The sequence below is a fragment of the Myxine glutinosa genome, chromosome 2, assembly GCF_964187855.1.
Source record: "Myxine glutinosa chromosome 2, kmMyxGlut1.1, whole genome shotgun sequence".
Lineage (NCBI taxonomy): Eukaryota > Metazoa > Chordata > Myxini > Myxiniformes > Myxinidae > Myxine > Myxine glutinosa.
The window spans coordinates 116,086,477-116,158,565 of record NC_136262.1 but is presented as its reverse complement, the minus strand read 5'-3'; the positions used below and the strand labels follow the sequence as shown (position 1 = coordinate 116,158,565).

At 51.1% G+C, this 72,089-nt stretch overlaps 1 protein-coding gene across 3 annotated transcripts; it reads left to right on the top strand.

Moving 5' to 3' along the window:
- The first annotated feature begins 28,746 nt into the window (after positions 1-28,746).
- On the top strand, positions 28,747-66,056 carry LOC137421366 (interleukin-10 receptor subunit beta). Of its 3 annotated transcripts, none has more exons than XM_068107358.2 (7): positions 28,747-28,957; positions 40,674-40,830; positions 43,676-43,845; positions 44,453-44,595; positions 44,816-44,957; positions 47,522-47,691; positions 65,671-66,056. In XM_068107358.2, the coding sequence occupies exons 2-7, from the start codon at positions 40,706-40,708 to the stop codon at positions 65,800-65,802; spliced, it is 882 nt and encodes a 293-aa protein (XP_067963459.2). In that variant the 5' UTR covers positions 28,747-28,957; positions 40,674-40,705; the 3' UTR covers positions 65,803-66,056. The 3 variants fall into 3 exon arrangements, with proteins under 3 accessions (XP_067963459.2, XP_067963458.2, XP_078627610.1); XM_068107357.2 differs by lacking the exon at positions 28,747-28,957 and adding an exon at positions 29,428-29,913; XM_078771484.1 differs by lacking the exon at positions 28,747-28,957 and adding an exon at positions 30,222-30,324.
- The last annotated feature ends 6,033 nt before the right edge of the window (positions 66,057-72,089 follow it).

The following is a 72,089-nucleotide window of genomic DNA, read 5'->3' as shown; positions in this document are numbered from 1 at the left end:
TTCTCCTGTGCGACCTTTCCCTGGGCCAACCTCGCCCCATCGTGCCCACCGGATGGCAGCGGCGCATTTTTGACGTCCTTCACGGCCTTTCCCACCCGGGCCGGAAGGCATCACAGAAGCTCGTTGCACCAAAGTTCGTCTGGCACGGGCTCCGCAAGGACGTCCGCGACTGGGCCAATGCCTGTGTCGCCTGCCAGCGCGCGAAGGTCCACCGGCACACCCAGGCCATTTGGCACCATTCGACGTGCCCGCGCGGCGCTTCGACCACGTCAATGTGGACCTGGTGGGACCCCTTCCCTCCTCGCAGGGTTTCACCCACCTCCTCACGATGGTGGACAGGACCACCAGGTGGCCGGAGGCCGTCCCGCTGGCATCAACAACATCCGCTGACGTGGTGCAGGCCTTCATTGGCACTTGGATTGCCCGTTTCGGTGCGCCCTCGGACATCTCCTCCGACAGAGGCCCGCAATTCACCTCCGAGCTTTGGGGCGCGGTCGCCCAGGCCTTGGGGGTCAAGCTTCACCGCACCACGGCCTACCACCCCCAAGCCAACAGCTTGTGCGAGCGGTTCCACCGCTCGATGAAGGCCGCTCAGAGCCAGCCTCCAGGACGACGGTTGGGCCGACAGGCTCCCGTGGGTCCTATTGGGCCTCCGAACGGCCCCTAAAGAGGACCTCCAGGCTTCCACCGCCGAGCTGGTCTACGGCCAGCCACTGCGCGTGCCGGGCGAATTCATCCCTGACGCCACCAACCCCTGGTCCGCGGCTCGCCAATGCTCGGACCTCCAGGAGGCCGCCAGGAGATTTGCCCCCGTGCCCACGTCCCACCACGGCTGCCCCCAACCCCACATCCCCCCAGCACTTCGCACTGCGGAGTACGTTTTTATCCGGCACGACGCACACCGGGGACCGCTCCGGCCGCCGTACAATGGACCTTTCCGGGTCCTGCAGAGGGACGACAAGTCATTCATCGTCAACATCGGCGGCAAGCCGGACCGCATCTCCGTAGACCGCCTCAAGCCGGCCCATTTGGACCTCGACCAACCTCCACGGTTGGCCCTTCCTCCACGACGGGGCCGTCCCCCGTCAACCTAGCCCCCTGCCCGACCATCCAACGCCACGCCGCCTACCACCCCCACACGAATCGCCAGGGGTCGTTCGGCCGGGTCATCAGGACCCCCCTCAAACTGACTCTCCCGCTGCAGGTTAATTCTGGGGGGGCGCATGTAGCGGTTACCGGAAGCATGACACAATTACCGTGCACCGGCCGATGACGCAACCGGCGAGCGGTCACGTGTCCGGACTCGCCCGGGCGTGTCCAGAATTGCCCTGCTCGGGCGAACACGTGACTTACCGATGTTGCATACCACGCCCCGCCTGAGAGGCGTGGCTTTTGTGTGTTCAGTTTGCGATATAAATTGCCGCCCGTTCGAGGGGCAGATTCAGTGTGCTTTTGAGTTCTTTGGTTTTGAGCTAAATATATAGCTCGGTGAAACTTCGTTCCTGTGTCGTCCATTTTGTCTGGCTTTATAGTGCGAGCACAGCTCCCACAAGTTAATGTTTTTGAGTGATACTCACCCAAATGTTAAATTAATCCCCAGATTAATGTCTCACACACCGGACATAGAAACGCCAGACTCGGTGATTCAAAATATTTTGATGTGCCACTTGATATGGAAAGAGAGGAAGATAAGGTATATATGGAGTTGCTAAACGCGATTGATTACGAAGGGTATATTAGGGGTAAAGGTAAGAAAAACGAGAAGGATGTAGCGGTTCCCGCTGAATGTACACAATCGCCTTGCACCTGCCAGGACGCGGCCAGGGCGCGATCGCCATGCCGGGCTCGTCCGGACGGGCCCAGACGCACCTCTCCTGGGCATGCCCGGACTCGCTGTTCCCGGGCACGCCCGAACCTCCCGGGCACGCCCGGTCTCGTCTTTCCCGGGCATGCCCGCTCTCGCCTTTCCAGGGCTCGCCCAGAGCGCCCGGGCACGCCCAGCCTCGACTTGCCAGGCCGCGTCCAGGACGCCCGGGCATGTCCAGACTCGCCTTTCCAGGGCTCGCCCAGAGCGTCCGGGCATGCCCGCTCTCGCCTTTCCAGGGCTCGCCCAGAGCGCTCGGGCACGCCCAGCCTCGACTTGCCAGGCCGCGTCCAGGACGCCTGGGCATGTCCAGACTCGCCTTTCCAGGACTCGCCCTTGACACCCGGGCATGCCCGGTCTCGGTTTTCCCGGGCAAACGCCCCGGCATAAATGTGTATATATATTGCTGCCCGATAAACGGGCTTTTGGAGAATACCTGAGCTGTTTTGTTTCAATAAAGCAACTCGGACGAATTCCGTCTTTGGTCGCGTCAATTCTTTCGACTCGCGTTGGAGCACAGCTCCCTCACTGGTGACCTACCGACATGGACACGGCAATGACTCTTAAACTGCCTACCTTCTAGGAGGCTCACGCGGCTGTTTGGTTCGCCCAGGCGGACTCCCAGTTTGCCCTGCGAGGCATCACCGCGGACGACACCCGCTTCCACCACGTCGTGGCAGCGCTCGGTTCTGCCACCGCGGCCCGCGCCCTGAGCCTCCTCGAGCACCCGCCGGCTGCTGACAAGTATGACGCGCTGAAGACGCTCTTCCTCGACGCTTTCGCCCTCTCACCGGCGGCACACGCACGGCGCCTGCTCGACCTGCCCGAGCTCGGCGACACGCGCCCGTCCGAGCGCATGGACTATATGCTCTCGTTGCTCGGTGAGCACTCTCCGGATTTTCTGTTCCGCGAGCTGTTCCTTCGCCAGCTGCCTCACCCGGTACGCCTCGCCCTGGCTGGCACGTCGATCACCGATCCCCGCGCCCTCGCCAGGGAAGCCGATAAGATCTCCTCGGCGGACCAACACATCGGCGTGGCTACCTGGAGCCTGCCGCCACCTGAGGCGACGCCCACGACGCCCGAGCACCCTGCGCGGTTGGAGGCCGAACTGCCGGTGCAACTGGCGGCCGCCACGCCGCGCCGACCGCTTCCGACACGACGGCCGGGGCCTCCACCTGACCAGGCGTGGTGTTATTACCACGCCAGGTTCGGACACAAGGCTCGGACGTGCCGACCCCCGTGCACTTTCGGCAAGTCGGGAAACGGCCGGGCCGGCGTTTATTCCCAGCCATGAGCGCCGGCCACTCGGGCAACTTGCTTTTTATTCGGGACAAAGCGTCCGGGCGGCGTTTCCTTTGTGACACCGGTGCCCAACTGAGCGTCATACCCGCCTCCGAGCAGGACAGGCGGGACGCCGTTTGCGGCCCCTCTTTGGTCGCTGCTAATAGCTCGGCCATACGCACTTTCGGCCCGCGCGACGTCACCCTCTGCTTCGGCAGCCAGCGCTTTCAGTGGACCTTTGTGACCGCCTGCGTCCCCATGGCTTTGCTGGGCGCCGACTTCCTCTGCGCGCACGGGCTGCTGGTCGACGTCAAACGACGTCGCCTTGTCAACGCCGAGACCTTCAGCTCCCTGGCGTGCACGATGAGCAGCTCCGCACCGACCGAACTGGCGTGCGCCCTCCCAATGGCGAACGAGTTCGCTCGCCTGCTCGCGGAATTCCCGGCCCTCACGCGGCCGACGTTTTCGGCCGTCGCAGTGCGGCATGGGATCGAGCACCACATACCCACTACGGGCCCGCCGGTCTATGCCAGGGCCCGCCGCTTCGACCCGGCCAAGCTCGCCGTGGCAAAGGCCGAGTTCGACGCGTTGGAGCACCTCGGCATCGTGCGGCGCTCCAATAGCGCGTGGGCCTCACCACTGCACATCGTGCCAAAGCCGGGGGGCGGATGGCGCCCATGTGGCGACTACCGCCGCCTCAACGACGCTACCACCCCCGACAGGTACCCAATCCCGCACATCCAGGACTTTTCCGCCCGTTTGGCGGGACGGGTCATATTTTCCAAAATTGACCTGATACGGGGATACCACCAGGTACCTGTCCGGGCGGCCGACGTCCCGAAGACGGCCGTCATCACGCCGTTCGGCCTGTTCGAATTTTTGAGGATGCCGTTTGGCCTCAAGAACGCGGCCCAGGCGTTCCAGCGCTTAATGGACGGCGTGCTGCGCAACCTGCCATTTCTTTTCGTCTATCTGGACGACATCCTCGTCGCCAGCACGTCCCGCGTGGGCACATTTCCTACCCCGTTTTCCTACCGAACAAGAATTATAATAAATGACCTGAATAGTAATTCACATAAATCCGGAATCCGTAACAAGTGGCAAGAGCTACCTGTAGGTCCCGTGATGACATTCTGGGGTTCTTAGAGACTTCTTTCAGCATCTCGCGGTCTGCTCTCAGGCTGAACTTGCTGGGGCAGGTTCAGGTCATTTCTTATTAATGACCATGGTCAGAGAGGGTGAGGTCGGAGCCAGAGAGATGGTGCAAAATTAATCCAGTAGAGCAGACAAGGTCCAGAATGTGCCCACAGTTATGGGTAGGAAAGTTCACGGGCCCACGCGTGAACCTCCTCCACCTCCGAACACTGTTCGGTCGCCTCAGCGAGCACGGCTTAATTGTCAACCCGGCCAAATGCCACTTCGGCACGACGACCGTTGACTTTTTGGGCCACCGCATCACCAAGAACGGGGCCATGCCGCTGCCGACCAAGGTCGAGGCCATCACCACGTTCCCGCGTCCCCGTTCCATCAAGGCCCTACAAGAGTTCCTCGGCATGGTGAATTTTTATCACCGATTCGTGCCCCGCGCTGCTCAGCTCATGCGGCCCCTTTACGAGGCCCTCCGGGGCAAGCCGGCCAAGCATGACGTCGTTTGGTCCGCGGCCATGGACGCGGCCTTCGCAAGCGCAAAACGGGCCCTCGCCGACGCAACGCTGCTGGCTCACCCGGTGCTCAACGCGCCCATCGCCCTCACTACGGACGCCTCCAACTACGCGGTGGGCGCCGTCCATGAACAATGGGTGGACGGGGTTTGGCAGCCACTCGCTTTTTTCAGCCGGCAACTCCAGCCGAACGAGTTAAAATACAGCACGTTCGACCGCGAGCTGCTCGGTCTATTCCTGGCCGTTCGCCATTTCCGACACCTCCTGGAGGGCCGTCCATTCACGGCTTTCATCGACCACAAGCCGTTGGTCTACGCAATGGCCAAAGTCACGGAGCCATGGTCGGCCCGCCAGCAGCGCCACCTCTCCGCCGTGTCGGAATTCACCACGGACATCCGGCACGTCGCCGGCAAAGACAACGCCGTGGCTGACTGTCTTTCTCGGGCCAGCGCGAACGCGGTCCACCTCGGCGTGGACTTCGCACTCATGGCGGCCGACCAGACCACCGACACCTCGGTGCAGGCCCTCCGGGTGGCGGACACGGGCCTCCGCCTGGCCGACATCCCCTTCGCGGGCACCGTCCTGCTCTGCGACGTCTCCCAGGGCCAGCCTCGCCCCATCGTGCCCGGTTCCTGGCAGCGCCGCATCTTCGCCTCCATCCACGGCCTTTCTCACCCGGGCCGGAAAGCTTCTCAGAAGCTGGTGTCGGCGCGTTTCGTCTGGCACGGCCTTCGACGGAACGTCCGCGACTGGGCCAACGCCTGCACGGCCTGCCAGCGGGCCAAGGTCCACCGCCACACCCAGGCCCCGCTAGCACCTTTCACCATGCCTGCACGGCGTTTCGACCACGTCCACTTGGACCTGCTGGGTCCCCTGCCCCCATCGCGGGGGTTCACCCACCTGCTCACCATGGTGGACAGGACCACCATGTGGCCGGAGGCCGTGCCCCTCACCTCCACCATCACCGCCGACGTGGCGCAGGTGTTCATCACCACCTGGGTCGCGCGCTTCGGCGCACCGGCGGACATCTCGTCCGACCGCGGCCCACAGTTCACGTCCGAACTTTGGGGCGCGGTCGCCCGCTCGTTGGGGGTCACGCTGCACCGCACCACGGCCTACCACCCCCAAGCCAATGGGTTGTGCGAGCGGTTTCACCGCTCCATGAAGGCCGCACTCAGGGCCGGCCTTCAGGACGACGGTTGGACCGACCGGCTGCCGTGGGTCCTTTTGGGCCTCTGCACGGCCCCCAAGGAGGACCTCCGGGCATCCGCCGCCGAGCTCGTCTACGGCCAGCCGCTCCGCGTCCCGGGCGAGTTCGTGCCCGACGCTACCAGTCCCTGGTCCGCCGCACACCAGCGCTCGGACCTCCAGGAGGCCGCTCGACGATTTGCCCCCGTGCCAACGTCCCGCCATGGTGGCCCCCAGTCCTACGTCCCCCCGGCGCTTCGCACAGCGGAGTACGTCTTTGTGCGTCATGACGCGCACCGGGGGCCACTCCGGCCGCCGTACGACGGGCCCTTCCGGGTCCTGCGACGGGGCAACAAGTCCTTCGTCGTCGACGTCGGCGGCCGGTCGGACCGTATCTCTGTGGACCGCCTCAAACCGGCGCACGTGGACGTCGACCGACCACCACGGTTGGCCCTTCCTCCGTGGCGAGGCCGCCCCCCGTCCACAGTTCCCCCCGCTCGACCACCCACCACCAGATCGGACCCCCCCCCCCCCCCACGACCCTCCAGGGGTCGCTTCGGCCGGGTTATCCGGACCCCCCTTAAATTGACCCTGCCGGTGCAGGTCGATTCTGGAGGGGCGTGTGTAGCGGTTCCCGCTGAATGTACACAATCGCCTTGCACCTGCCAGGACGCGGCCAGGGCGCGATCGCCATGCCGGGCTCGTCCGGACGGGCCCAGACGCACCTCTCCTGGGCATGCCCGGACTCGCTGTTCCCGGGCACGACCGAACCTCCCGGGCACGCCCGGTCTCGCCTTTCCAGGGCTCGCCCAGAGCGCCCGGGCACGCCCAGCCTCGACTTGCCAGGCCGCGTCCAGGACGCCCGGGCATGTCCAGACTCGCCTTTCCAGGGCTCGCCCAGAGCGTCCGGGCATGCCCGCTCTCGCCTTTCCAGGACTCGCCCAGAGCGCTCGGGCACGCCCAGCCTCGACTTGCCAGGCCGCGTCCAGGACGCCCGGGCATGTCCAGACTCGCCTTTCCAGGACTCGCCCTTGACACCCGGGCATGCCCGGTCTCTGTTTTCCCGGGCAAACGCCCCGTCATAAATGTGTATATATATTGCTGCCCGATAAACGGGCTTTTGGAGAATACCTGAACTGTTTTGTTTCAATAAAGCAACTCGGACGAATTCCGTCTTTGGTCGCGTCAATTCTTTCGACTCGCGTTGGAGCGCAGCTCCCTCAAGGAAAAAGATATTCTTAATGCTTTAGATAAACTTGGATTGAGTTCAGGCTCCGGTGTTATTTTTCTTCCGAGCGACTCACCACAATTAGTTCATAGGCTATTACTGCTGTTAGGTAGTGAGGAGGTGGGAAATAACAATTGTTTTAATGAAATATCAGCCATTTTAGATCAGTTGGTGAATATGAAAATAATTAATAAATGTCAATACAAAGATCTTTTATCTCACATACAATAAAATGAGAAACACAACTCTTAGATTTGATTTCACAACGATTGATCACACGACTCCATTCCAATACCCGGTACAACTTGATCCCACAAAAGAATATGAAGCGGCGTTATTGTCTATGGAGGCCTATAATACCTTGTTTAATATCACAGAAAAGAATAACAAGTTTAGTTATGATCCGGGAACTGGATATAAAACTATAGAAGTACTCCCCAGAGCTTACGAGATACCTGTACTATGTTCAGAAATTTCTCGCGTTATGAAAGAAAAAGGTGATGAACCAAAAAATATCGAAATAGACACTCAAAAACACATCAAAATCAACTATTAGACTTGAAAATAATTATAAAATAGATTTCACGATTACTATTTCATTCCGCAAGATGTTAGGTTTCTCCGCAAAAAAGCTTGAGAATAAGAATATGTTTGTCAGTGATAACGTCGTTGACATATCCTCAGATATAAATTCAATATTAATTCACTGTGATTTGGTTGATGGTGCTTATGACGATGGAGTAAAAACAAATACAATATTTTCATTCAGCGCTTATTCAACTCCAATAGGTTATAAATTCAATATGGAGCCAAAGAATCTCACCTATTTGTCCGTGTCAGGAAAAACCATTTCTAAAGTAAATTTTAAGATAACTGATCAGGATCACCGTATGGTTTCTTTCAATGGTGAAATTATATCCATCAGAATTCACTGACGTGAAGTTGTTCAACAATCAACTGCAGATCAGCTACTCGAAGTTCTTCAACAAATAATTGGAAAAATTCTATAATAACTATAAACTAATTAATAAATGAACATCCAACTGTTTTTTCTAGAATGTAGTTTTAACACGAGTGATCAAGATAAAAAGAAAACTTATCAAGAGTTAGCGTTTGGAAAAATAGGTCTTGTATTTACTCGGGAAAGAGGAGAGGTTATGTTAACGTCGAGGGTAGAATTTTTAATTCCGTCAAAACTTTCAATGGAGGATAAATTATGTTTTGAAAAATTGTTTTGGCCGCCACACACGAATTATTCGCGACTAGAACGAAAAATCAAAGCGGCTGAATTGAAAAAATTAAAACTAAAATGCTAAAAGTTTTTTATTCTACTTAGAATTTATTCTACTTCCTCAGCCTGGTGTTGGCTTAGCGGTTAGGGTGCCGGCTTGGGATCCTAGGATCCTGGGTTCGAATCCCGATCGATCGCTGAATTAACGCCAGTGGGGTTGACTCAGCCTGTCATCCTTCCGAGGTCGGCAAATTGAGTACCAGCTTGCTGGGATGAATGATCACGGTGTGTACCCTGATTTAGAATAGGTACACCGTATCCCTGCACATCGTAAGAGGCGACCAAGGGTTTGTGTCAGGAAGGGCATCCGGCCATAAAAAAAAAAAAAAAAAAAAAAAAAAACAGGTAACCATGATTCTCATGGGGCCCGCAAGGCTAACCCCTGCTCCAGCGGGGAAAAATGGCCTTAAAACGATCATTCATATTCATTTATTAGAATAAAAACAAGATGGTTGTTGTAAGAAAACATGAGCTAAGAAAATATAAAGTCATTATGTTACGGATTCGTCACTTCCCTTGTTGTGGTTTTCATCCACTGTAAACATTTTTGATTCAATGTACTATTTATTGTTGTCGTTTAAGGGAGATAGAGGTTACTCTTTTCAAAAGGTAAAAAAGTCAATGTTTTTAATGAAACCGGAACCGGACGACGACGAAGAGGAAGAGGAGGAGAAGAAGGTGGAGCGAGTGAGTCGGGGAAGAAGCCTAGCTGCTTCGAGGTCTGGAGCAAACGTTGACGAACGGAGGTCACTAGCGAACTTCGGGTTTCCCAGGAAAGGGATTCTTGTGACAGAGTTGTTATCGCTGTGACAGATCAACCTGCGTGTCAGGTTTTGGCGGTTGATTCCGAGGGGAATCATCATCGTGCCGTTACGCCTCGAGAACGGGCCGTCGGCCATTTTGACTCATGCGCATTGCGCATCGCCCAAGGTTTTTCGCTTCGCTTCAGCCATTTTCACCGCATCCAGACATTTATCTGGTGTGTGTGTGTGTCACGTGGATTTTGAAGGTAAATCTGCGGTTCGCCGGTTTGGAGCCGTGAAACGTCCATACCCGAGGGTGTGATTTCCCAGTCGCCTGGAGGGCGCCTGTGGATTTCCCCATCGCCTTGAGGGCAACTTTGCGCAGCTTTGGCCGCGTGACTGTGACTGTCATCCGAACGGGATTCTGGTCTCGATTGGACATCGTTCTGACGATCGCTGGAGCGGATCGACCTGGGCTTGATGCCGGAATAGAGACATTGGGGAATGTTCTTCTTTTCGCTCACTTGGAGCACAGTGAGTTATATTGTATGAACCTGATGGTACCATCATAGGAAATATATTTTGGTTGTACAATTGATTACTATTGTTGTTGTACTGTTATTCTTGTGTGATCTTAATACAATATTTGTTTGTTGGTAACAATTGGTGTGGCTTGACCATTGATCTTTGACATACAGAATAACACATTTTTCTGCCGTGACTCCTCTCGGGGCTCGGAGGTACACCGTGACCGGGGGTTGGGGAGGAGCACGTAACAATGACGAAAGATACAAAAGGCGTCAGTAAAACAGCTAGGAATGGAATTGGGGAAGGTATTGTTGCGGATCTCCTACGTCGGCCTTCCCCTTACCAAGGGGGGATTAATCCCCTTGTCTTTTATCTAGCGGACGCGATCCAGGGCTATTGCGTTCCTTCCGGTCAGCGCTGAATAGGGTGGTAGGCCGAATTAGTCCTATTACCTAATTACCAGCTCCTCCCGGGAAGCAAGGAAATAACCCCACCCGAACCATGGTTTTAGTGGATGCCGAGCGATAGCGAGCCGCGATTCTGGCCGTTAACAATGACTAGACCCGATTCTAAGCGGTTCCTAATCGTGCCACATTTACCCAATGGAGAAATCACTAGAACGGTCAAATCAAGCGGAAAAAGGAAGAACAATTGATTTATTAATTATTTACACAGGAAGAAGGAGAAGTACAGAATACACAGGGCAGCCTTAATAACAGTCTTAACTTATCCCTGGACACGGGCCCGTTCACACTCAGACTCAGACTCACACGGGGGTTGTAGATGGTCGGGTTGAGGGTCCAAATATCGCGTCCACAGATCGCTCCGGTCCCCGACTTGTACCACGAAGAAGATGGTAGATGGCAGGCAAGCTCTCCGCGTGTCGTTGGCGCGGATCGGACAATTATATGGGGGGATCGCAAGCCCAAAGCCAAATCCTCCACGAGTTCTTGCAATCAAAGTTCCCCCAGCGAGTCCTTCCACCAATGCCAAACGTGACAATCCTCATGCAAAGCGCAAATACCCTCAAGTCCTGGACAGTCCTCTTACAATGATTGCAGTTGCATCAGTCCTCTTCATGCGAGCGAGCTCAGTCCTCTCGAAGGGCTTTGTGTGCGCCGTTATATAGTGCCGCCCAGCGAACCCTCTCGAATGTGCCAGACGCGCACTCACCACGCCCCTTAGGCCATGCCCACGGAGCCCTGGTTGGTTGTTGGGGTCTTACCGGCTCCGCCCTTGACGTCTGCTTGACGTGACCACACCCCCGACCTCGCGCTCCGCCCCTTTTCCAGGCCTTACCTCGTGGCATTTGGGCTGGTTTGAGCATCCTAATGCGAGGGGCAATGGGGCACAGACTGGATGGTGCGCAATGGGGAATGGGGTGCAGACTGGATGGTGCCCAACGAGGTCGATTGGAGGGTGGGCCGCAAAATGAACGGGACCTACTCTTATTTATTTCTTTACACAACGCAGGTATCACTATTGGAAATGTCCTTATCTCACATATACTATGAAATAACTAACGTTCTAAGGTGGCCTACGTGTTGCATGTGGACTAACTATGGGGGCAAAACCTTTAACCTTTATTAAGCAATATTTACATTCTCAGAACCGCAACAGTATGTATCTTTCACCGCACTATAAGGGCCAAGGTATGTATCTTTCGCCATACTATAAGGGGGAAGGTATGTTTCTTGGGAGAGGATACTATAAGCCTATGAGAGAACGTGGTGTAGGAGATCAATTGAGAAATAAAGGAGATGGGCTAATTGATACTCTAATGGGTATTGGTTCAACTATTCTTAAACATAAAGATCTAATTGGTTCAACCGCTTCTGCCGTGGGAAATGTAGCGGGTGCTGTAAAGAGTATAAAAGATGCTCAAAAGGAGTCTCATAAATTACAAACGATCAAAGAAGCTGGTGTTGGGCTAGCGGCTAGGGTGCCGGCTTAGGATCCTAGGATCCTGAGATCGAATCCTGGTCGATTGCTGAATTAACGCCAGGGGGGTTGACTCAGCCTGTCATCCTTCCAAGGTCGGCTAATTGAGTACCAGTTCACTGGTAATTCCCTGTTTGTCGTTAAAGGTGGCAAAAAGGGTTGGCGTCAGGAAGGGCATCTGGCCGTAAAACATTGCTTCAAAAAGGGGACCAAAAAACAACAACAACCACGGTTCCCGAAAAAGGCCAACCCCCGCTTTGCGGGGAAAAATGGCCTCTAAAGGTGGTTGTTTTATATATATAAAGAAGCTAGAAAAGGTAAAACTGAACTAACTCCACAAGAACGATAAAGAATAATTGAAGTACTTGGGTCAGGCTTTCAAAAGTTTTAAATATTTTATTTGTATCACACGTGATAGGGCGGGTACCGTTGCTGGTTAGATTAATATTACCATAATGTTTGGTATATTTTAATTCTTTTAGAAACATGGTGATATGATTTTTCATGATATTGGAATATTTTATAACCTCGTCTTCATGGTTGATCAAAAGTCTATATGCTTTAAACTTTTCATTCAGATCGTTATAAACCTTTTCTGGTATTTTACAATATTGTTTACCTTGATATTGGGTAATACATTTTTGAAAATGAGAAACTCTATTGTAAATATTTTTTTCCTATTATATTTACTCTCTTATAATCATTATAAGTCATATTAGTGTTAAAACTTAATTGTTGGTTATAACACCACAGACATGTTTTAATATTTGTGTTAGTTATTTCAAAATCAGATAAGTTTTGATTTTTACAAAATGTACAAGTAATATTAGCGATAGTGAAGGAGCTGTGCTCCCACGTAATCGGAAGAATGGACGTGACAAAAAGCTGGAATTCGTCCGAGTTTCTTTATTGTCACAAAACAACTCGGGTACTCTGAAAAGCCCGTTTATCGGGCAGCAATATATATACACACATTATCCCGGAGCGCTTGCCCGGGAAAGGCGAGAGGGGGCGTGGCCGGGCGTCCTGGCCGCGGCCTGGCAAGTCGAGGGCGGGCATGCCCGGGCATCCCGGACGCGGCCTGGCAAGTCGAGAGTGGGCGTGGCCGGGCATGCCCGGGCATGCCCGGGCGTCACGGCCAAGGCCTGGCAAGTTGAGCGCGGGCCTGCCCGGGCGTCCTGGACGAGCCCGGCATGGTGATCGCTCCGCGTCCTTGGTAGGTGCAAGGCGATTGTGTAAACCCAGCAGTAGCCGCTACACACGTCCCCCCAGAATCGACTTGCACCGGCAGGGTCAATTTGAGGGGGGTCCTGATGACCCGGCCGAAGCGACCCCTGGCGGGTCGTGTGGGGGGGGGGGGTCCGGTGTGGTGGTGGGCACCGTGGATGGGGGGCGGCCTCGCCGCGGCGGAAGGGCCAACCGTGGCGGTTGGTCGATGTCCACGTGCGCCGGCTTGAGGCGGTCCACCGCAATCCGGTCCGACCTGCCGCCGATGTCGATGACGAACGACTTGTCGTCCCGTCGCAGGACCCGGAAGGGCCCGTCGTACGGCGGCCGGAGTGGCCCCCGATGTGCGTCATGACGCACAAAAACGTACTCCGCTGTGCGAAGCGCTGGGGGGACGTAGGACTGGGGGTCACTGTGGTGGGATGTTGGCACGGGGGCAAACCGTCGGGCGGCCTCCTGGAGGTCCGAGCGCTGGTGAGCTGCGGACCAGGGACTGGTAGCGTCGGGCACGAATTCGCCCGGGACGCGTAGCGCCTGGCCATAGACAAGCTCGGCGGTGGATGCCCGGAGGTCCTCCTTGGGGGCCGTGCGGAGGCCCAAAAGGACCCACGGCAGCCGGTCGGCCCAACCGCCGTCTTGAAGGCCGGCCATGAGCGCGGCCTTCATGGAGCGGTGGAATCGCTCGCACAACCCGTTGGCTTGGGGGTGGTAGGCCGTAGTACGGTGGAGCTTGACCCCCAGGTTGCGGGCGACCGCGCCCCACAGCTCGGAGGTGAACTGCGGTCCGCGGTCCGACGGGATGTCCGCCGGTGCGCCAAAGCGGGCAACCCAGGTGGCGATAAAAGCCTGCGCCACGTCGGCGGTGGTGGTGGAGACGAGGGGAACGGCCTCCGGCCACCTGGTGGTCCTGTCCACCATGGTGAGCAGGTGTGTGAACCCCCGTGATGGGGGGAGGGGGGCCACCAGATCCACGTTGACGTGGTCGAAACGTCGTTCGGGCACAGTGAAAGGTGCCAGCGGGGCCTGGGTGTGTCGGTGGACCTTGGCCTGTTGGCAGGCTGTGCAGGTGCTGGTCCAATCGCGGACGTCCCGTCGAAGGCCGTGCCAGATGAATCGCGCCGACACCAGCTTCTGGGAAGGTTTCCGGCCTGGGTGGGAAAGGCCGTGGAGGGAGGCGAAGATGCGGCGTTGCCAGGTAACGGGCACAATGGGGCGAGGCTGGCCTTGGGACACGTCACAAAGCAGGACAGTGTCCGCGAAGGGGATGTCGGCCAGGCGGAGGCCCGTGTCCGCCGCCCGGAGGGCTTGCACCGTGGTGTCGGTGGTTTGGTCCGCCGCCATAAGCGCGAAGTCCACGCCGAGGTGGACCGCGTTTGCGCTGGCCCGAGAAAGACAGTCGGCCACGGCGTTGTTTTTGCCGGCGACGTGCCGGATGTCCGTGGTAAACTCCGACACGGTGGAGAGGTGGCGCTGTTGGTGGGCCGACCACGGCTCCGTGACCTTGGCCATTGCGTAAACCAACGGCTTGTGGTCGACGAACGCCGTGAAGGGTCGGCCCTCCAGGAGGTGGCGGAAATGGCGAACGGCCAGGTGTAGACCGAGGAGCTCACGGTCAAACGTGCTATATTTGAGCTCGTTCGGCCGGAGCTGCCGGCTGAACAAAGCGAGTGGCTGCCAAACCCCATTCACCCATTGCTCATGTGCGGCGCCCACCGCGTAGTCGGAGGCATCCGTGGTGAGGGCGATGGGAGCGTTGAGCACCGGGTGAGCGAGCAGTGTTGCGTCGGCGAGGGCCCGCTTTGAGCTTTGGAAGGCCGCGTCCATTGTTGCGGACTAGATGATGTCGTGCTTGGCCGGCTTGCCCCGGAGGGCTTCGTAGAGGGGCCGCATGAGTTGCGCAGCGCGGGGCACGAAGCGGTGATAGAAATTCACCATTCCCAGGAATTCCTGCAGGGCCTTTATGGAGCGGGGACGCGGAAACGTGGTGATGGCCTCAACCTTGGTTGGCAGCGGCACGGCCCCGTTCTTGGTGATGTGGTGGCCCAAAAAATCAACGGCCGTCGTGCCGAAGTGGCATTTGGCCAGGTTGACGATGAGGCCGTGCTCGCTGAGGCGCCCGAACAGTGTTCGGAGGTGGAGGAGGTGCTCGGCCCGGGCCGTGCTGGCGACGAGGATGTCGTCCAGGTAAACGAAGAGGAACGGCAGGTCACGCAGCACGCCGTCCATCAAGCGCTGGAACGCCTGAGCCGCGTTCTTGAGGCCAAACGGCATCCGTAGGAATTCGAATAAGCCGAACGGCGTGATGACGGCCGTTTTAGGGACGTCGGCCGCCCTGACAGGTACCTGGTGATATCCCCGTATGAGATCGATTTTTGAAAAAATGACCCGTCCTGCCAGACGGGCGGAGAAGTCTTGGATGTGCGGGATTGGGTACCTGTCGGGGGTGGTAGCGTCGTTAAGGCGGCGGTAGTCACCACATGGGCGCCAGCCGCCCCCTGGTTTTGGAACGATGTGTAGTGGCGAAGCCCACACGCTATTGGAGCGCCGCATGATGCCGAGGTCTTCCAAAGCGTCGAACTCGGCTTTGGCCATGGCGAGCTTGGCTGGGTCGAGGCGGCTGGCTCTGGCGTAGACCGGCGGGCCCGTGGATGGTATGTGGTGCTCGATCCCATGTCGTACTGCGACGGCCGAAAACATCGGCCGCGTGAGGGCCGGGAACTCCGTGAGCAGGCGAGCAAACTCGTTCGCCGCCGGGAGGGCGCATGCCAGCTCGGTCGGAGCGGAGCTGCTCAATGTGCATACCAGGGAGCTGAAGGTCTCGGCGTTGATGAGGCAACGCCATTGGACGTCCACCAGCAGTCCATGTGCGCAGAGGAAGTCGGCGCCTCGCAGAGCCATGGGCACGCTGGCGGTTACAAAAGTCCAAGTAAAGCGTTGGCCGCCAAAGCAGAGGGTGACGTTGCGCGGGCCAAAGGTGCGGATGGCCGATCCGTTGGCCGCAACCAAGGAGGGGCCGCAAACCGCGGACTGCCTGTCCTGATCGGAGGCAGGTATGACGCTCAGTTGGGCACCGGTGTCGCACAGGAAGCGCCGTCCGGACGCTTTGTCCGTAATGAAAAGTAAGTTGCCCGTGTGGCCGGCGCTCATGGCTGGTAATGAACGCCGGCCCGGCCGTTTCCCGGCCTACCAAAGGTGCACGGGGGTCGGCATGTCCGGGCCTTCTGTCCGAACCTGGCATGATAGTAACACCACGCTTGGTCAGGTGGAGGCCCCGGTCATCGTGCTGGAGGTGGTCGGCTCGGCGTTGCGGCCGCCAATTGCGTCGGCAGTTCGGTCGTCGACCGTGCCGGGTGCTCGGGCGCTATGGGCATTGCGTCGGACGGCGGTGGGCCCCAGGTCGCTGCTGCAATGCATTGGCCTGCCGCGGAGATGTTGTCGGCTTCCCTGGCGAGGGCGCGGGGATCCGTGATCGTCGTGCTCGCCAGGGCGAGGCGTACCGGGCTAGGCAGCTGACGGAGGAACAGCTCCCGGAACAGGAATGCCGGAGAGTGCTCGCCGAGCAGCGAAAGCATGTAGTCCATTCGCTCGGACGGGCGCGTGTCGCCGAGCTCGGGCAGGTCGAGCAGGCGCCGTGCGCGTTCCACCGATGGGAGGGCGAAAGCGTCGAGGAGGAGCTTTTCAATCACGCCGTATTTGTCAGCGGCTGGCGGGCTCTCGAGGAGGCTCAGGGCGTGGGCCGCGGTGGCTGAACCGAGCGCTGCTACCACATGGTGGAAGCGGGTGTCGTCGGCCGTGATGCCTCGCAGGGCGAACAGGGAGTCCGCCTGGGCGAACCAAACCGCCGCGTGAGCCTCCCAGAAGGTAGGCAGTTTAAGGGCAACTGCCGTGTCCATGTCGGTAGGTCACCAATGAAGGAGCTGTGCTCCCACGTAATCGGAAGAATGGACGTGACAAAAAGCTGGAATTCGTCCGAGTTTCTTTATTGTCACAAAACAACTCGGGTACTCTGAAAAGCCCGTTTATCGGGCAGCAATATATATACACACATTATCCCGGAGCGTTTGCCCGGGAAAGGCGAGAGGGGGCGTGGCCGGGCGTCCTGGCCGCGGCCTGGCAAGTCGAGGGCGGGCATGCCCTGGCATGCCCGGGCGTCCCGGACGCGGCCTGGCAAGTTGAGCGCGGGCCTGCCCGGGCGTCCTGGACGAGCCAGGCATGGTGATCGCTCCGCGTCCTTCGTAGGTGCAAGGCGATTGTGTAAACCCAGCGGTAGCCGCTACAATAGGTTTAATTTCATATAAAATGGGTATATTCCATAATTTTGACCTTATTATTTCTTTAACAATATGTAAAAACTCATTTATAATAATAGATACTTTCTTTTTAAAGATTGGATTATGTGTATTCATCGGTGATAATGGTTTAGATAAAATTGATTTATATTTATGTATCAATAATCCTGTCCTTACAATGTAGAACATTTTATCCTGATTAATATTCTGTAATGTTTGTTCAATATTTACAATATTTGTTTTAATATCAACTGACGTTTCATTATAAGTTACAATTAAATATTTTACCCTATTTAATTTTCCATGAAGTACATCATATTCCATGTTAAATTTATTAATTATTTCATTATCAATGTTAATAATATCTATTTTTTCATTTAAGTTATTCATTTGTATTATAATTCTCATACTGTTCAACTAAAAATCAATTTTTTATTTTTATAATTATTTAAGTGAAAATCGGAAATTTTGAGAAATTTTGTGAAATTTGAGAAAATAGTGAAAATCTGAAAATAAGTAATTAATTGGTCACTTCCGGTTTGTGGTGAGTCACTTCCTGTTTTTGAGTTGATTCAGTTTCGGTTTGGCGTCAAGACGGGTGTGGGGAATGTTGTCTGGGATGGGAGGGGTGGTCTGGCCTAGAACCTAACGTATACATCTACTGACCCAAAACACTGAAAAGACCCCAAGACCCTTAAAAACCCATAAAGACCCCAAATACACAAAACACTGAAAAGACCCCAAGACCCTTAAATACCCAAAAGACCCCAAAGACCCAAAAGACCCTGAAGATCCAAGGACCCTTAAATACCCAGAAGAACCATAAGACCATGAAAACTAAAAATACCCAGAAGATCCAAAAGACCCAGAAGACCCTTGAATGCCTCAATAACCCAAAATATCTCAAAGACCCTAAAAGACCCTAAAGACCCAAAATACCCCAGAGACCCAAAATATCCCAAATACCCCCCAAAAATCGAAAAAACCCAGAAGACCAAAAAGTCCCTGAAAACCCTAAATACCCCGAAGACCCTTAACGACCCCACAGAACCAAACAATCCAAAACACCAAAAAGTCCCTTAAAGACCCTGAGGACCCAGTGGAACCCAAAGACCCAAATTACCTCAAAGACCCAAAATAGCTCGATGATTGAAAAGACCCGAGGACCCCAAAGAGGCAGAGGACCCAAGTACAATGCACCACCACCACGATGGAAGAAGGACAATGCACCACCGCCACGATGGAAGAAGGACAATGCACCACCGCCATGATGGAAGAAGGGCAATGCACCCCACCACGATGGAAGAAGGACAATGCACCACCACAATGGAAGAAGGACAATGCACCACTGCCACGATGGAAGAAGAAGGACAATGCACCACCACCACGATGGAAGAGGAAGGACAATGCACCACTGCCACGATGGAAGCAGAAGGACAATGCACCACCACCATGATGGAAGAAGGACAATGCACCACCATGATGGAAGAAGGACAATGCACCACAACCATGATGGAAGAAGGACAATGCTCCACCACCATGATGGAAGAAGGACAATGCACCACCATGATGGAAGAAGGACAATGCACCACCATGATGGAAGGACAATGCACCACCACCCAATGCATTTTTTGGGGTTCCTCCACTGTTTTCTTGTTTAATGTGTTTTTTGTATTTTGTTTGATTGAGTTAAGTGTGGGGAAAAATAAATAAACTGAACTGAACAACCTCAGGCATACGTCCAGTGGTAACAAAGTAGTGGGTGGCCTTTCCACCACTCATGCGTACAACCTCCAGGGTACAGGTGTGTCGCACTCAACCTCAGCTCAGGCTCAACCTCATCCGTGCACAAGCCAATCAGTGGCATTGTCCATTTGCTCATCCACCCAGCCAATCAGTGGCATTGTCCATTTGGTCATCCGACCACAAGCCAATCATTGGCATTGTCCATTTGGTCATCCGACCACAAGCCAATCAGTGGCATTGTCCATTTGGTCATCCGACCACAAGCCAATCAGTGGCATTGTCCATTTGCTCATCCACCCAGCCAATCAGTGGCATTGTCCATTTGGTCATCCGACCACAAGCCAATCATTGGCATTGTCCATTTGGTCATCTGACCACAAGCCAATCAGTGGCATTATCCATTTGCTCATCCACCCAGCCAATCAGTGGCATTGTCCATTTGATCATCCGAGCACAAGCCAATTAGTGGCGTTGTCCATTTGATCATCCACCCAGCCAATCAGTGGCATTGTCCATTTGATCATCCGAGCACAAGCCAATCAGTGGCATTGTCCATTTGATCATCCACCCAGCCAATGGGCTTTATCAAGTGATGGGTCTGTTACTGCTTCCAATGTAATTTCTTATACAATCACCGCCAATGTTCCGCATCCTCACTCTCCCTTACCCTCTTCCACAAAGATCTGCATTCCAGCACCTTGGTGGCAACACACAGGTTTGAGGACCACCTGCAGCTCCACAAGTTGGTGGTATCACACAGGTTTGAGGACCACCTGCAACTCCACACCTTGGTTTACCGAAACATGCATTTAATCGGTGTTTGCATGACTGCTGTGCGGTCTCTCATTTCATTGCCCACACCTATTTCAGTGACCAAAGTTGTGATAAAGAGGTAATTTGAAGTCTTCTACCACTAAATCATCACGGAAACACTGCTGTAACGTCAACAGTCATATTGAAGCGCGGTGCTACCAGGGAGGAAGCGGACAACGCGGTTAAAACAAAAGTGTCTTTATTGACAAGAGGTCAGTGTAGCACTGGCGCGCTCCGGGCTGCGTGCCGGGTGTATATCCCGAGGCCACGCCTACCCCTGGGGCGTGGCCGCCGCCCACTTGGTGCGCGGAATGATGTCACCACGCGAGTGGGCTTTCGTGTCCGCCACACGCGCCCCCCCAGAATTCCCGCGCACATGGAGGGCCAGTTTGCGGGGCAAACGGATGACCCGGCCGAAGCGCCCTCTGGCGACCGGTGGCGTCAGGGGTGCAGGGATGCCAGCTGGGATGCCCACGGCTGTACCCGGGATGGGTGCCGGACCGGGGGGTGGCGTGCCGGCGGTGCTGGGCGGTGCCGGGGGTCCGCCCGCCGGGGGGCGGCCCCGACGCGGGAGCCGAGCCACCGGCGGTGGGTGGTCCACGTCCAGGTGGGCCGGCTTGAGTCGATCCACCGAGATGCGGTCGGGAGTACCACCGATGTCCAAGGTGAAGTATTTCACCCAGGTCTCCAGCACGCGGAAAGGCCCGTCGTACGGGGGCCGCAGTGGTGTCCGGTGGGCATCGTGCCGGACGAAGACATACTCTGTGGTGCGAAGCTTCGGGGCGACGTGCGTGGGTGGGTGCCCGTGGTGCGCCGTCGGCACCGGGGCGAACCTCCGGGCGGTCTCCTGCAGCGCGGAGCGCTCCTGCGCCGCGGACCAAGGTGCCGTGGGGTCGGGGAGGAACTCGCCCGGCACCCGCAGCGGTTGTCCAAAGACCAACACCGCCGCGGATGCGCGCAGGTCGTCCTTGGGCGCCGTCCGGAGGCCCAGCAGGACCCAGGGGAGCCTGTCGACCCAGCCGCCGTCGCGGAGGGTGGCCCGGAACGCGGCCTTCAACGAACGGTGGAACCGCTCGCACAGGCCGTTGGCGTGGGGGTGGTAGGCCGTGGTTCGGTGCAGCTGGACCCCGAGCCCCCGCGCGACTGCGGCCCAGAGTTCCGAGGTGAACTGGGGGCCGCGGTCGGACGAGATGTCCGAGGGGGCGCTGAACCGGGCGACCCAGGTGGCGATGAACGCCTGCGCGACGTCCGCCGCCGTCGTCGCCGCCAAAGGCATGGCCTCCGGCCACCGGGTGGTGCGGTCCACCATGGTAAGGACATGGGTGAAACCCCACGAGGGGGGCAGAGGTCCCACCAGGTCCACGTGCACGTGGTCGAACCTACGTGCCGGCACCGTAAACAGGGCCAATGGGGCCTGCGTATGCCGGTGCACCTTCGCGCGCTGGCACGCGAGGCACGTCCTGGTCCAGCCGCAGACGGCCTTCCGGAGGCCATGCCAGACAAACTTGTCAGCGACCAACCTCTGGGAGGCCTTCGTGCCCGGGTGGGACAGGCCGTGGATGGCGTCAAAAATCTGGCGCTGCCAGCCCGCGGGCACGATGGGGCGAGGCCGCCCGAGGGAGACGTCACACAAGAGGGCCGTGCCCGCGCCGTCGAACGGCACCCCGGCGACGCGGAGGCCAGTGACGGCAGTCCGCAAGGCCTGGACACCGGGGTCGGCGGCCTGGTCCGCCGCCATCCGGGCATCGTCGATGCCAAGGTGGACCGCGTGGGCGACGGACCGGGAAAGGCAATCCGCCACCGGGTTGTCCTTTCCCACGACGTGCCGGATGTCCGTCGTGTATTCGGACACGGCTGAGAGGTGACGCTGCTGCCAGGCCGACCACGGCTCGGCGACCATGCCCATCGTGAAGACCAGCGGCTTGTGGTCGACGAAGGCCGTGAACGCACGGCCCTCGAGCAGATGGCGGAAGTGCCTGACCGCCAGGTGAAGCCTGAGCAACTCGCGGTTGAAGGTACTATAGCGGCGTTCGGGCGGGCGAAGCTGCCGGCTGAAGAACGCCAGCAGTTTCCAAGCACCAAGCACCCATTGCTCGTGCACCACGCCCACCGCGTAGTCCGAGGCGTCGGTGGTGAGGGCGATCGGTGCATCGGGCGCCGGGTGCGCGAGCATGGTGGAGTTAGCCAAGGCGAGCTTCGCGCCCGCGAACGCCGTGTCCATCTGCTCGGTCCAGGTAATGTCACCTTTGCCCGGCTTCCCTCGGAGGGCCTCATGGAGGGGCCGCAGGAGCTGAGCAATGTGGGGCAGGAACCGATGGTAAAAGTTCACCATGCCCAGGAACTCCTGGAGGCCCTTAATCGTGCGGGGGCATGGAAACCCCCTCACCGCCTCCACCTTGGCCGGTAGGGGGACGGCCCCGTGCCTCGTGACGCGGTGCCCCAAAAGGTCGATGTCGGCGACGCCGAACCGGCACTTAGCTGGGTTCACGATGAGGCCATGCTGGCCCAGACGTTCGAAGAGCGTGCGGAGATGGTGAAGGTGCTCTTCGCGGGACGCGCTGGCGACGAGGATGTCGTCCAGGTAGACGTATATAAAATCCAAGTCGCGCAAGACGCTGTCCATAAGTCGCTGGAACGCCTGAGCCACATTTTTCAAACCAAAGAGCATCCGAAGAAATTCGAACAGTCCGAATGGCGTGATGACCGCCGTCTTCGGGATGTCCTCCGGCCTGACGGGGACCTGATGGTAGCCGCGTATGAGGTCCACCTTTGAAAAGAAGGACATGCCCGCCAACCGGGTGGAGAAGTCCTGTATGTGGGGGATGGGGTAGCGGTCGGGGGTGGTGGCGTCGTTGAGGCGCCGGTAGTCCCCGCATGGTCGCCATCCCCCGCCGGGCTTGGGCACGATGTGGAGCGGCGACGCCGAGGCACTCTCGGAGCGCCGCACGATGCCGAGCCGCTCCAGCATAGCGAACTCCGCTTTAGCTACGGCGAGCTTCGTCGGCTCGAGGCGGCGTGCCCGGGCGTAGACCGGTGGCCCGGAGGTGGGGATGTGGTGTTCCACCCCGTGCTTAACGGCCCCCGCCGAGAAGGTGGGCCGCGTGAGGGCCGGGAAACTGGCGAGGAGGCGGGTGAATTCGTCCACTGCCGGAAGCGTACAGATGAACCTGGCCAGAACGGAACCGCTCAGCAAGCCGCTCGGCGAGCCGCTCGATGAGCCGCTCTGTGAGCTGCTCAATGAGCGGGGCAGCGCGCAAGCGAGCGAGCGAGCTGAACGTCTCCGCCTGGACAAGCCTTCGGTGCTTTACGTCCACCAATAGTCCATGAGCACATAAGAAGTCCGCACCGAGCATTGCCATGGGCACGTCGGCTGTGACGAACGACCACCGGAAAACCTGCCCTCCGAACCGCAGAGAGAGACAGCGTTTTCCGTACGTGCGTATGGACGTACCATTGGCCGCAAGCAGCGCGGGGCCACGGCCCGCGGTTTGCTTGTCAGACGTACCGGCAGGAACGACACTCACCTGCACTCCCGTGTCGCACAGGTAACAGCGCCCAGACAAGGTGTCCGTTATATACAGTAGGCTGTTGGAACCGCCGATGCTCAAAGCCGCCACCGAGCGTCGGCTTGCCCGTTTCCCGACCTGCCGAATGAGCACGGCGGGCGACACTGCCGAGCCTTGTGGCCGAACTTGGCGTGGAAGAAACACCAGGTGGGCGGCTGCGGCGGCGGAGGCCGCGGGTTTCTTCGCGGCGGCGGTGGTGGTGGGTGGGACGTGGCGGCGGACACGAGGTGTAGTGCATCAGCAGCAGCCCCGAGAGCTGCGACGGCCGCGGCAAGACTCGCCTGCGTGTCCAAAGCCGCGAAGAACCTGTCGGCCTCGGCAGCGAGGACCCGGGGTTCCGTTGTCGTAGAACCGGCCAACGCGAGGCGGACCCTTGCCGGCAGCTGGCGACGAAATAATGCCCGGAACAGAGCGGTCGGGGTTTCGTCGCCCATCAGCGACAACATATGGTCCATGCGGACCGATGGTCGCGTGTCACCGAGCTCGGGGAGGTCTAAGAGGCGGTCGGCTCATGCGTCCACCGTGAGGCCGAACGTGGCGAGGAGGAGGCGCTTGATCGCCTCGTACCTGCCGTCGGCCGGTGGATTCCTCAGGACCGACACGACGCGGGCGGCCGCGCCGGGCCCGAGGGAGGCGACCACGTGGCAGTACATGGTCTCGTCGACCGTGATGCCTCGAAGTTGGAACTGGGCTTCTGCCTGCAGGAACCAAACTTCAGCTTGTGCCTCCCAGAACTCGGGGAGCTTGACAGAGACCGCGTTGGTTGCCATGGCTGTGGCGGGTTCGGGTGGTCAGCGGCGGCTGACCAGAATGTCGAAGATCACCAATGAAGCGCGGTGCTACGCGCGCGACTTGCTACCAAGGAGGAAGCGGACAACGCGGTTAAAACAAAAGTGTCTTTATTGACAAGAGGTCACTGTAGCACTGGCTCGCTCCGGGCTGCGCGCCCGGTGTATATCCTGAGGCCACGCCTACCCCTCGGGCGTGGCCGCCGCCCACTTGGTGCACGGAATGATGTCACTGAAGGAGCTGGGGCTCCCACGTCGATCAGAAGAATGGACGCGACAAAAAGCTGGAATTCATCTGAGTTGCTTTATTGAAATCAAACACTCAGGCACTCTGAAAACCCGTTTATCGGTCAGCAATATATATCTATTAACCCAGGGGGTTTGCCCAGGCCCGGCGCCAGGGGGCGTGGCCCAGCGTCCCGACCGAGGCCTGGCAAGTTGAGCGCGGGCCTGCCCGGGCGTCCTGGACGAGCCCGGCATGGTGATCGCTCCGCGTCCTTGATAGGTGCAAGGCGATTGTGAACACCCAGCGGTAGCCGCTACACACGTCCCCCCAGAATCGACTTGCACCGGCAGGGTCAATTTGAGGGGGGTCCTGATGACCCGGCCGAAGCGACCCCTGGCGGGTCGTGGGAGGGGGTCCGGTGAGGTGGTGGGCGGTCGAGTGGGGGGCACCGTGGACGGGGGGCGGCCTCGCCGCGGCGGAAGGGCCACCCGTGGTGGGTGGTCGACGTCCACGTGCGCCGGCTTGAGGCGGTCCACTGCAATCCGGTCCGACCTGCCGCCGATGTCGATGACGAACGACTTGTCGTCCCGTCGCAGCACCCGGAAGGGCCCGTCGTACGGCGGCTGGAGTGGCCACCGATGTGCGTCGTGACGCACAAAAACATACTCCGCTGTGCGGAGTGCTGGGGGGACGTAGGACTGGGGGTCACCGTGGTGGGATGTTGGCACGGGGGCAAACCGTCGGGCGGCCTCCTGGAGGTCCGAGCGCTGGTGAGCTGCGGACCAGGGACTGGTAGCGTCGGGCACGAATTCGCCCGGGACGCGTAGCACCTGGCCATAGACAAGCTCGGCGGTGGATGCCCGGAGGTCCTCCTTGGGGGCCGTGCGAAGGCCCAAAAGGACCCACGGCAGCCGGTCGGCCCAACCGCCGTCTTGAAGGCCGGCCATGAGCGCGGCCTTCATGGAGCGGTGGAATCGCTCGCACAACCCGTTTGCTTGGGGGTGGTAGGCCGTAGTACGGTGGAGCTTGACCCCCAGGTTGCGGGCGACCGCGCCCCACAGCTCGGAGGTGAACTGTGGTCCGCGGTCTGACGAGATGTCCGCCGGTGCGCCGAAGCGGGCGACCCAGGTGGCGATGAAAGCCTGCGCCACGTCGGCGGTGGTGGTGGAGACGAGGGGAACGGCCTCCGGCCACCTGGTGGTCCTGTCCACCATGGTGAGCAGGTGTGTGAACCCCCGTGACAGGGGGAGGGGGCCCACCAGATCCACGTTGACGTGGTCGAAATGTCGTTCGGGCACGGTGAAAGGTGCCAGCGGGGCCTGGGTGTGTCGGTGGACCTTGGCCCGTTGGCAGGCCGTGCAGGTGCTGGTCCAATCGCGGACATCCCGACGGCCGTGCCAGACGAAACGCGCCGACACCAGCTTGTGGGAAGCTTTCCGGCCCGGGTGGGAAAGGCCGTGGAGGGAGGCGAAGATGCGGCGTTGCCAGGTGACGGGCACGATGGGGCGAGGCTGGCCTTGGGAGACGTCGCAGAGCAGGACAGTGTCCGCGCAGGGGATGTCGGCCAGGCAGAGGCCCGTGTCCGCCGCCCGGAGGGCTTGCACCGTGGTGTCGGTGGTTTGGTCCGCCGCCATAAGCGCAAAATCCACGCCCAGGTGGACCGCGTTCGCGCTGGCCCGGGAAAGACAGTCGGCCACGGCGTTGTTTTTGCCGGCGACGTGCCGGATGTCCGTGGTAAACTCCGACACGGCGGAGAGGTGGCGCTGTTGGCGGGCCGACCATGGCTCCGTGACCTTGGCCATGGCGTAAACCAACGGCTTGTGGTCGACGAACGCCGTGAAAGGTCGGCCCTCCAGGAGGTGGCGGAAATGGCGGACGGCCAGGTGTAGACCGAGGAGCTCCCGGTCAAACGTGCTGTATTTGAGCTCGTTCGGCCGGAGCTGCCGGCTGAAAAAAGCGAGTGGCTGCCAAACCCCGTTCACCCATTGCTCATGTACGGCGCCCACCGCGTAGTCGGAGGCATCCGTGGTGAGGGCGATGGGAGCGTTGAGCACCGGGTGAGCGAGCAGTGTTGCGTCGGCGAGGGCCCGCTTTGAGCGTTGGAAGGCCGCATCCATTGCTGCGGACCAGGCGATGTCGTGCTTGGCCGGCTTGCCCCGGAGGGCTTCGTAGAGGGGCCGCATGAGTTGAGCAGCGCGGGGCACGAAGCGGTGATAAAAATTCACCATTCCCAGGAATTCCTGCAGGGCCTTTATGGTGCGGGGACGCGGGAACGTGATGATGGCCTCGACCTTGGTTGGCAGCGGCACGGCCCCGTTCTTGGTGATGTGGTGGCCCAAAAAATCAACGGCCGTCGTGCCGAAGTGGCATTTGGCCGGGTTGACGATAAGGCCGTGCTCGCTGAGGCGCCCGAACAGTGTTCGGAGGTGCTCGGCCCGGGACGTGCTGGCGACGAGGATGTCGTCCAGGTAAACGAAAAGGAACGGCAGGTCACGCAGCACGCCGTCCATCAAGCGCTGGAACGCCTGAGCCGCGTTCTTGAGACCAAACGGCATCCGCAAGAATTCGAATAAGCCGAACGGCGTGATGACTGCCGTTTTAGGGACGTCGGCCGCCCTGACAGGTACCTGGTGATATCCCCGTATGAGATCAATTTTCGAAAAAATGACCCGTCCCGCCAGACGGGCGGAGAAGTCTTGGATATGCGGGATCGGGTACCTGTCGGGGGTGGTAGCGTCATTGAGACGGCGGTAGTCGCCACACGGGCGCCATCCACCCCCCGGCTTTGGCACGATGTGCAGTGGCGAGGCCCACGCGCTATCGGAGCGCCGCACGATGCCGAGGTGCTCCAACGCGTCGAATTCGGCCTTCGCTACGGCGAGCTTGGCTGGGTCGAGGCGGCGGGCCCTGGCGTAGACCGGCGGGCCCGTGGTTGGTATGTGGTGCTCGATCCCATGCCGTACTGCGACGGCCGAAAACGTCGGCCGCGTGAGGGCCGGGAACTCCGTGAGCAGGCGAGCAAACTCGTTCGCCGCCGGGACGGTGCATGCCAGCTCGGTCGGCGCGGAGCTGCTCAATGTGCATACCAGGGAGCTGAAGGTTTCAGCGTTGATTAAACGACGCCGTTGGACGTCCACCAGCAGTCCGTGTGCGCAGAGGAAGTCGGCACCTAGCAGAGCCATGGGCACGTTGGCGGTTACAAACGTCCAAGCAAAGCGTTGGCCGCCGAAGCAGAGGGTGACGTTGCGCGGGCCGAAGGTGCGGATAGTCGATCCGTTGGCCGCAACCAAGGAGGGGCCGCAAACCGCGGATTGCCTGTCCTGGTCAGAGGCGGGTATGACGCTCAGTTGGGCGCCGGTGTCGCACAGGAAGCGCCGTCCGGACGCTTTATCCGTGATGAACAGTAAGTTGCCCGTATGGCCGGCGCTCATGGCTGGTAATGAACGCCGGCCTGGCCGTTTCCCGGCCTGCCGAAGGTGCACGGGGGTCGGCATGTCCGGGCCTTTTGTCCGAACCTGGCATGATAGTAACACCACGCTTGGTCGGGTGGAGGTGGTCGGCACGGTAGAGCGGCCGCCAATTGCGTCGGCAGTTCGGCCGTCGACCGTGCCGGGTGCTCGGGCGCCATGGTTGTTGCGTCGGACGGCGGTGGGTCCCATGTCGCCGCTGCGATTCGCCGTCCTGCAGCGGAGATCTTGTCGGCTTTTCTGGCAAGGGCCCGGGGATCTGTGATCGTCGTGCTTGCCAGGGCGAGGCGTACCGGGTTAGGCAGCTGACGGAGGAACAGCTCCCGGAACAGGAATGCCGGAGAGTGCTCGCCGAGCAGTGAAAGCATGTAGTCCATTCGCTCGGAAGGGCGCGTGTCGCCGAGCTCAGGCAGTTCGAGCAGGCGCCGTGCGCGTTCCGCCGATGGGAGGGCGAAAGCATCGAGGAGAAGCTTCTTAATCGCGCCGTATTTGTCAGCGGCTGGCGGGCTTTCGAGGAGGCTCAGGGCGCGGGCCGCGGTAGCCGACCCGAGCGCAGCTACCACATGGTGGAAGCGGGTGTCGTCGGCCGTGATGCCTCGCAGGGCGAACAGGGACTCCGCCTGTGCGAACCAAACCGCCGCGTGAGCCTCCCAGAAGGTAGGCAGTTTAAGGGCGACTGCCGTGTCCATGTCGATAGGTCACCAATGAAGGAGCTGGGGCTCCCACGTCGATCAGAAGAATGGACGCGACAAAAAGCTGGAATTCATCTGAGTTGCTTTATTGAAATCAAACACTCACTCGTCACTCAGGCACTCTGAAAACCCGTTTATCGGTCAGCAATATATATCTATTAACCCAGGGGGTTTGCCCAGGCCCGGCGCCAGGGGGCGTGGCCCAGCGTCCTGGCTGCGGCCTGGCAAGTTGAGGGCGAGCCTGCCCGGGCGTCCTGGACGAGCCCGGCATGGTGATCGCTCCGCGTCCTTGATAGGTGCAAGGCGATTGTGAACACCCAGCGGTAGCCGCTACATCACCACGCCATTGGGCTTTCGTGTCCGCCACAATATCGTGGATACTCCATGATACGGCACCCTCCCGTTCATACATAGCAAGGTCTGTTAATAAAATTGAGTGTTAAATTAATTATACAAGTGGTTGAGTTTAACAGGTTAAAGTACGGTACTGGTGTTGTTGAAAATGGTTTCCAGTACGTGACATGGGACCATCCATTAATTACGTACGAGCTAGCATACGATACGACAGACGTTTTACAATAGTCCAAAGTCCCTTAAGTCTCTTCCCTTTACCCGTCCGTCCTTCCAAAAATATTTTTCCCTTCTCTCTCCATTCGTCCCACATACCAAAGTCCTCCTTCCTTTTCCGAATCAACATTCCTCACTTTGTTTTTCAGTTTTTCAACATAAATATGGTTCCCTCCCCCGTGCGTACGTATTAAAAATACGGCCTAACGTTAAAGGGAAAACTGTACCGAGTTAATAGGGCGTGATTATTGTACGGCTTGGTGAGGGTAGAATTGTGTGCATTTATTAAAAAGTGTGCCATTTCCTTATTTTGAATGAATAACGAAGGATTAACGAATGAAGAAGAGCAGGTTGCGTATTCGGAAAGTCGCTTGTGTTCTGGGAAAGTTTTTTCTACGAAACAGGAACCGTTTCCGAGAAGAGGACAAGTGTCGACTTTCGTCGAGCAGGGCGGACGCGGCTCTCAGCGCGGACGCGGACCTACTCAGTGCGGACGCGGATCTCTGGACGGACGCAGATCTCTGACAGACGCGGATCTTTGGACGGACGCGGATCTTTGGACGGACGCGGATCTTTGGACGGACGCGGATCTTTTCAGGGCAGACGCGGATTTTCGCAGGGCGGACGCGGATCTCAGCGCGGACGCGGATTTTCTCAGGGCGGACGCGGATCTCAGCGCGGACGCGGATCTCAGCGCGGACGCGGATCTCAGCGCGGACGCGGACCTACTCAGTGCGGACGCGGACCTACTCATGGTGGTCATGGTGTCTGCTCTGTGGTTTGTCCTGGCTCTAATGACCCCCGCAGGTGAGTGCAGGTGTATACAACGGTACCCGTACGCGGCTATTACCATGAGCGTAACGATGTGTCTCATGTTGTGAACAGTCGTACAAAATGTCAATTTAATGTACGTCGATCGCGATGGACAAACCGGCCGTACTTGGACATTTCCTTGGGCAGAAAGTCCATATCAACCCAAAAGGTTCCATTTCGTGACTGACATATCCACAGCTCACAAAATAGGTACTGTACTTACCTTTGTCTATCCTACAAGCTTTAGTTTTGTGTTAATTATAACTTTATATCAACATTTAAACCTCCTCACTGAAGGTTACCCAAGGATGTGAGCAAGATCACCTGTAATTGTAACGGGCGGTTCCAAGGAACAGGTGATTCGGACCCTCAGTTACCGCCAAGGAACACGTGATTCGGACCTACGTGAGTAGTAATAATGAGGTTAACAAGTACAGATACATTCAAAGTACACCGCCCCCATGCCAAATAAATAAATATCTTTGTCATACCGCCCCGCAGCTCATGGAGACTGAATTGGGAGGGAGAGGTGCACAATAATTGATTGATTAATTGCACAATTAAAATCAATAAAAGATTGTCATAAAATATTTTCTTCCTCAATTGGCTAATAGCATAACTAAACCATTAGTGCCTCATCCGAAGATGTATCTTTTAGAAATTTAATTAAATAAGTCATTAATGAAAAATTACTTACCAACATTTTCCGGAATTTCCAGAATTTTTCTGGCAAGTAACAAACAAGAAAGCAAGAAAACAAGAAAACAAACAACCAGAGTGAAAACTGAGTACTCCCTTTCAGCGTGCGTCATTGCCGAGCCCCCTTCAGTGCCCGGCGATGACGTTATGCAGCGCCTGGAGATGACATAGGAAAGGAGCGGTGTACAACAAACAAACAAGTAAACAAACAAGAAAAAGAGCAATCAGAGATTGCAAACCCTCGCCAGGATGTATTTTCAGTGGTTTTAAAAGGCTTTTGTGTTAAAACAAATATGGCGGCCGAACCATGTGACCGATGACATCATTTTTTTCCCCTAAACTACTTTATTCCTAGATTATGCTCAATAAATTTAATCTTGATCGGATGAAGTTTTATACTTGTCAAATTATGACGTCATACTGGAGGAACCTATGGCATCATCATTAACATATTTTATTCCCCATGGAGAGTTCTTCACAATGAGCCATGTCTCAATTTTTTCTGTTCAGCCCTTTCTGAGATATAGAGGTGCAACGTTTTTCGGTTTTTCCAAGGTGGCGGCCGAACTACGTGACCGATGACGTCATCATTTTTTTTTTCTCCACCACTTTATGCCAACATGGCGCTCAATAAATTTCATCTTGAATGGATGAAGTTTTGTACTTGTCGAATTATGACGTCATAATGGAGGCACCTATGACATCATCATTAACATATTTTATTCCCCATGGAGAGTTCTTTACAATGAGCCATGTCTGAATTTTTTCTATTCGGTGCTTGTGGAGATTTAGAAGTGCAAAGTTTTTCGTTTTTTTCAAGATGGCGGCCAAACCTATGACATCATAATTATCATTTTAAAAATTCTACAGGTGGAGTTGCACCGATGGTGAAAATTTCCTGTCAATCGGACCAACGGTTGCAGAGAAAATCATATTTATTCTGTGCGGACAAACAGACAGACAGACAAACAGGCAAACAAACACTCAAATGCAATACACTCTCCTCAGGCGAGGGTAACAAACAACCAGAGTGAAAACTGAGTACTCCCTTTCAGCGTGCGTCATTGCCGGGCCCCCTTCGGTGCCCGGCAATGATGTTGTGCAGCACCTGGAGATGGCATAGGAAAGGTGCGGTGTACAATATTCAATCTGTAATACTGGTGATATTGTTTATTTGTCATGTAAAAAGGTCCAAGTTGTTTAAAGCTCTCAATGGTGAAGGGCCCAAGCTGTGTTTTGGGTTTTAGGGGTATTTTGGGTCTTTAAGGGTATTATGGGTCTTCGTGGTATTTGGGTCTTTGCAGTCTTTAAGGGTAGTTTGGGTCTTCAGAGGTCTTGGTGGTCCTAAGGGTCTTGGGGGACTTAAAGGGTTGTCAAAGGTCTGAGGGGTCTCAGCAGTCTGAAGGGTCAAAAGGTATATTTCAACAGTACGTAATTAAGGACTGTGGTTTGAGAGTTAATTTTATTTTTTTATTTTTTTATTTTTTATTTTTTTGTATACAGAATCGAGGCTCGTGAAAGAGCTAACATTTATCAAACAAACAAACAAATCAAACAAACAAGCAAACAAAGTATATAAAAAGGGGAGCGGCAGACAAGATGGGGAGAGAAGGGGAGGAAGCACACAAACACAACATTTGAGAGCAGGGACATCGGGAGATGTGTGGGAGGGAGAGGGCTTGGGGGGAGGCAGGATAGGTATAAAACGCAAGGACACCAAGGACTTCCAGGAAAGCAGTTGGTATTTCAAAAAAGTGGATTTGGGGTGAAATTAGCGGGGGTAGAAAAGATCAAGGTTTTGGATTGGGGAAGATAAGAGATGGTGATGAACAGCTGTTTTAAAGACCTGGAGGGAGGAGTGGGATTGAAGAGAGTGAGGGAGTTTGTTCCAGAGGCGGGAGAAAAGAGGAATGGAGGAGTGAAGGTGAGCAGAGAGTCTTGATTTTGGCAGTTTAACCATAAGAGGGTTGCAGGCAGATCTTGTGTGACCTGTAGGAATATTTGGGGGACAGAGCACAGACAGGGCTGGGGGGGCTAGGCAGGAGAGGAGTCGGTAGAAGACGGAAAGACCACCAACCTGCCTGTGGTGAGTAAGTGAAAGGCCCTCGGAGATAGCGTCGTCGCGGGAGATTCCAATGATTCTGAACGCTTTGGTTTCAACAGCGTGAAGACGAGCTAGGTGTGAGGCAGGAGCACCAGCCCAGAGAGGGAGAGCAGTACTCCATTGAGCTGCAGATGAAAGCCTTGTATGTGGTGAGGAGCTCAGGTGTGCCAAGGAAGGACTTCGCACGATGGAGGATGCCCAGTCGGCGACTGGCTTTGGAGGCCAGCTTGGAAATGTGGTTTTCCCAGGAAAGATCATGGCAGATAGCGAGACCCAAAAGCTTGAGTGACAGAACTTCTTGGAGAGGATTATTCAGAAAGTAGATGGGAGGGTTGTCCAGTCAGTCTTTTCGGAGACACATCGTAAGAGTGTGAAATTGTCAGGATTGAAAGACATGTTCCACTTGTTTGCCCAGTCTGTGATTTTGTCCAGGTCTGCATAGAGTGAGGAGGCTGCAGACTGCCGATCTGAGGGATGAGGAATGGAGCGACAGAGAGTAGAGTCATCAGCAAAGAAAAAGAGAGGATTTTCAAGAGAGTCAGAGAGATCATTGATGAAGACCAGAAAAAGCACAGGGCCCAGAACACTGCCTTGGGGAACTCCAGCCTGAACAGGAAGAGGAGATGAGAGAAACCCATTCAGGGCCACATGTTGACTACGACTAGAAAGGAAGTCCGCCAGCCATGCGTGGAGATTTCCATGGATACCAAAGGAGGAGAGTTTGGTGAGCAGAGCGGGGTGCCAGACCGTATCGAAGGCACGTGATATGTCGAGGGAGACGGCTCTAATTTCCTGTTTGGCATTGAGGACCTCCATCCATTGTTGAGACAGCAGAAGCAGCATGTCCAGAGTAGAGTGACCTGGTCTAAAACCAAATTGATGATCAGAGATCAAGCCATTGGAGAAGAGGAAAGATTTCATATCCGAAGCAATGATGGATTCCATGACTTTGCTGATAATTGGGAGAAGGCTGATTGGTCTGTAGTTGCTGGGATCTGTTTTTGCACCTTTTTTGTGTAAAGCGGTGATGTTGGCTGATTTCCAAGCAGATGGCAGTTGACCTTGAGCAAAAGAGAGGGTGAAGAGAACAGAGAGAGGGAGTGAAAGAGCGGAAGAACAGGGTTTTAGGACCCGTGGGCTGATGCCGTCAGGTCCAGTTGCAGAATCAGAGTCGAGGGTTGACAGAAACTTTTCCACCTTGTCAGGAGGAAAGGACACGGAGTCCAGAAGCAGCTGGGTACGACTGGGTACGGTGGGTACAGAGAGGGATGGGTTTGGGACACAAGATTTAGAGGCAAACACAGAGTTGAGGCATTCAGCTTTTTCACTTGCGGAGTCAGCTGTGTCACCATTTGAGGTAAGGGAGGGGATGGAGGGGGAACAAACACCAGAAACAGATTTGACCAGATGCCACCAGGATTTGGAAGAGGGAGACAGATAAGAGAGTTCGGTCTTGAGAACGGAGAGATATTGTTTCCCGGCTCTCCTGAGGGTGGACACACACTTGTTTCGGGCTTTGTGAAAGGAAATGAGATTTCCTTCCGTTGGATTTGCTTTCCAGGAGACGAAGGCAAGTTGTTTCTGGGCAACAGCCTCACCATAAGATTCCGTGTACCATGGACGGGAGGAAGGGTATGACAACTGAAGACGAGATGGGATAAATCTGTGCATGAGAGAGACCAATTTACTTTGGAAGAATTCCCAGGATGAGTTGATGTCAGAGGTGGTAGAGATGTGAGTCCAGTCCTGATGATTGATGGCTGCTTGAAGACCGTGAGTTTTTAAGAAGAAGAAGACGTTTTGGTCACAAATAAACAATCATACAAACAAACATCAGCATATACTTTTGCTCTATTTTATAAGATTATAAGATTTGCTCTATTTTATAAGATTATAAGATTTGCTCTATTATATAAGATTATAAGATTTGCTCTATTATATAAGAATATAAGATTTGCTCTATTATATAAGATTATAAGATTTGCTCTATTATATAAGATTATAAGATTTGCTCTATTATATAAAATTATAAGATTTGCTCTATTATATAAGATTATAAGATTTGCTCTATTACTAGGGCATGCCCGTACTATATCTATATCTAAAATTATATCCCCCCCCTCTATTTACATGAAATGGTTTGGTCCAAAGCGAACGGCTTGCGAGTGGTGACAATCCCCCCCCTCTATTTACATGCAATGGTTCGGTCCAAAGCGAACGGCTTCCGGAGTTTGGTAAAGAAATCGCCATCGCGTACACAAACGCGCAGGAAAGCGAATGAATCGCAAATTCGTTTTTATTAGTTGTAAAACATAGTTTAACGCCAACATAGTTTGCAAACGTGAAATAAATGAATACGCTCTCAAATGTGCCATCCGAGGCAGAGTGTGCCCGCCACGTTCGGCACACGCGATCGTTCGCTGCTCTCTGATTGGTTGAATCGTTTTTTGGACATAGCTCGGTAAGTAATTGTCCGATTAATATGAAACCTTGAAAAGGCACATCCTCGGGTCCCCAGCAATATACCTGGCAAGTTAAAAGTATATCGGACCCGTGGTTGTCGAGAAACAGCGGTCACAGACAAACAGACAGACAGACAGAGATTACTGGAATTATAGATAGATATAAGACTAGGACGTGCCCGTACGTGGGTGCCCGTTCCTTGCCCAAAAAAAAAAAAAAAATGTCTGGGCGTGCCCATGGGCCCATGGGCGTGCCCGTAAGTGCGTGATGTGACCGTACAATGAATGTATCGTCCCGACGCCGCAGCTCGGATGGCGCTGCAGTTAATCGGGCCTGTATCGGCAGAGTTATTATAAACGTGTACTACAATCGATCGTACCTTACAGCGTCTGCTCGCCACGTTCAGCATCAGTACGTCGTCACTATGACTATCCGTAAGTCCGGAAGTGACGTCCTCATTTGACTGTCCGGAAGGTCGCATATCGCAGTTACGATGAATCGCAAATTAGTTTTAATTAGTTTTAAAACATAGTTTAACGCCAACATAGTTTGCCAACGTGAAATAAATGAATACGCTCTCAAATGTGCCGTCCGAGGCAGAGTCTGTTCGGCACATTCGGCACACGTGATAGCTCGCTGCTCTCTGATTGGTTGAATCGTTTTTTGGACATAGCTCGGTAACTACTTCTCCGATTAATATGAAACCTTGAAAAGGCACATCCTCAGGTCCCCAGCAATATACCTGGCAAGTTTAAAGTATATCGGACCCCGTGGTTGTCGAGAAACAGCGGTCACAGACACACAGACATACACACAGACATACAGAGATTACTGGAATTATAGATAGATTATAAGATTTGCTCTATTTTATAAGATTATAAGATTTGCTCGATTATATAAGATTATAAGATTTGCTCTATTATATAAGATTATAAGATTTGCTCTATTATATAAGATTATAAGATTTGCTCTATTATATAAGATTATAAGATTTGCTCTATTATATAAGATTATAAGATTTGCTCTATTATATAAGATTATAAGATTTGCTCTATTATATAAGATTATAAGATTTGCTCTATTTTATAAGATTATAAGATTTGCTCTATTATATAAGATTATAAGATTTGCTCTATTATATAAGATTATAAGATTTGCTCTATTATATAAGATTATAAGATTTGCTCTATTTTTACAAGACTAGGGCATGCCCGTACTATATATATATCTAAAATTATATCCCCCCCCCTATTTACATGAAATGGTTTGGTCCAAAGCGAACGGCTTGCGAGTGGTGACAATCCCCCCCCTCTATTTACATGCAATGGTTCGGTCCAAAGCGAACGGCTTCCGGAGTTTGGTAAAGAAATCGCCATCGCGTACACAAACGCGCAGGAAAGCGAATGAATCGCAAATTCGTTTTTATTAGTTGTAAAACATAATGCCCAATTATTCAATTAGCGCCAACGTATTTTGGCTGTTTGCAATTTAATCGCAAGGCAAAGTAGAAAGAGAAGAGGGAAAAAAAGAAAAGCCTTGCCTTGCTGCAAACAGCTGCTGCAAACAACAACAACATGGAAGGCTGCACTGTCCGGAAGTTGGCATATCGCAGTTACGATTATTTTAGTGTTAATGGCCAATTATTCAATTAGCGCCAACGTATTTTGGCTGTTTGCAATTTAATCGCAAGGAAAAGTAGAAAGAGAAGAGGGAAAAAAAGAAAAGCCTTGCATTAACGCATTAACGCTTGCATTGCATTAACGGTTCGGCACACGTGATAGCTCGCTGCTCTCTGATTGGTTGAAGCGTTTTTTGGACATAGCTCGGTAGGTACTTGTCCGATTAATTACAAACCTTGAAAAGGCACATCCTCGGGTCCCCAGCAATATACCTGGCAAGTTTCAAGTATATCGGACCCGTGGTTGTCGAGAAACAGCGGTCACAGACAAACACACAGACACACAGACACACAGACACACAGACACACAGACACACAGACACACAGACACACAGAGATTGCTGGAATTATAGATAAGATTATAAGATTTGCTCTATTATATAAGAATATAAGATTTGCTCTATTATATATTATAAGATTTGCTCTATTATATAAGATTATAAGATTTGCTCTATTATATAAGATTATAAGATTTGCTCTATTTTATAAGATATATAAGATTTGCTCTATTATATAAGATTATAAGATTTGCTCTATTTTATAAGATTATAAGATTTGCTCTATTATATAAGATTATAAGATTTGCTCTATTAATATAAGATTATAAGATTTGCTCTATTATATAAGATTATAAGATTTGCTCTATTATATAAGATTATAAGATTTGCTCTATTATATAAGATTATAAGATTTGCTCTATTATATAAGATTATAAGATTTGCTCTATTTTATAAGATATATAAGATTTGCTCTATTATATATGAGATTATAAGATTTGCTCTATTTTATAAGATTACTAGCAGAAGTACCCGGCATTGCCGGGCGGGGGAGGGGAACGGGGGGGGGGAGGGGAGGGGAGGGGAACAGGGGGGAGGGGAGAAGAGTGGGAGGGGGGGGGAGAAGAGGGGGGGGATGGGGAGGGTGCGGAGGGCGGAGGGGAGGGGGGAGGGAAGAGGGGGGGATGGGGAGGGAGAGGGATGGAGGGAGGGGAGGGGTGGAGGGAGACGGGAGGAGGTGGGGGCAGGGGAGAGGGTGGGGTAGGGGAGGGGGAAGAAGAGGAGGGGGTAGGGAGGGAGGGGAGAAGGGTGAGGGGGTAGGGTGGAGGGGGTAGGTGGAGGGGGAGTGAGGGGGAGGGGGAAAGGGGGGGAAGTGAAGGGGGAGGGGGAACGGGAGGGGACAAGGGGAGGGGGGAGGGGGAACAGGGAGGGGAGGGGGAAAAGGGAGGGGAGGGGGGAGGGGGAACAAGGGAGGGGGCGGGGGGAGGGGGACAACGGGACGGGGGAGGGGGAGGGGGAAAGGGAGGGGAGGGGGGACACAGGGGGGGGAGGGGGAAAATGGAGGGGCAGGGGAGGGGGGAGAAGGGGAGGGGAGAAGGGGAGGGGTTAGGGTGGAGGGTGGAGGGGGAAGGAAGGGGGGGAGGGGGAAGGGGGAGGGAAGGGGATGGCCAGTCAACAATGACGTTGCAGTTCTCATGGTCGGAGAGCAGCACAACAATCGGCACATAGTCCTGCATCTATCGCAACAGCACGAAGCGGATTTTGGGACTCACGCATCTTGTGACGTCCTCCAGTACCGGCGTTGCCGGGGGGGGAAGGGAGACCCTACATTCCCAACCCGTACATTCGCCCTCTCGACTCAAGCTCACTCGGACAACACGCTCGCACAATTACACCGTGACGGCCCAATGGTCATGTCTATGCCACAAATCACGGGCGCACTGTATTGAAATGTCTATGCCACAAATCACGGGCGCACTGAATTGAAAATATATAGAACGCTCATACTCCGTGAAAAGTGAAGCCACCGTGTCGCCATCTTGGTCAGCACGACTCAACCAACTCGCTTCGTGGATCTCGTTTTGTGCGGTAATAAACTGCTCCAATCGGTTACGGAAGGGTTGTGGAAAGACGTTTCACAGCTGTTTCAAAGACATTTAATTCATATCGCACAAAATCGATACAAAACACGATCGCATAAAAGGTGAAAAAACGTGTGACGTGTGACGGGATGGAACATCACGTGATCGCTCTGAGCGAATCAGCGAGCTGCTCTGGAACCGGCTGAGATAAGCGGGTACTTCGCTGAAATGCGCTGAGGTTAATATGAATAAAAAATATGGATCGTCAAATATTTTGAGTTCGGCCATGTTCGTCCCAGGCTCAATGGGCATGTCTATGCCAAATATCAAGCACGTAAGCCTCTCCGTTTAGGAGTCTATCGGTAACATTACACACACACAAACTGTGTTTTATATATATAGATAAGATTTGCTCTATTTTATAAGATTATAAGATTTGCTCTATTATATAAGATTATAAGATTTGTTCTATTATATAAGATTATAAGATTTGCTCTATTTTATAAGATTATAAGATTTGCTCTATTATATAAGATTATAAAGATGGGAGACCAGTCCTGATGATTTGATGGCTGCTTGAAGACCGTGAGTTTTTAAGAAGAAGAAGACGTTTTGGTCACAAATAAACAATCATACAAACAAACATCAGCATATACTTTGGATGGAGTAGGGGGAAGGGGGAAAAGGGAGGGGGAAAAGGGGAGGGGCGGGGGAAAAGGGGAGGGGAGGGGGAGAAGGGGAGGGGGTAGGGTGGAGGGGGAAGGGAGGACGGAGGGGGGAGGGGGTAGGTGGAGGGAAGGGGAGGGCCAGTCAACAATGACGTTGCAGTTCTCATGGTCGGAGAGCAGCACAACAATCGCGACATCGTCCTGCATCTTCGCAACAGCATGAAGCGGATTTTGGAGACTCACCGATCCTGTGACGCCCTCCAGTACCAGCGTTGCCGGGCGGGGGAAGGGAGACCCGTACATTCCCAACCCGTACATTCGCCCTCTCGACTCAAGCTCACTCGGACAAAAGCCTCGCACAAATTACACCGTGAAGGCCCAATGGTCATGTCTATGCCACAAATCAAGTACGTGAGCGAGTCGGGCGCACTGAATTGAAAATATATAGAACGCTCATACTCCGTGAAAAGTGAAGCCGCCGTGTCGCCATCTTGGTTAGCACGACTCGACCAACTAGCTTCGCGGATCTCGTTTGTTTTGAACGTGTGAATTACGTGCGAACGCGTAACTGTGAGTTTATGGCGGCAAGGAGCATCACGTGATTGCTCTGAGCGAATCAGCACACTGCTCTGCCACCTGATCAGATTCCGTGTATAATATTCCTCGCTGAAATGCGCTGAGGTAAATATTAATAAAAAATATGGATCTCGTAAAGATGAAAGAAAAAAAAACCGATGTGGTGTGAATGGCAATGTTCCTCGCTGAAATGTGAAAAAACGCAATCGCTTTTCGTTCTGAAATACGTGCGAACGCGTAACTGAGTTAATGGCGGCAAGGAACATCACGTGATCGCTCTGAGCGAATCAGCGCGCTGCTCTGCCACCGGTCAGATTCCGTGCATAATATTCCTCGCTGAAATGCGCTGAGGTAAAAATATGGTAAAAAAATATTATGAAATAATTTCTTTTTAGGTTGGCCATGTTCTTCCCAGGCTCAATAGCCATGTCTGTGCCAAATATCAAGTACGTGAGCCTCTCCGTTTAGGAGTCTATCGGTAACATTACACACACACAAACTGTGTTTCATATATATATATATATAGATTATAACATTTGCTCTATTATATAAGATTATAAGATTTGCTCTATTATATGAGATTATAAGATTTGCTCTATTATATAAGATTTTAAAGATTACCGAGTCCCCTTTCGTTGTGTATTTACAATGTCCAGTGATCATTTGTGTATTAGTGTTTATTAGTGTTTATTCCCATCTGGATTGCAGGCTGTTCGGTGCCCACTCCACGGAAGCTGTTCATGGATTCGTTAAACCTCAATCATATCCTGCGCTGGCAGCAAGGCAGTGTTGAAAATTCCACAACCATTCAAAGCAATAATTCAACATCCTCTGAGAGACAGTCATACCGGGTAGAATATAAAAGGTAGGTAGATAGACTATATGATCTCTTGTACACAGCACCTGGGTGCTGGTTGCATCGTTGCTGTGATGCTGTTTGCTGCTGGAACAATACTTCAATACATTAGGCCACAATTTGGAACTAATCCAAGGTACCAGCACACATTGGCTTACTTTTTATTTTTTCAAAGTACCGTAGCATGTTTAATATGGACAGGTGAGCAATAACAGGTAGAAAGTCGTACTTGGTGTACCCTCTTTTGGACCGTGTACTCTATGGTGCAATTCTCTGTGAAGGACAACGATAGCAGTTTTTATGTTACCGACTTTGAAGCATTTCTACATTGGAGCTAACTCTACAACATATCCAAAGAAGTGTCTAACTGGTGTCCGTCTATCCTCACATTTTGGCCTGATGACATCAGGTCTTATTTGTAGGGAGGGGTAGTAGGGATGTGGGCTTAGGGGACGGGGCGAGGTGAGATAGCCAATTCTAAAGATATTGTAATTCCAACTGTGAACTCTCCTTGAGATTGGAAATATTAATTACTTGGGACAGTTTATCTCAAGTTCAGGAGACGCTACATGTTCTCCTTTTATCCATACTCAGTTGGCAATGTTGAAGCGGCATATAGCTCCGCATGTGGTCTTTTCCTGGGGACACGGCAGGATGCAGTGCCCGCTTTAGGTTAGAGAAGGAATTTCTAATTTGTTAATGGTGCTGGCGTTCACTCTCCGACTCTTCGTTAAGGACATCATGAGATATTTAACGTCCACAACACATACTGTCAGATGGGACACCCAGTTTAACGTCCATCCGAGGGACGGCACACACATGATGGATCACCATTCCTGTGAAACGCTGGGATTCAAACCCAGGCTGAGTGGCTTGGAGGTGAGAGTATCTACCTCCAAGCCACCCTACCAGCCCGCTTGTGCAGTTTATGGTCGGGTCAAGAATCAAACCCAAACTACAAGGCAAGTGTGCTACCACTGACTACCCTTTCGGACTTGCAGGTTCAATCAACCCTTTTATGTGCTCTGGTTGAAGGATTTTGTTGGATTGGCAGTAAAAAATCCTGGCCCAATATGGCAATACTTTTAACGAGTTTTGTAGTGCAGTATCCACAAAGTTGTCAAACAGCATAGTTGTCTGTGATGATATCTCAACCTGATTTTTGATCATCAAACTCTCACCCCTCTCTCATCAGCTCTTCCATGACCCTCAATTGCTGTAAGAATATAATATGGAAGCTTCAAAATGCCTCCAGAATAAGATACATTTAAACCATCTTGGACTGCTCCCAACTCCTGATTGACAATTTCCAAAATCTGAGCAGTTGTTTGGATTCTTTTAAGTGATTCTTCACCATTGAGAGATCGAGTGAAAAGCAATATATGACGTATTTAAAAAAAGTTATGGACGAGTTATGACTAAACTGGTGGATGAGTTGGTTTGGTGACAAGAACAAGCCGATTAGATTTTGTTTCAGGTCCAAATCCAGATCCGGCCTATCAGTGGGATAGAAACCATAAACTGTTCAGCCTGGTGGAGGTATTCGCTCTACTGAGTGTCGTTCTAGTTTCACATGCATCAGCTCGTATGTCAACATTTCTATTGGAAATGTATCACATATGGGGGATGGTGGGAAAAATGTACTTCCCATTTTTACATCCATAATGTATATATACCATCTCTTCACTGAAAAATGATGTAAACATGATCATTAAAACTCTAATGTCCATTGGCTGTTGTACAACTGTCTTGCTATCAATTTGAAGATTTTTCTATAGCATCTTCAACACTCCTATTAAGTTTAATTCCTTCCTTGCTCCCTAAAGCTCTCCTTGCACTATTTTATAATCTTCTCATAAATTCTGCTCCATTATTCGTGAGGAATGTCTCATATAATACCTTCATTTTGATCCCACCATCATCCACCCTTCCCTAAATCCAAACACATACCCCACAATTGCCTCATAAAATAATTCCTTCCTTTTTTGTAATCTTATCCCAATCTGCCCCGAATTGTTATGTCTTCACCCAGTCAATTTGCCACCACGCCGTCGCCCAGCCACCGTGCCGTCGCCCAGCGCCAGCGCCTAACCACCGCGCCATCACCCAGCCACCGTGCCGTCGCCCAGCCACCGTGCCGTCGCCCAGCACCAGCGCCTAACCACCGCGCCATCGCCCAGCCACCGTGCCATCGCCCAGCCACCATGCCGTCGCCCAGCCACAGTGCCGTCGCCCAGCGCCAGCGCCTAACCACCACGCCATCGCCCAGCCACCGTGCCGTCGCCCAGCGCCAGCGCCTAACCACCGCGCCGTCGCCCATCCACCGCGCCATCACCCAGCCACCGCGCCGTCGCCCACCCACCGCGCCGTCGCCCAGCCACCGCGCCGTCGCCCAGCCACCGCGCCGTCGCCCAGCCACCGCGCCGTCGCCCAGCCACCGCGCCGTCGCCCAGCCACCGCGCCGTCGCCCAGCCACCATGCCGTCGCCCAGCGCCAGCGCCTAACCACCGTGCCATCGCCCAGCGCCAGCGCCTAACCACCGCGCCGTCGCCCAGCCACCGCGCCGTCACCCAGCCACCGCGCCGTCGCCCAGCGCCTAACCACCGCGCCGCCGCCCAGCCTCGCGCTGACACTTGGTCACTGCATCGTAGCCATGCCACCATGCCATCATCCAGCCAACACTCCTTCACCCATCCAACGAGCTGCCATATATTCACCACACCATCATCTAACAGTTGCCCTAAATTCTAACCATCGAGTCATCCCCCAGCCACTGACCCAAATCTCTGTCACTGTTCTGTCTGTGAACCACAACTCTTTCTTAGCTCTCCCTTTGTTTAATTTTCTTTTTCAGCACATACAAGAAGGACGAATGGGTGCCGCAATGTGAGAGAACATCATTTACAAACTGTTCCTTTCATGATACCTTCGCCATGTTTTCACTCTATCACATCCGGGTCAGAGCCGAGGCCATGGGTCACTTCTCAGACTGGATCAGCACCACATTTAAACCTTACATCGATGGTACGACGTGAAATATGACACTGGTTATCAAAATCTACTTCATTTGAATCAATGTGAGGTTACATACAGTACATCTCTAAGTACTCATTGGCCGAGACTTGCGATGTGATCCTCCAGAATTCTCAACATTGTGCACAAAATATTTTTACAAATCATTCAATGTGCTTTAGTGGTTTCTTTAACCACTTTGGTAAAGATAACATTAAAAAAAGTATCCCAATCGCTCGAAATGTAATGTATTTAACAATAGTACACTGATAGAAAAGTTGCCTTTTTCTTTATTATTATTCCAGCCTCCTGAGCACTTGTGAACCTTCCTCTCCTGAACACGCATTCTGAAATAGCTTAACCAAAAAGAGCACAACTCGTATACTATGCATTTTATTTGGAACTAAGTCACAACACAATTTCTGCCGATGAGCAGATGTCCGCTTCTTCACTTCGAAATCGGACAAATCGTCCCAATAATTTTTGCAACAGGAACATATGGATCTAAATTCTAACTCGTGCAGGGAGAGATTCTCAATTATTTCCTTATTTGTGTTCATCAAATTGCCTGCAAATCCCTTGGCGATGACCGTACCACATGTTGCCTCTTTCCTTGCAGGACGTTTTGGACCTCCTCGTATAACTCTAGGTGGTTGGGGCACCTCCATGTCTGTGAGCTTGTCACTTCCGCAGGTTCATGCCAGTTTTGGCAAAATTGATTACATGTTAAAATGGTGCCAGGCGTCACACAATTGTACTCAGGTGAGACACGACAGATAGCCATCTCAGGACATGACATGCACAACAGATCCACAACATCCGTAGATGCCCGGCCGCAAATTCCAGTGTTGACCTTTTCACCTTAACCACTTTTTCACCAAATGCTTTCCAATTTCCTTACCTATGAACTCTTCATGCCCTGCATTCCTCATCAACCCTTCGATGCCAGTTACCATGCATTGACTGTGCGATTCTTGCCCAGATGGAGCAGTGCAAAGAGAGAGAAACCTCGGAAGCGACAACTCTGAATGACCTCCAGGCCAATACTGATTATTGTGTTGTGGCTTGGATCATTGGGTCAGATAACCCCATTTCTGACCAAGTTCCATTTCATACGTCCACAGGTATATTTGTGATATATCTGTATATATAAAAGAAAGTTTTTGTTTGTTTGTTTGTTTGTTTGTCTGCACACGCTAATCTCCTGAACAGTGAAAGATAGGAGGAAACCTCTGAAACAAAAAATGGCGGGACGGGCTCCGGGAAGGTTATAGGCTAGGTGGCGAGGCCGGTCGAGGCCGCCTCGGCCGGGCTGGGCCCATTTCGCAATTAAAAGCTGAGCTGAATTATAGTAGTCAATCTTCTACGGCCACGAGTAAAAGCTGAATTATAGTAGTAAATTCATTCAAAAAGAACCCGGGCCACGCCGGGTGCTTTCGGCTAGTATATATATATATATATATATATATATATATATATATATATATATATATATATATATATACATATATATATATATATATAAATACAGACTGGGCATTTAATATGGAATATTTTTTTTTTCTTGACTTGGGTTTACTTTCTGAACTCGGTATATCAATCTGGTGAGTTTCTTTTACGCTTTGGTGATTTATTTGTTAAAAGAACCATGTCACTGATTGTCTGTTGCAGCAAGAAGTCAATAACAGGATTATATCACAGGTGGCGTGACAAAATGTACGGACAGGTACATTTGACGATTGGCTTCACAATCGGGTATATAACGGTTGTTGCGTTCTGTATTAGTGGAAAACAACTGCTGCACGTCTACAAAAGTTATTGCCGCTTCCCCTGGAGATGGTCCGTCAACTCGGCAATGCTGTTTGTCATTTAGTGGTGGCTTTACGAAATTCCGGCATGAAAGCGTGCTATTGCTCGGCAGTATGGCATCACTCAAGGTCAGGTGTCAAAGATCCTGAAACGAAATGCTCAGAGGGGTGTCCCTACTCCAATACCGAGGTCAGGACGTCCCCGCAGAACCACAAGGATGGATGATCGCCAGCTGCACCGGTTAGTCCGCAATGGCCGTACCAAGTCAGCTAATCGGCTTCAGGCTGAGTGGCAGCAACTGACAAATGTGTGTATCCAGAAGGCTAGTCAACCAACGACTGGTTCAAGCAGGCTATTGTGGCAGGCGTCCCCTGAGAAAGCCACGTCTGACCAGACAACACCGCCAGCGCCGATTGCAGTGGGCCAGAGAGCACCGTCAAGGGCAGCCAGGACACTGGAATCACGTGATCTTCAGTGACAAGTCTAGATTTCTGGTCTATCGTCAATATGGCCGCGTCCGAGTGCGCAGACAAGTGCATGAAGCCTACAATGAAGATTGTATAGTGCCAAGAGTCCAAGCTGGAGGTGGTGGGGTGACCGTTTGGGCTGCTTTTCATGCAGGGGGCAGAACTGACCTGGTTGTTCTGAATGGAAACCTGAACCAGTTCAAGCACAGGGCCATTCTGGAAGAAACATTGCTTCCATTTGTTTGTGCAGCCTTTCGAGGAAACTTTGTCTTCCAAGATGACAATGCACGGCCTCATCGTGCTCTCATGATCCAACACTTTCTTGCTGACCGTGGTGAAGAGCATATGGTGTGGCCTGCCATGTCCCCGGATATGAATCCGATAGAGAACTTGTGGGCAGAATTAACCCGTCAAATCGACAACTTGGACCAGCAGCCTGCCTCTGTGCATGAATTGCAGCAGGCTATTGTCACTGCATGGCAAGCGATTCCTGTCCAAACCTTGGCAAATCTCGTGAACAGCATGCCTCAACGTGTACGTGCTCTCCTGAATGCTCGTGGGGGTTACACGAAGTACTGAACTGTAATTTTACTGTCCGTAATCCCAGTCGTAATTTAACTTTTGTTTTTGTTAAAAAAAAATTTGGGCTAATGTGCAAAATAAAGAGATACTTCTGGAAAACGCACAGAGGTTTAACACAGTACTGTCCTTGAATTGAGTTCGATATCAGTTTACATCACTTTCAAGGATCAATTTACTTGCTTCGAAATGTCAAATGTGGTTTTTGTTTCTTTTAAAGGTCACATCAACAAAATCTAGAATAATTTCAACATAATTCCAATGAACTTTTGGTTCTAAGTCATCTTGAAAAGTAAGTTCACCCCCACAAAAAAAATATTCCATATTAAATGCCAAGTCTGTATATATATATATATATGTATATATATATATTTGTTACAGAGATCAAGGCTCATGGAAGAGCTGAGGACAGAGGGTTGAGAAACTGACCTATCAACCTTGGGGCAGAGGGGACCCAGAAGAAAAGGGATGGAGAATTGGGCAAGGAATGAACAGATAGGCAATATATTAAGTAGAGATGTCTTTAAAGTGACCCAATTATGACTATTTAAAAAGAAATATGTTAAGAGGATGATATTCCTGACCCATTAGGCCAAAAAAAAATTTGGGAGAAAAATAAGCTGGATAATCCTTTTTTAAATCAGACTATTTTTACTTCTGTTCTTTTAAAATCGTCATGATTGTGTCCCTTTAACTGGAATCCCTTGTCTACAGTGTCAAAATTGATCAGTATAATCTTTTCCCTTTAATCATTGCTTTGCTTAATCTTTTCCTTTGTTTCTAAATGCATTTTGGATCTCATTTATGACCTTCACCACCTGTTATTCTTCCAGCACTACCTCGGTGGGTCGTTCCTCTGGTTGTGATTGGCTCAGCGATTACCTCCTTTGCACTGGTCGCCGTTTGTTGGCTGATCTGCAACTCTGTATTCAGAACTCTGCACTACATCTTCCCCCCAGATCATCCCCTGCCAAACGCGCTCTCTGGATTAACACCTCAAAAGGTTTGCCAGTACATCCACGCTCATAACACCATTGCATTGATTTTAATATTGCTTTTTCAGGTTTGAGGAAAGTTTGGATTCCATCGGAACATCTTTTCAAGCTTAAAGGAGCAAAATGGTTTTGTTGTACACTTCATCAGAACTGATTACCATTACTTGTTGTAAATGCTTTCAGCAACAGAGCCTGGTCTGTTTAACCGTTAATATCCAGTGGTTTTCTTTGTTTATTCTGTTAAAACGATTCTAAAAACATTGAAGTTTCAGGAATTAAGAGTGAATTACCTCCATGTCAGTGAAGTACGTCCAAGTACCTCCATAAACTACCTCCATGTTCACACATTTTGTCACAATAATCGTGTCTCAAATGATTTTATTTCATTCCTACTTTAAGCAGGGGGAGAAAATAAAGTAAGGGGGAGAGGCGTGGGACATTATAATCTAGTCCCCCCAGTTGGTTAGTCTTCATTAGTTAGTCCCTTGGCATACATATACATTACTTCCCTGATCTCTGCCCTTCACTATTGCCATATAAACAAGAGTGAGATTTTCTTAGCAATACATGTCCCCTACTGGTGCCAATTAATATATTGTTATTTTGTTAACAAATTTTAAAAATTGATGAAACACCCTGAAACTTGAACTTGTTCTGTAACTTATCATAATAAAGCCATGTACCAAGTTTTCGTTGAATATATTAAAGGGTAAGGAGAAAAAGTAAAAAAAAAACTACCCATGTATAATATTTGATATTTTCTAAGACCAAAAAGGGCATAACTCCATAATATTTGGTGAAATGCCCTGAAACTCTAACTTTTTCTGTAACTTATCTTCATAAAGCCGTTTACCAAGTTTTCGTTGAATATATTAAAGGGTATGGAAAGAAGTGCAGAAAACCACAGGTGGGACGGATGGATGGAAGGACGGACACACAGACGGAGCGGAAACCTATAGTACCCTCTGGGAATGGGACTAATAAATAGTAGGGTTCAGGATACTTCGCCAGAAAATATGGTGCGTAGTTCAGAGTATTTTTGGAACGAGCAACGGTACCGCCCTATGGGCGGGGCTTCAATTGGGAGGACCAAATGAAAAGGCAAAATATCAGAAATTGAAGGTTTTTATTTTAAACGATTCATACTCGTATAAACATCCGTTGAATCATATCACACGCAAATCATCAAAATCTAAACAGTATCTTTAGAATTTCAATAAAAGCCACATCACTGTTCATATCAGTAAATATTATTCCATCGTGTTTCAAATCGTGATCGATACACTATGATCGTGATGATTGTGATCGTGAATCGTGATCGATAATCTTGTTCACAATCGCTATGTCGTATGTACTCCCGATACGTGTACCAAATTCCCGATACATGTAACTGCACCAAATCAACAGTTAAAAGGATTTTGAGCCGATAGCTGTTACAGCCTTGGCAAGATCGATGGAGACAGCGATCTGTTAGCGATCGATGGAGACATGTTGCTTTCCCGGGTGCCGCACAAACGGCTGCACCGATCGCGCTGCACCCGGGAAAGCAACATCGTCACAATGAGAACAATGAACGTTATGCGAACGCGAATGTTATGCGGGAGTCCAAACCTGAGAATGCTGGAGACTAAAGCTGAAATTGGGAAAACTAAATAGCCTATTTTACTCCTGGGGATCCCAGCATTACCCACCCAAAATATCTTTGCGATCGGTTCGGCAGTTTTTACGGTACCTTTGAACAGGCCCTTCAAAGGAGATCTCGCGAGATCTTGTGGGGTAAGTCACGGTTTTTCGAAGCTGTCCCGACCTTCACGCACGCTTGAAGTTAAGTAATTGTTCACAATTGTATTTTCGTTATAACTGTATTTATTTTATGGTGTGTGTACGTATATTGTGTCCCGAGGAAGATTTTCGGTGCAAATCTTTCATACCTGTATAGAAAATCGTGTTAATTCGTGTCGTGTCTTGAGGCCTTGTACAGTGTCCAACCTTGAGGCTTTGTTTTTCTCGCAGCGGTCCGTCGTTTGTGCTCCAATAACTTTCGTTCTCTGCTTTTCCCAGTCTTTTCACCCCATAGCCTACTTCCTTGTATAAATCTCAACTCAAAAAAAAAAAAAAAAAACATTTCCTTCTCTGTTCTTATTCTTTGTTCTCATTCGTTTATTCGTTCTTATTCGTTCGTTCGTTCTTCGACCACGTGTTTCTCCCCCATTTCCCCAGATAGTTTTCACTGTTATTAACCTTACAATGTTTACACTTTCCCCTCAAGTTCTGTATTCCGTCATATATTATAACACCTTTTTCTTCTTCTTCTTTAAAAGGCTGCTCTCGACTTGCTCACCAAATCTATTCATCCCAAAAAAAAATTCCATCTCTTTCAGTGCCTTTTTTCTACATTCCCTAAACTCTCCTGCACTCCATCCTCCATCCAGTGTCCTTAAACGTATTTTTGACTCGAAGGTCACAAGAAACTCATTTTGCAATAAATGTTCATTTCCCATTAATCGTACACTTTCTAAAATCCAATCTCACCCCTCCCCTCCAAATCTTCCCCATAACCCCTCCCCTCCAAATCTTCCCCATCACCCCTCCCCTCCAAATCTTCCCCATCACCCCTCCCCTCCAAATCTTCCCCATCACCCATCCCTTTCAAATCTTCCCCCTTTCCCCTCCCCTCCTAATCCTCCCCATCACCCATCCCTTTCAAATCTCCCCCCTTGCCCCCTCCCTCCTAAACTACCCCATCACCCCTCCCCTCCAAGACTCCCCCTCGCCCCTCCCCTCCTAGACTCCTCCCTCACCCCTCCCCTCCAAATCTCCCCCATATCCCATCCCTTTCAAATCCCTCCCCTTGTCTCTTCCCTTCTAAACTCCCCCCTCGCCCCTCCCCTTCAAATCACCCCACCCTCATTTCTTCTCAATTTCCCCCCTCTCACTCCTCCTCCTCAAAGCGTCCTCCCCACTTCTTCCCCCTTCCAACTCTCACCTCCATCTACCCCAACCTTCTACCTCGCTCTTCCTCCTCCTCAAATAACACCTCATTGTGCCTCACCCAATCACCATCAAACCTTTTGTCCGCCCCATCCTTCCCTTTCTCCAAGCTATTCTGAAATCTCTGACACACCTTCAACAGCTCTCCCTACCTCTTCCACCTCTTCCACATCTTACCCTACCCCTCCTCCCCCCTGTTCTGTATCCGATGCTCCCCCTTCCTCTTCATTAACGGTATGGACCTCAAACATCCGGGGCCTTCGTTCAAACTTAACTGATCTCTCCATACAGGTTGCTTCTGTCAAACCAGACGTGATCTGCTTAACAGAAACTTTCCTCCTTCATGATGTCTCTGATTCCTTAGTATCTCTCCCAGGTTACTCCCTCCTCCGGCATGATAGACCTGAGCCTCGTCCTGGAGGTGGGGTTGCTATCTTTATCAAAAACTCTCTTCCTCACTCGCCCTGCACTGCACTCTCTCCACCTCACCCCCAGGAATACCTCTGGCTACGGCTTCCCCTTCGCTCCCACCTCTTGTTCATATGTGTGTTGTACCGTCCACCAAACAGTGATGACTCCATCTACATCTCGCTGTCTGATAATATGGACCAACTTCTATCTACTCATCCCAACTCTCTCTTCCTCATATGTGGTGATTTCAATTGTCACCATGCCAGTTGGCTGGGTGTGGGTACCTCTCTCACCAGCCATGGCTCCTCAGCAAAGGACTTCTGCGACTCACTGGGACTGACACAATCTGTCAATTTCCCGACCCGGATCTCAGTCAACAGAACATCTTCTCTTCTGGACTTGGTTATGACTAACTTCCCTGAAAATGTCTGCTGCTCTTCTTCTCCTCCAATCGGATCATCTGATCATGTGCTTGTTAAAGTGGACATCTCTCTGACCATTCTCAGGGAGCCTGCTCAGCGTCGACGAGTCTGGCATTTCACTCAGGCCAACTGGCACGGTCTTCAAGCAGCCATCAATCATCTGGACTGGTCTCCCATCTCTACCACCTCTGACATCAACTCATCCTGGGAATTCTTCCAAAGTAAATTGCTCTCTCTCATGCACAGATTTATCCCATCTCGTCTTCAGTTGTCATACCCTTCCTCCCATCCATGGTACACGGAATCTTGTGGTGAGGGTGTTGCCCAGAAACAACTTGCCTTCGTCTCCTGGAAAGCAAATCCAACGGAAGGAAATCTCATTTCCTTTCACAAAGCCCGAAACAAGTGTGTGTCCACCCTCAGGAGAGCCAGGAAACAATATCTCTCCGTTCTCAAGACCGAACTCTCTTATCTGTCTCCCTCTTCCAAATCCTGGTGGCGTCTGGTCAAATCTGTTTCTGCTGTTTGTCCCCCCTCCATCCCCTCCCTTACCTCAAACGGCTACACAGCTGACTCCGCACCTGAAAAAGCTGAATGCCTCAACTCTGTGTTTGCCTCTAAATCTTGTGTCCCAAACCCATCCCTCTCTGTACCCACCGTACCCAGCTGTTTCTGGACTCCGTGTCCTTTCCTCCTGACAAGGTGGAAAAGTTTCTGTCAATCCTCGACACTGAATCTGCAACTGGACCTGACGGCATCAGCCCACGGGTCCTAAAACCCTGTTCTTCCGCTCTTTCACTCCCTCTCTCTGTTCTCTTCACCCTCTCTTTTGCTCAAGGTCAACTGCCATCTGCTTGGAAATCTGCCAACATCACTGCTTTGCACAAAAAAGGTGCAAAAACAGATCCTAGCAACTACAGACCAATCAGCCTTCTCCCAATTATCAGCAAAGTCATGGAATCCATCATTGCTTCGGATATTTGCCTCTTCCATTGCAATTTCCATTGCATCATTGCTGTTCTCCCCTATGGGCCGGTGCTCCTGCCTCACACCTAGCTCGGCTTCACGCTGTTGAAACCAAAGCTTTCAGAATTATTGGAATCTCCCGCGATGAAGCTATCTCTGAGGGCCTTTCACTCACTCACCGCAGGCAGGTAGGTGGTCTTTCTGTCTTCTACCGACTCCTCTCCGGCCTTGCACCCCCAGCTCTCTCTGTGCTCTGTCCCCCAAATATTCCTACAGGTCGCACAAGATCTGCCAGCAACCCTCTGATGGTTAAACTGCCGAAATCTCGGCTCTCTGCTCACCTTCACTCTTTCATTCCTCTTTTCTCCCGCCTCTGGAACAAACTCCCTCACTCCCTTCAATCCCACTCCTCCCTCCAGGTCTTTAAAACAGCTGTTCACCACCATCTCTTATCTTCCCCCATCCAAAACCTTGATCTTTTCTACCCCCGCTAATTCACCCCAGATCCACCTTGTTTGAAATTCCAACTTCTTTCCTGGAAGTCCTGGCAGTGTCCATATGTTTTATACCTCTCCCACCGCCCCCTTCCCATGCCCCCCCCCCAAAGCCCTCGCCCTCTCTCAGATCTCTCGATGTCTCCATGTCTCTCGGTCCCTGCTCTCAAATGTTGTGTTTGTGTCCTTCCCCCTCTCTCCCCATCTTGTCTACCGCTCCCGATGTTATATGTTTTATGTGTCGGTTTGTCTTTCTGTGTGATTAATGTTCGCTCTTTCACGAGCCTCGATCTTGTATACAAAAAAAAAAAAAAAAAAAAAAAAAAATGAAATCTTTCCTCTTCTCCAATGGCTTGATCTCTGATCATCAATTTGGTTTCAGACCAGGTCACTCTACTCTGGACATGCTGCTTCTGCTGTCTCAACAATGGATGGAGGTCCTCAATGCCAAACAGGAAATTAGAGCTGTCTCCCTCGACATATCACGTGCCTTCGATACGGTCTGGCACCCCGCTCTGCTCACCAAACTCTCCTCCTTTGGTATCCATGGAAATCTCCACGCATGGCTGGCGGACTTCCTCTCTAGTCGTAGTCAACGTGTGGCCCTGAATGGGTTTCTCTCATCTCCTCTTCCTGTTCAGGCTGGAGTTCCCCAAGGCAGTGTTCTGGGCCCTGTGCTTTTTCTGGTCTTCATCAATGATCTCTCTGACTCTCTTGAAAATCCTTTCTATCTCTTTGCTGATGACTCCACTCTCTGCCGCTCCATTCCTCATCCCTCAGATTGGCAGTCTGCAGCCTCCTCACTCTCTGCAGACCTGGACAAAATCACAGACTGGGCAAACAAGTGGAACATGTCTTTCAATCCTGACAAATCTCACACTCTTACGATATCTCTCCGAAAAGACCGACTGGACAACCCTCCCATCTACTTTCTGAATAATCCTCTCCAAGAAGTTCTGTCACTCAAGCTTTTGGGTCTCACTATCTGCCATGATCTTTCCTGTGAAAACCACATTTCCAAGCTGGCCTCCAAAGCCAGTCGCCGACTTGGCATCCTCCGTCGTGCGAAGTCCTTCCTTGGCACACCTGATCTCCTCACCACATACAAGGCTTTCATCCGCAGCTCAATGGAGTACTGCTCTCCCCTCTGGGCTGGTGCTCCTGCCTCACACCTAGCTCGTCTTCACGCTGTTGAAACCAAAGCGTTCAGAATCATTGGAATCTCCCGCGATGACGCTATCTCCGAGGGCCTTTCACTTTATCACCGCAGGCAGGTTGGTGGTCTTTCCGTCTTCTACCGACTCCTCTCCGGCCTTGCTCCCCCAGCTCTCTCTGGGCTCTGTCCCCCAAATATTCCTGCAGGTCGCACAAGATCTGCCTGCAACCCTCTTATGGTTAAACTGCCAAAATCAAGACTCTGCTCACCTTCACTCCTTCATTCCTCTTTTCTCCCGCCTCTGGAACAAACTCCCTCACTCTCTTCAATCCCACTCCTCCCTCCAGGTCTTTAAAACGGCTGTTCACCACCATCTCTTATGTTCCCCAATCCAAAACCTTGATCTTTTCTACCCCCGCTAATTTCACCCCAAATCCACTTTTTTGAGGTGACTTTTGACTTCTTTCCTGGAAGTCCTTATTGTCCTTGCGTTTTATACCTATCCTGCCTCCCCCCAGGCCCTCTCCCTCCAAAAACATCTCCCGATGTCCCTGCTCTCAAATGTTGTGTTTGTGTGCTTCCTCCCCTTCTCTCCCCATCTTGTCGACCGCTCCCCTTTTTATATACTTTGTTTGCTTGTTTGTTTGATTTGTTTGTTTGATAAATGTTAGCTCTTTCACGAGCCTCGACTCTGTATACAAAAAAACAAAACAAAAAAAAAACAGACAGACAAACAGACGGACGGACATTTGGTGAATTATAGTAAGATGTTTATTTTGCATGTAGTTTGATTTAAATAATAGATTCCTCCAGCAAATTAATCTTTATTTCCGCCACCAAAGGTGGATGGAGGTTACGTTTTCACCCCTGTTTGTCTGTCTGTTTGTGAACAAAATATCTCAAACTTGTGGACGAATTCGGACGGAACTTGGTGGAGAGGTTGTGTGTGTGACAAGGAGTAAATAATTTGATTTTTGTGAAGATCTGAAAACTATAATTTTTAAAGTGATTCTTCACCATTAAGTGATATGTCCAAAAACCATATATAGCAAGATATCTGAAAAAGTTGTGCACGGATTCAGATGAAACGTGGTGGACAGGGTCGGTCTCGTGTGACGAGGACGAATCGATTTTGAAGATTTAACTCCGGATCTGGATATGACATTTAAAATTATTTTAAAGTGATTCTTCACCATTAAGTGGTAAAAACAAAACGATGTGTATATGTATATGTATGTATATACTGTATATATTGTTGCGGATCTCACCGTCGGCCCTTTTTCCCCTTACCAAGGGGGGGATTAATCCCCTTGTCTGCGACTGACCGATGTGAGTCCTGAAGCTGCCCAGCTCCCTCCGGAGAGGCAGGTGAGCAACCTCGTTCGAGATCGTGGACAAGATGTTATTTTGCCGAGCGGATGGCAGCCCGCGGCTCGAACCGTTAGCAAGTACTAGACCCGATTCTTAGTCGTTGGCCAAATCGTGCCACAGGTACTCAATGGGGAAATCACAAAGACGATCGGATGTGAGGAAACCAGAAGGTAAGGAAGAACAAATATAATTTATTACTAATATTTACAAGACCAAAGAAACCAAGGAAGAAGGAAAAATACGAAAATGAAGACAGAAGGAGCAGAAGACACAGTGCAAATATTAACTGACCTATACAAGCTTACTTAAACCCCAAGACAAGACAAAAGACAGACGACAGTCAGACTTACGCGGGGATGATGACAGGAATGGCAGGAGGTGGATGGCTAGACGGATGAGGAGGTGAGATCACAGGGCGGGAAGGATGCAGGTCCGGTTGGTGTGATCGCCGGCTCGAGTTGAGCAGCCGCCGACCCTCCTCAATCGTATCCGCACGGTGGCGTTGCTTCGTAGCCGTGGCCGAAACCGCTGTCAAAGCTCAAAGCTGCAGTGGTCAAAGCTGCGGTGGTCTCAAACCTGCGGTGGTCTCAAAGCTGCAGTTGGTTCAACTGCGGTGGATTCCTTCAGGTCAACTCTTACGCGCATCTCAGCTCCTCCTCAACTGGACTGAGGTGGGGGCTCCGCGTGACGGGTTATATAACCACGCCCTAGAATCTTCTTGAACCTCCCCGAAGTTTCTTTCCTCCGCCCTCTCAGGCCAAACCCCTCATTCTTGGTTGGTTGATCGGGGGCTGGCTCACTCCTCCTTCTCATGACGAGGTGGAGACATGCCTTTCTTCTCCGAGCTGACCGCGTGCGTAATGGAGTCTTGGGGTAAAGGTGGTGCCAATAACCCCACCCAAAGTTACTGGCACTTCGAAGATGCCATGGGGGCGTCGGAGGGATCCTATCTTATTTCAATTTGGTGCAATGCAGGGTCAACTAGTGGGAAACAGAGCCTTAAACTACATAGAATAAGAAAATAACTATAGAAAGGGTATATGGTGGCCTACGTGCTTGTATATGGACTAGCTACAGTGCACTTATTTCAATTAACAGCCAATTAAAGGGGAAATGTACATAGAAAATTTTAATACTAAATTTACAAAGTGAAGGTTCTAAAAACCGTAACAATATATATATATAAATATATTGTTGCGGTTTTCCGAAGCCCGTTCCCTTACAAAGGGGAGATTAAGCCCCTTTTTCTCCTTGGGTCTTCAAAACCGCGAGACTGAGTCGCCACTTCTGGGCATTCGCCACTTCAAAAGGGTCTCGGGACAATTTTGCACGTACCTTGAGTACCCACGCCGCAGCGGAAGCGGAGATCGAGTCTCGCACGAGCCACGCGTGATTGCGTACGCCCGAGCGGATGGTGTACCACGTGACCCTTGCTGTTACCTTTCTTATAGAACCCGGTCAGAGCGATCCAATTCGTACCATGCGAGGTCAATGATGGAAAACACAAGACGGTCAAATCAAAAGGAAGAACAGATTTATTTACACTATTTACAATGATTTGGTAGAAGAAGGGACACAGGGCAGAACTTAACCAGTCTTACTTATTTCCCAGACAATTGGCCCACTTCCACACACAGGGAGATGGAGGAAGAAGGTGAGACGAGACGTGAAAAAGTGAAAAAGTAAGTACACCCCATGTAAAGTATTGACTTTTTCCACATCTTTCAACATACAGCTATTTGATCTTCATTTCAACAATATTGATAGATAAAGGTGATATAATATAGCAAATATCATGAAACATTTACATTTTGTAGTCTATTGTATAATTTCAATAAACATAAATGCAAATTTTGCATGTGGAAAAAGTAAGTACACCCTTGGCTCTAATAGGTGGTATTGCCCCCTTTGGCAGAAACAACCTCAAATAGGCGTTTCTTATAACTGTCTACCAGTCTCTGACATCGACTGGGAGAAATTTTTGCCCACTCCTCCATGCAGAATTCTTTCAGCTGTGCGATGTTTGAGGGGTTTCTTGCATGCACAGCTCGTTTCAAATCCCCCCACAACATCTCGATGGGATTTTGATCCGGGCTTTGACTTGGCCATTCCAGAACCCTCCATTTCTTTATTTTCAGCCATTCCTTGGTGGATTTACTGGTTTTTTTTAGGGTCATTGTCATGTTGCAAGGTCCACCTTCGGTTGAGCTTCAACTCTCCGACAGATGGCCTCACATTATCCTCAAGCACCCTCTGGTACAATTAATAATTCATAGTGGATTCTATGATGGTGAGCTGCCCAGGCCCTGATGCAGCAAAGCTGCCCCAAACCATAATATTTCCAACACCATGCTTTACAGTTGGTATCAGGTTCTTGTGGTCAAATGCTGACTTTGCCAAACATGTCTTCTGGTACTGTGGCCAAATAGCTCTACCTTTGACTCATCTGTCCAGAGCACATTGTTCCAGAAGTGCTGGTCTTTGCCGAGGTGTTCATTGGCAAACTTTAGTATTGCCCTGATGTTCTTTCTGGACAGCAAAGGTTTCCTCCTGGCACCCCTCCCATGTCGATCAAATTTGTGCAGCCTCTTTCTAATGGTAGACTCGTGCACTTTGACATCAACAGTGGCAAGAGCTACCTGTAGGTCCCGTGATGACATTCTGGGGTTTTTAGAGACTTCCTTCAGCATCTCGCGGTCTGCTCTCGGGCTGAACTTGCTGGGGCGGCCTGGCCTGAACAACTTGGCAGTTGTTTGGAATCTTCTCCACTTGTAGATCATCTTCCGTCGAATGATTCGTCGAATGATTGATTTCAAATTGTTTGGAGATCTTTTTAAATCCCTTCCCAGACTCGTAGGCATCCATAACCTTCTTTCTGAAGGCCTCAGAGAGCTCTTTTGATCTAGGCATGGTGACGCCACACACTTCAACAACAAAGAGCAAAACCAAACGAAATGTCTGAGGTTTAAATAAGACGGGTTCCTCCAAGATCCTCTCTAACGATGTTCTAATCATTTGCACCTGAGCTGGTACACCTGATTCTAATTTTAGATATTTGAAGTAGTGATAAATGTAGGGGTGTACTTACTTTTTCCACATGGGAAATTTGCATTTATGTTTATTTAAATTATACAATGGACTACAAAATGTAAATGTTTCATGATATTTGTTATATTATATCACCTTTATCTATCAATATTGTTGAAATGAAGATCAAATAGCTGTATGTTGATATATGTTGAAAAAGTCAAAACTTTACATGGGGTGTACTTACTTTTTCATGTGACTGTATGTATGTATGTATATATATATATATATATATATATATATATATATATATATATATATATATATATATATATATATATATATATATATATATATACAGTGGGACCTCTAAATCCGAATTTAATTCGTTCCAGCGGAAGTTCGGATTGGGAAAAGTTCGGAATTAGAAACTATTTTCCTCATTAGAAATAATGGAAAGTGAATTAATCCGTTCCTGGACCCCAAAAATCCATTATCAAGACACTGTTAACTGCAAATACACATGATTCAAGGTAAAATAAGATGAGTAAATGCCCTAAATATCAAATAATAATAATAATAATAACAAGAAATAAATGTACTAACATGAAAATAACTGCATTTACCTTAGTGGAGAGTTCTGATGGTGCATGTGGAAGCTGGAGAGGAGGAAGGAGGGAGAGGGTTTTATTGCTTGGAAGGTGAGGCACCTTCCAAGCTAACATCAGATGACTGTGCTTCTGGTGTTTGCTCTCTTTGTCTCTTAACACCACTTGTAGAGGGTTGGGGCTCACTAGGCTTTCTTTCTTTAGAGAACCACCTCTCCAAAGTTGCCTGGTGTTGGCGACTTTTCTTAATTTTTCTGAAGTGGTCAATCACATTGTCACCGAACAAGTTAATGCTCCTGTTAACCACTGCTTTATTAGGGTGCCACCTTTCAACAATGGCCTGTGTTTTAGACCAATGGAAGCACAGTTCTTTAATTTCAGCACTGTAAATGTTACCACTAGCTCCCTCTTCCTCCTCTGAATAAATTTCCACTGCCACTTCTTCTTGCTGCATTTTGTGGAGGTGCTGAAGTTCTTCTGTGGTGAGTTCCTTGTTGTGATCCTCCACTAACTCCTCCACATCCTCTTCACTCACCTCCAAGCCCATGGACTGACCCAATGCTACAATAGCAGGCACAATAGGTTCTTCAAAGCCTTCAAAATCTCGACGCTTGCGGCGGGAAATATGAACGACGCTAACGCTATGTTGGCGGTTCGGTTATAGAAATACATTCGGAATTAGGGACAAAATTTTCTCGAATTTACGGTTCGGAATTAGAGTAGTTCGAGATGAGGGGCGTTCGGAATTAGGGGTCACTACTGTATATATATATATATATATGTATATATATATATATATATATATATACACAGGGTCCGTCAGGGTGGTGTGACGATTTTCAGAAAACTCGTACACAGTTATTTTTCGTCGAATTTCAATTTTTATTTTTTTTAAAGACTACATATATAATGCCATTTAATACACTAACAAAAACATTTTAAAAATGTAATTCATGTTTGAAAAATGACATCATCTAAATGGCGGCCGTTCTTGTCCAAGCATTCTTGCAGACGCGCGGAAAAGTTCCAGCATTTCTCAGCACAGCAGCATCCCTCAGCAGTTCCAGCATTCTTTCTGCGAACGTAAACCGCCGTACGAAATCATTCTGCTGCAGTTCTTGAACCACCATGATTTTGTACGCGTGATAATGAAGGTCCAAGTGCAAAATTCGACGAACTGATCTGTCTGACATCCGTAGAGCGCGAGCGTGCCGTACCGCTGACCGACGAGGGCTGGCCTCCACAGCTTGTCGAACCCTTTCGATGTTTTCCGGGGTCCTAACGGTTCGATCACCTCCCCGAGCTGCTCCCGGCCTCACAGATCCAGTTGTCCTGAAGTTTTTTACCCACATCAATATTGTGTTTCGAGACGGAATGGCGCCACGTCGACCAACATTGAAGTGAGTACGAAATCTGCGCTGTGTAAGCACCACCGAACTACCCGTTTGAATAAACGTCTCAACAACAAAGACGTGATGTTCAATCGTCCACAGCTCCATGGCTACTGAAATGGCACCTAACAACGAGTAACCAACAGCCATCACGCATGCGCTAGACCCCCCACTTGCATTGTTATACCCAATTCAAACATGAATTACATTTTTTAAATGTCTTTGTTAGTGTATTAAATGGCATTATATATGTAGCCTTTAAAAAAAAAAAAATTGAAATTCGACTAAAAATAACTACGAGTTTTCTGAAAATCGTCACACCTCCCAGCCGGACCCTGTATATATATATCTATATATATATATATATATATATATATATATATATATATATATATATATATATATATATATATTATATATATATATTATATATATATATATATATATATATATATATATATATATATATACATATATATATATATATATATATATATATATATATATATATATAATTATATATATAAATATATATACATATATATATATATATATATATATATATACAGACTTGGCATTTAATATGGAATTTTTTTTTTTTCTTGACTTGGGTTTACTTTCTTAACTCAGTATATCATTCTGGTGAGTTTCTTTCACACTTTGGTGATTTATTTGTTAAAAGAACCATGTCACTGATTGTCTGTCGCAGCAAGAAGTCAACAACAGGATTATATCACAGGTGGCATGGCAAAATGTATGGACAGGTGCATTTGATGATTGGCTTCACAGTCGGGTATACAAGGGTTGTTGCGTTCTGTATCAGTGGAAAACAACTGCTGCACGATTCCAAAAGTTATTGCCGCTTCCTCTGGAGATGGTCCGTCAACTCGACAATGCTGTTTGTCATGGAGTTGTGGCTTAACGAAATTACGGCATGAAACAGCGTGCTGTTGCTCGGCAGTATGTCATCACTCAAGGTCAGGTGTCAAAGATCCTGAAACGAAATGCTCAGAGGAGTGTCCCTACTCCAATACCGAGGCCAGGACATCCCCGCAGAACCACAAGGAGGGATGATCACCAGCTGCACCGGTTAGTCCGCAATGGCCGCACCAAGTCAGCTAATCGGCTTAGGGCTGAGTGGCAGCAACTGACAAATGTGCCTGTATCCAGAAGGCTAGTCAACCAATGACTGGTTCAAGCAGGCTATCATGCCAGGCGTCCCCTGAGAAAGCCACGCCTGACCAGACAACACCGCCAGCGCCGATTGCAGTGGGCCAGAGAGCACCGTCAATGGCAGCCAGGACACTGGAATCACGTGATCTTCAGTGATGAGTCTAGATTTCTGGTCTCTCGTCAATATGGCCACGTCCGAGTGCGCAGACAAGTGCATGAAGCCTACAACAAAGATTGTATAGTGCCAAGAGTCCAAGCTGGAGGTGGTGGGGTGACCGTTTGGGCTGCTTTTCATGCAGGGGGCAAAACTGACCTGGTTGTTCTGAATGGAAACCTGAACCAGTTCAAGTATAGGGCCATTCTGGAAGAAACATTGCTTCCATTTGCTCGTGCAGCCTTTCGAGGAAACTTTGTCTTCCAAGATGACAATGCACGGCCTCATCATGCTCGCATGATCCAACACTTTCTTGCTGACCGTGGTGTAGAGCATATGGAATGGCCTGCCATGTCCCCGGATATGAATCCGATAGAGAACTTGTGGGCAGAATTAACGCGTCAAATCGACCACTTGGACCAGCAGCCGACCTCTGTGCGTGAATTGCAGCAGGCTATTGTCACTGCATGGCAAGCGATTCCTGTCCAAACCTTGGCAAATCTCGTGAACAGCATGCCTCAACGTGTACGTGCTCTCCTGAATGCTCGTGGGGGTTACACGAAGGACTGAACTGTAATTTTACTGTCCGTAATCCCAGTCGTAATTTAACTTTTGTTTTTGTTAAAAAAAATTTTGGCTAATGTGCAAAATAAAGAGATACTTCTGGAAAACGTACAGAAGTTTATCACAGTCCAGTCCATGAATTGAGTTCGATATGAATTTACATCACTTTCAAGGATCAATTTATTTGTTTCGAAATGTCAAATGTGGTTTTTGTTTCTTTTAAAGGTCACATTAACAAAATCTAGAATAATTTCAACATAATTCCAATGAACTTTTGGTGCTAAGACATCTTGAAAAGTAAGTTCACCCCCACAAAAAAAATATTCCATATTAAATGCCAAGTCTGTATATATATATACCCATGATGTTTCACAAACTTGTAGATGACTTGTGATAAAACTTGGTGGATGAGTTGGATAGTTGACAAGAACAAGCCAATTAGATTTTTATTCAGGTCTAGGTGTACATCCGGCTTATCAGTGGGATACAAAACATAAAAGGTTCAGCCTGGTAGAGGTATGGGTTCTAGTTACCCTTGTCAGAGGAGAGGGCATAGCGTTTGAGTTTACTTGTGAAAATCTAAGATTTTTCAAGTATATTGGTTGGTCGCGTGCGTTTTTCTGTCGTCTGTTGGTTTGTTACTTGCGAAATCGAAGATTCACAACTGTACGAGTTTCGCTCTTTCACGAGCCTCGATCTTGTATACAAAAAATTAAAAAATTTAAAAAATGGGTTGGTCTGATCTGTGATTCTGTTTTTCTGTTTGCCTGTTTGTTACTCGCTCGCGAAGTGAAAAACAGGGTTAGGTGATTGGTTGCGTACGTGTGCCGTATGTACATGCATGTGTGTGCATTTTGAAAACTCATTTTCTCGGCAACCGTTGATCCGATTGACACGAATTTTACCATAGGAGCGGCTCCGCCTGCAGAATTTTTTATTCTTAATTATGACTTCATCGGTCACGTGGTATGGACGCCGTCTTGGAAAAACGTTGCACCTCTAAATCTCCAATACCGCTCAATGGAAAAAATTGAAGCATGGCTCATTGTCAAGTACTCCCCATGGGTAATAAGATATGTTAACAATGATGTCATTGGTGCCTTCATTATGGCATCATAATTCGACAAGTACAATGCTTGATCCGATCAGTATGAATTTTTTTTTTTCAGATTGCTCAGATATTTGTTCAATTTTCATGGCGTAGTCCATAGGGCCGTTTAGAACAGTGTTTGTCTGTCCGTATGTCCCCTCAAACGTACACCAATCAGAGCTGAGGATCTGGTCACATGACAGGGGTGATGTGATGTCATTACAGCGGCTGACTCCGCACACCGCCATTTTGATTCCAATTTTGTTCAGGCCGAACATATCGTCGAACCTGCCATATATCGCAATCGCCATGCTCTACCTTAACGTTTTTCATTCAGTTTGAAGCACAAACAAACCGATTGTTAAAATGACCATCAAATATTGATAGCATAGGCGCTACAGATCTTCCAACGACACAGTACTTGTAAGCCTTAGGCTTCATGCCTTCATGGTTCACATTTAGGCCGCTTCAGACAAATTAGCCCAAGTTTCTTAATACAGTAGTATTGTTTTCGTAATAATAATAATGGCGTTAATACCAATAATATAGTAAATGTTATCGTAACACTGCAATCCCTTTGTTGTTATTGCAAAGTTTCTAGATTGAAGCGGTGTATGGTTGGTTCATTGTTGACTTGAAACATAGAATAAACCAGTGTCTCAATGCAAAAATAATTTCATACTTACATTTTTGCTAACTGGTATCCCCACCCAGGTCATACTATCCTCTTCAACTAAAGTATCAAACAAGCCCGGCTACGCTGCTGTTTGACTTTCGGTCTTGTTTTGCTCAGTTGGCAGAGCACTGGTACGGTTCACCAGAGGACCTGGCTTCGATTCCTGGTCCGGGCGTGTAATTTTCCCACATATATCAATTTAAATAATTTGTATTTAAGAATTTCAAACCGATCTTCATGAACCTTCACAAAATGGTAGAGTTGGTCATAATCAAGAAGTCTATCGAGTTTGAGGTCAAAAGGTCAAATGATCAACCTCGGACAAAATGTCAACATCAGCCAAATTTCTAAAATTGTGAATTTACATCCGATTGACTTGAAATTTTTCAGAGGATTTGCAAATCAGGTCACTGAATTCAACCACCAATTACTATAAAGGTCAAATTTGTTTCAGGGATCTCACGTATCGTGCTCTGCACGACGTCTTTCTTGTTTCTGTTTGTTTGTTTTTTGTCTGCACAGAATGTGACTCGGTGTATTAATTACTGATTAGACCCCTATATACCTTTGTACCCCTCTTGAACCTTAAGACCCCTTATAACCCCAAGACCCTTTCGATCCTGGTAGACCCTTTAGAACACCCAGACTGTATGTAACCTTTTAGAACCTTTAGAACCCCAAAGACCCCTTTAACTATTTTCTACCTTTTTGTCCCTTTTAGACCTTTAGGCCTTTGACCTTCACACCTTTCAGACCTTCTAATACCCTTTTCTGACCTTTATGCCCTTTTTAGATGTTCAAGATCCTTTAGACAATTTGCACCATTTTGACCCTTTAGACCCCTTTAGACCCCTTTCGACCTTTTGACCTTTTCAGACCATTTGATCTTCATACCTTTACAACTAGACCATTTAAACCTTTCAATTGCAATCAATAACCTTTCATTTAGTACATCCTTGTTATTCAATCTCTGATTGCTCTTTCTAGTTACCTTCGCAAAAGCGGAAGGTTATGTTTTGATCGCTGTGTATTTATTTGTATGTCTGTGTGTGTGTGTGTATGTTATTCGCATAACTCAAAAAGTATTCAACCGAATTGCATGAAATTTGGTGGGATGATTGGTTATTATACGGGACACATTTGATTAGATTTTGGGAGCAATCGGGTCAAAGGTCAAGGTCAAGGTCACGAAAAGGTCAAAATCGTATTTTTGTTGTTCTGTTCCCTACACTCCCATGCCAAGTACAGAACAGTAGCTGCGGCGAAGGTATGCGCTCTACCGAGTGCCCGTTCTAGTTATGTTTGTAATGGAGTGGTGGGAAGGGGTGAATGTTCTCCTTCCTGTATACCCATTGTATGTTTTGCTATAGGTTAGCATGTTGTTGTTTAATTACAGCTATTGTTGTTAAGGTGACGATTCTATGAATGATTCTGGAGCATTTTTGTGGTTATTTCGTGAGAGTAAACCAACATGACTTTTCTTGGTTGCTCAGGGAAAGGAAAGCTTTTGTGTCACGGCATTGGACGAACCAGTGAACTTGGTACAAGAACATTGTAACCGCAATGGATACAAGTCACTAGCATCGTCTGTGGACAACCTCAACACAAACTCAAGGAGTGCTTAAAATATTACTACTACTACAACTGCTACTACTACTGCTGGTACATTGATGATGATGATGATGATGATGATGATGATGATGATGATGATGATAATGATAATGGTACAAAGCCAAAGTTTTTTCAATCAATAGGTTAATTTATGTGCATTTGATCAGTTCATTTGTTTTTGATGTAAAAGTTACTGCGAAATAAACAATTTTCATGTTCAGTACCGTTAATGCTCGTAAAGAACCAATAAAAACGTTTTTGTTGTTAAGTCTGATTGTTTTGACTCCTGGCAGAGGATATTGTATTTCGGTCCGTTTGTTTGTCTCTGTCCACACACAATATGCTAACGTTCGCCCCAAACGCCACCTTGCCAGTATTACACGTTATCATTTTTTTTCAACGACCTTTCAACAACTTTAAAGTACCTCTATAAAGTACGTACTATTAGAATGTGTGTATGTCTCAAAGTATGTACTATTAGAACTAGCAAGTTGTCCATGCCCGCACGGGATTAAAGATGGGGTAGGGATGGAGACGGCAAAAATGCATATATCGCATCTTTTAATGCGATAAAAATCTTCTGTTATCGAGCCGGCAAGCTGGGAGTAATAATTCGCATTTATTGCCACATCTGATGTAATTTAAATGTCAAATGGTGGTGAGGTGCTTCTTTTGAAACTTTGTTCGACACATTGTTGCGTCCGTAGCTGATAAAGACCGGTCTCGAACGGATTAGCCGATCGAGCTTGCACTCCGAGGCGTTCAGTCAAAAATTACAGTGTTCTTTACACGCGAGGCAAAGGAGAATGACTAACTTACCTTCACGGGTCCCGTCGGACGTCCTCGAACCTGCGATAATTAATTCAAACTGACAGATTTAAAATGTACAAAAATACCGGCTTTATTGAAGAAATGCTGGTAACAAAATAACACCCGGCAAAACTAAGATTCCTAAATGGGACGTCCCCACACCGACTTGTATACAGACAAAGGGAACAAATAACTGGTGAAAATAAATGTGTGTTTTTTAGGTACTTATCTCTGAGCATCTCCTGAACCTCTTCGGGAATCGTCAAAACCCCCCGCGTCCTTGGTGGGAACAGCACAGGCTTCCGTGCACAGTTTGCTCACGGGAAACTCAGGCCTCGGTCCGCAGTCCGTGCGCGAAAAACCGCAGTCCTCGGTCCGCAGTTCACTCTTACTCACGATCACGATGATGATGTCGTAACACGACCGTTCGCCACTATACCCCACAGCCAAGAGCTTGTAACCTTCGTCCGTTCGTTGAGACTGTCCCACCGCAAGAGAGCTTATCGGTGACAGTTCACCTCCAGATCCAGAAACCGAGAGATAAAAATGTCGGCCCTCCAACTCCTTTGTACTCAAGGCTCTGACGTCATCCAACGCCACCCATGCCCGCTCCTATCAGCCAGTCCCTCACTTCATTGCTCGACAAATCTCACCAATCGCTGCTCTTCAGGGCGTGGCCTCCCGGACCTGCCTGCTTGATATCACCCGTCGGTGGTATCATCGGTGGTGCTCAAAGTCATGTTTCAGGTTAGCTTTTATTTAGTGTCTTTTAATGCGCTATTGCCTGGCTTTGTGTGTATGCTGCATTGGCATAAGGATTATCCACTTGTCGTTTGTGAATAAAACGTCACAATGCTCTCATGTTGGGGAAGAGTGAATTATCCACTTGTCGTTTGTTAATAAAACGTCACAATGCTCTCATGCCTGGGGAATAGTAAATTATCCACTTGTCGTTTGTGAATAAAACGTCACAATTCTCTCTTGTTGGGGAATAGTGAATTATCCACTTGTCGTTTGTTAATAAAACGTCACAATGCTCTCATGTTGGGGAATAGTGAATTATCCACTTGTCGTTTGTTAATAAAACGTCACAATGCTCTCATGCCTGGGGAATAGTGAATTATCCACTTGTCGTTTGTGAATAAAACGTCACAATTCTCTCATGTCGGGAAACGTTACAATGGTCTCATGTCTGGGGAAACGTCACAATGCTATCGTGTCTGAGGAAACGTCACAATGCTCTCATGCCTGGGGATTAGTGGATTATCCACTCGTTATTTTATAAAAATTTTGAATTATTATGGATTCGGATTGGCAACAAGGATCTCACTTTCTGCCACTCATCAAAACATTCCGTTAATCTGTTCCCATCGTCTTCTTCACCTGCAACGTTTATTCTTATTATATTACTTTTGCAGGTGTGCTGTTCACCTTCCAGATCAGGTACTGGTACATGCAGGTTATAAACACGTTATGAGACACCGTTGTACTTTAGTCTTTACATCATTTACGAGAACATCATGAGACAAATGAACACGTGGACGGTGGATTTGAACTTGGAGCGTGAACCGACCGACCTGTGCTCAGGTCGGAACGCCAAACAAAACAACGGACAGATCATTACTCCCCTCTACTGAAACATGTATTCCATTGAAGTGTGGTGCTGCGCACACTACTTGCTTGCCAAAAAGGTAGGCCACAACGCGTTTGATAACCAAAAGAGTCTTTATTAAGAAAGCTCAAACAGCAGCACTGGGCGGGCTCGAGCTTGGAGCCCGCATGTATGTGCCGAGGCCACGCCTAGTCCCCGGGCGTGGCCGATCGGTCGATAGGCGGGGCATGCCTTCCAGTTCCCCGCCTGGACGTTCGCGCCACCTGCTGCTGCGCTGAATTCGTGTCCTCTTGCTTGTGTCCGCCACACGCGCCCCCCCAGAATTCCCGCGCACCTGAAGGGTGAGTTTGCGGGGAAGCCAGATGACCCGGCTGAAACGCCCCCTGGCGATGGGTGCCGGGCTGGGGGGTGGCGGGGCTGGGGGGTGCCGGGGGTCCGACCGCCGGGGGGCGGCCTCGACGTGGAGGAAGAGCTGCTGGCGGGGGCGCCGGGGGTCCGACCGCCGGGGGGCGGCCTCGACGCGGAGGCAGAGCCGCTGGTGGGGGGTGGTCCGGATCGAGGTGGGCCGGCTTGAGGCGGTCCACGGAAATGCGATCCGGGGCACCGCCGATGTCGACCGTGAAAAATTTGTCCCCGGTCTCCAACACGCGGAAGGGCCCGTCGTACGGGGGCCGTAGCGGTGCCCGGTGGGCGTCGTGCCGGATGAACACGTACCTTGCCGTGCGAAGCTCCGGGGCGACGTGGGAAGGTGGGCAACCGTGGTGTGCCGTTGGCACCGGGGCGAACCTCCGGGCGGTCTCCTGAAGGGCGGAGCGCTGTTGTGCCGCGGACCAAGGAGCCGTGGAGTCAGGGATAAATTCACCCGGTACCCGCAGTGGTTGCCCGAAGACCAGCTCCGCCAAGGACGCATGCAGGTCGTCCTTGGGCGCCGTCCTGAGGCACAGCAGGACCCAGGGGAGTCTGTCGACCCAGCCGCCGTCGCAGAGGCTGGCCCGGAGCGCGGCCTTCATGGAGCGATGAAAGCGCTCGCACAGGCCATTGGCCTGGGGGTGGTAGGCCGTGGTGCGGTGTAGTTTCACCCCGAGCCCTTGCGCCACCGCGGCCCAGAGGTCCGAGGTGAACTGGGGGCCGCGGTCGGACGAGATGTCCGAGGGGGCACCGAACCGGGCAACCCAAGCGGCGATAAAGGCTTGCGCCACCTCAGCCGCAGACGTCGCCGCCAATGGGACGGCCTCCGGCCACTGTGTGGTGCGGTCGACCATGGTGAGGAGGTGGGTGAACCCTCGCGAGGGGGGCAGAGGTCCCACCAAGTCGACGTGCACGTGGTCGAACCGCCGCTCGGGCACCGTGAACGGGGCCAACGGTGCCTGGGTGTGGCGGTGGACCTTTGCGCGCTGGCACGCGAGGCACGTCCTGGCCCAGTCGCGGACGTCCTTCCGGAGGCCATGCCAGACGAACTTTGCCCCGACGAGTTTCTGGGATGCCCTCGCGCCAGGGTGGGACAGGCCGTGGATGGCGTCGAACACCGGGCGCTGCCAGCCAGCGGGGCACGATGGGGCGAGGCCGGCCGAGGGAGACGTCGCATAGGAGGGCCGTGCCCGTGGCGTCGAACGGCACCTCGGTGACGCGGAGGCCCGTGACGGCGGTCCGCAAGGCCTGGACGCCGGGGTCGGCGGTCTGGGCCTCCGCCATCCAGGCATAGTCTACCCCGGGGTGGACCGCGTGCACGACGGACCGGGAAAGGCAATCCGCCACCGGGTTGTCCTTACCGGCCACGTGACGGATGTCCGTCGTGTACTCGGACACGGCAGAGAGGTGGCGCTGCTGCCGTGCCGACCATGGCTCGGCGACCTTGGCCATCGCGAACACAAGGGGCTTGTGGTCAACGAAGGCCGTGAACGGGCGGCCCTCCAGCAGATGGCGGAAGTGTCGGACCGCCAGGTGGAGTCCAAGCAACTCGCGGTCGAAGGTGCTATACCGCCGTTCGTGCGGGCGAAGCTGCCGGCTGAAAAACGCCAGCGGTTGCACCATGCACCCATTGCTCGTGCACCGCGCCCACCGCGTAATCCGACACGTCGGTGGTGAGGGCGATCGGTGCATCGGGCGCCGGGTGTGCCAGCATGGTGGCGTCGGCCAGAGCCAGCTTTGCGCCCGCGAACGCCGCGGCCATCGGCTCCGACCATGCGATGTCACCTTTGCCCGGCTTGCCCCGGAGGGCCTCATGCAAGGGGCGGAGGAGCTGGGCGACGTGGGGCACGAAGCGGTGGTAAACGTTTACCATGCCCAGGAACTCCTGGAGCCCCTTGATCGTGCGGGGCCGTGGGAAATCCCTGACCGCCTCCACCTTGGCCAGTAAAGGGACGGCCCCGTGCTCGGTGATGCGGTGCCCCAAGACGTCGATGGTGGTGACACCGAAACAGCATTTGGCAGGGTTGATGATTAGGCCATGCTGGCCCAGGCGTTCGAACAGCGTGTGGAGGTGGAGCAGGTGGTCCTCCCGGGACGCGCTCGCGACTAGGATGTCGTCCAGGTAGACGAACAGGAAAGGTAAGTCGCGCAAGACGCTATCCATAAGCCGCTGGAACGCCTGAGCCGCATTCTTCAACCCGAAGGGCATCCTTAGAAATTCGAAGAGGCCGAAAGGGGTGATGACGGCCGTCTTCGGAACGTCGTCCGGTTGGACGGGGACCTGATGGTAGCCCCGGATGAGGTCCACCTTCGAAAACACGGTCGTGTTGGCCAACCGGGCGGAAAAGTCCTGAATGTGTGGGACCGGGTAGCGGTCGGGGGTGGTGGCATCGTTGAGCCGGCGGTAGTCCCCGCACGGCCGCCTTCCCCCGCCGGGCTTCGGCACGATGTGCAGCGGGGAAGCCCAAGCGCTGTTGGAGCACCGCACGATCCCCAGCCGCTCCAGTGTGGCGAACTCAGCTTTCGCCACCGCGAGCTTCGTGGGCTCGAGTTGGCGTGCCCGGGCAAAGACCGGCAGCCCGACCGTGGGGATGTGATGCTCCACCCTGTGTTTAACGGCCACCGCTGAAAAGGTGGGCCACGTGAGGTCCGGGAAACTGGCGAGGAGGCGGGTAAATTCGTCCGCTGCCGGAAGCGTGCAAACTAAACCCGCCGGGACGGAACCCTCCAGCAAGCCGCTTGGCAAGCCGCTCGGTGAGCCGCTCAACGAGCTGCTCAGCGAACAAGCGAGCGAGCTAAAGGTTTCGGCCTGGACGAGCCGTCTGTGCTTTACGTCGACCTACAACCCATGCGCCCATAGGAAGTCCACACCGAGCAATGCCATGGGCATGCTGGCGGTCACGAACGACCATTGAAAGCGCTGCGCTCCGAACCGCAGGGAGGCAGCGCTTCCCGAACTTGCGGATGGGTGTACCATTGGCGGCAATCAACGCGGGGCCCCGGCCCGCAGTTCGCTTGTCGGACGTGTAGGCTGGGATGACGCTTACCTGCGCTCCTGTATCGCAGAGGAAACGGTGCCCGGACAAGGTGTCCGTGATGAATAGGAGGCTGCCGGAATGGCCGACGCTCAGGGCCGCTACCGGGCGCCGGCCTGGTCGTTTCCCGACTTGTCAAACGAGCACGGCGGGCAACACTTCCTAGCCTTGTGGCCGAACCTGGCACCAGGCTTGGTAAGAGCACCAGGCTTGCGGGGGCTTCGGCGGCCACGGTTTTCTCGGCGGCGGTGGTGGTGGGTGGGGCACGGCAGCAGCCACGAAGGACGCAGCAGCATCAGCCTCGGGATCCACGATGGCCGCACCGTAACTCGACCGCGTGTCGCAAGCCGCGAAGAACTTGTCGGCCTCTACGGCCAGGGCGCGGGGTTCCCTTATTTTGGAACCGGCAAGTGCGAGGCGTACCTGTAGATGTAGC

Bases quoted from the DNA above. Each gene is read 5' to 3' on its own strand.
- LOC137421366 (XM_068107357.2), top strand. From the start codon at position 29,859: ATGGTGGTCATGGTGTCTGCTCTGTGGTTTGTCCTGGCTCTAATGACC. The intron at 43,846-44,452 runs GTACGACGTGAA...CTTTCCTTGCAG, and splicing joins ATTTAAACCTTACATCGATG to GACGTTTTGGACCTCCTCGT. The intron at 44,596-44,815 runs GTGAGACACGAC...ATTCTTGCCCAG, and splicing joins CGTCACACAATTGTACTCAG to ATGGAGCAGTGCAAAGAGAG.